Here is a 63,394-nt window from a genome sequence, read left to right as displayed (position 1 = left end):
GACCTAAATTTGCCTGTCTTGGTTTTATTCGTTCGGCATAAACTGGCGCAGAAAGAGATGGGATTCTAAAGCCTCTTACCTAGGCAGGTGGTGTTAGCAGGCATGGACAACGTGAACTATTGAATGTTGAAGTCACAGAACAAGTTTTCCTCTAAAACGTAGCTCATTGCCTCCTGGATAGGCAAATTCTGGCACGTTGCTTCTGGGCAGATGTAAGATTTAAGCAAAGTCCTAAAAATGGTAAGTTGCTGAATCAGAACATTTTGTGGAGATGGAACTGAGCTGGTGGAAAAGTCCTGGTAAGTACACAGCATGCACGTTTTTGAACTGATAGCAATATTATTTGAACCTCTGCTTGGTTATTTGTCTCATTTAAAAGGCTACTGCAAAAATTTTGTTCTTTTTCTTTCTGTAAGCTTTGGGCAAACTGAGTGAAAGACGAGGGCTTTGTGGTGAAGCCGGCAGGAAGAAAGAAGCCTCCACGTGCCAAGACTCCTTCCTCAGCCTGTGGCCAGGAGGCGGGATGCTTTCACGTCTCCTGCTTGTGGATGCTTGATGTGAAGTGACCAGCCTCCCAGGTGACGTGCTTGGCCTGACCCCAGTGTCTCTCCTTCTCCGCTGCCATCCAGTAGCAGTCTTCTACTGAATTTCAGGCCTTTGGGCACCCCTGGGGAGAACAAAGAGGTGCCAAAGAATGAAGAAGAGGTATTTGGTCAGACAACCTGGTGAATAATAGAGTCAGAAACAGAGAAGAGAAATGAAATCGGGGGGAAAAAAAAAAAAAAAGAAAAAAAAAAGAAAAAAAAAAGAAAAACCAACAACCCAGAAAGTCAAGAAGTGATGAACAGGGAGAAGGAAATGGAAAAATACTTAAAGGGAAAAACATGTTGCTAAAATGAAGAAACACACAAGCAGAAAGAAATAGATACGAACAAATATGGGATAGGAAATACAAACTAAGTCATGAGGTTGTGAGTCAGGAGATAACAGAGCTTTCTAGCCATAATCACACAACCTTGGGAGCTGTGCCTTCAGGCCAAGTCTCTTCAGATTCCTCTGCAAAGTCTCCTGCGAGCCTCCTATTTCACAGGTTGTCTGCACCAAAGGTAGAGATTTTAAAGCATCACGAGCACCCGTGTTCCTCTGGGCACCATTTAACAACATGACCAGCAATCTGCGGCATTTCATGGGCGTAACTTAGAGCCTGCGAAGAACTGCAACTTGTGAGGCTTGTTCTTACACCTTCCGTTCGTGGTGTAAAGCTCAAACGGGTGCTGTCTGGCCCAATTTCAGGTTTCAAGGGATTAATTCCTTTCCCACTCTAGCGTCACCAATAGTCCTTCTGGAACTGCAAGGATGTGCTCTGCAGCTTTAAGAGGTTTTACTAAATCTAGATTTAGCAGAAAAGAGATTTTCTGTTGTTTTTAAAGTAAATGTATGTTTTCAGGAATGGTGGATATAGGGCACAGAGGCTAAATTGAAATTAATTGGATAACAGCCTGTTCCCTTCCTTTAAAGAAAGCTGGTGGAATACTGAGAAGCCACATACAATAGGGTTAAATTCCATTATTATGTGGCCTGTGAAACCGTTTTGTATTGTTGTCTTCTTACCATCTGCAAACAATTTCTGCCCATCATGATCCTATACTTTTCATAAGGACAGCCTGAGGATTTTAAGGAGGGACAACATAGCAAAAACCATGCTTTTAAAACAACTGCATGCTGGACTGACTCGTGTGTTTAAGGAAACTAGGGGGGGGGGCAAAGAGAGGAAAGCTTTAGTACTGAGATTTCAGAAGAGAAAAACACCACACAGTTGCTCAGTGTTTCCAATCTCAGTATACAAGTTAGATTATGTTTTGGTTTATATTTCCCCAAGTCTTTCTGTAGGGACTAGAAATGCAGTTTATCTTTCTACGCAGGGATTTTTCCTTTGTGTTGCAAATGAGACATCCTTAATGCTCGTTCCAGGAGTCTTATCAGACACTTCCATTGCAATTGCTGTATTTTTTAGTTTGTCCGTGAACTATGTAGCCACACTTCATTCTGCGCTGCTCTAAAAAAAGCAAAATTCCCTACAAATCTCATGCAACCAGTACAAACAGAATGATATTCTACCCCTGCTGAAGACATTGGGAGCTCTGCCATTGACTTTTAATGGGTTTAATAGTTTTCCCACCAACTCCAGTTCATTCTTGCCTCGTACTGTAAATTACCAGTCACATCAATAAATGCGAAGCTGATGTAAAGGCAGGTAGAATTTCTGGTAAGTCTGGCCAAGTCATTTCCTTCTTTTCAGCAGGAAAAGTCGGGATTTGGCTGCCAAGAGGTATGAGAGGTGTGGAGTCCATCTTTCTCAATATGGTGTTAACCCTTGAGCATTGCCTCGGTGCTTCATCCGATTAAAATCAGCACAGGAGACTCGCTAGGTCACTGAATCCCGCAGTCACAGCCCATCAGGCATCCGTACGCTGCCCGGAAGGATGCTCAAATGACCAACGTTTTCAAACATACTGTACCCAAACATCCTACGGGTAAAGAGCAGGAGAGACGAAGGACACCTCACATGCACTATCAAACACATAGGCTGCTTAATAGCAACGTAGATAATCAGGTAGAAAAAGTGTACTTCGATCTTACATTTCATGGGTAAGAAAGATGCCAGGAAGAGAATATGGCTTTGCTCATGCAAGCAACTCTTATTGCTGATATACTTTCATACCCTTCTGCAGTCACTTGCAGGCATAAACATAGAGTAGTTGCATTCAGTTTTTAGAGAATTATATTAGAGCCTTCTCTGCGCTGTTTGCAAATCGAAGCCAGCCAGCTGGCACGAAGGAAAACAGGCTATGCTCTACTTCTTTGCCCCCCACAGCACACTGAATCATTTCTCCCAATTAAGGGAAAGTTTGTTTTAAAGAGACTTTGGGGATCCCTTTAGATCTTTGGAGAAAGCTGGCTGTACCATGTTTACTTTGTAGCTCCTTGAAGTACCAAAAAACTCCCATGCTCTTTCATTTTTTTTTATTAAGATGATCTATTTAAAAGGGTTCTCAAAGGTGATTTGCATTTCAGCTGTGTGCCGCTGCAAGGGCACAGGTACCACAATATTTTTATACCAAAAAAGGGTCCGTGGCAGCTGATGTTACTGCTGAGATGCTGCCAGGAGAGACAACACGGAAAATTGTGGTGGTCTTAGTATGGACCTTTGTCAGGGAGAACATCGGGCCAGCGCTCAGCTGGGCTTCAGGTGTGCTGCGGGGAAGGGCATGGGCATCCCTCGGTAGTTGGGTACGTTAAATCAAGACCTGTGAAGTTTACAAGTGAAGGTGAGGAACGTTGAGGTATTTACGCTTAGGTACGAGCTCCATATGCAATATGCCTGGCACGAGGGGCTGCTCTGAGTTCTGCTGCGACTTGCTAAAGGTCCTGCTAAGAGGGCTAAAGGAGCTGCTGCAAAGCACAGTGAGAAAAGTAAAGGAAAATAACAAGGGGAAAACGTCTGTCTCCTTAAATGTCTGTCCTTCTGTGGAAATGATGAGGTGATAGCTCTGTCTTGCTATTGAGTTTTCTCTAAAAATAAACTGGGATGTCATTTGAGCTCTTCCAAAATGTAACATGCAGAAACTACAAGAAGAATTAGGACGGAGCAGTGGAGAAAGGTCAGCAGGCTGGCCACGTTTGGGGTTGCGGCTCCTCAAATTACTTGGTAATGCTTCTTAGCGCAAAAACCCTGGTTCGTCTGGTGGGAGACTACCAAGCATCCCTGAAGAGCAATAGATTGATCTTTCTGATGACCAGGGGTTTTAGAACTTGAGCAAAACTGTGAGTGGGACCTAACCGGCTGGAGGATGAGGAATGAATTCAGGATTGTTACCCAAGACCCCTGAACAAAAATTTCCCTCCATTTTTCCAGCTTCCTCAAATTCAACCTCTTTGCTTCTCCAAGAAGTTTTTTTTATTTCAATTTCTTTGGATTTGCTTCTTACACATGACTAAGTATTGATCTTTCTGCAGTGCTCTGTTGGTATTATTCAGTTTCCCAAGTTTAGGTATTAAGGCTCAGCCTAACGTTATAGAAATTTGCAACAGAAATGCATAAAATTTGGCTGTGTTCTCCTTGATGGCTAGCAGCACCAGAGGAAAAGATTAAGTGTGTAATCTAAGCATACTAAATACGTAATCTAAGTGCAAAGCTTGTTGAATGGGAGCTGACTAAAACTGGACGGTAAGACCCGAGGGTGCAGACTGCCGGAGGACCACTAGATGACGGTAACGTAACTCCTACAGCTGCAGCTGCTCCTGAAGCTCCTCCAGGAGCTGCCTGGGGTTTCCTCGCCTTCTGGAAAGTAAAAGGTTTAGCTGAACCTTCTTACTTCTCCGACAGGTCACCTGAATGTCTTCATCAACCAGAAAGCCTGCAGCCGCGACTTGGACTTTTACACTTGGGTGTTTGGGCAAATGGGAGTGAAGGGCTTGTTGCAGGAGCAGGGACAGTGGGATAGGTGGGCTCTGCTCCCTGTTTGCAGCTGGTATGCCACCCTGAAAACCATCTCCAAAATAATTGCACACTTTTCCTAAAGTTGTTTTTCCATGAAAGCAATTGCCACAGTTGCTGCAAAGGTATTGCACAATCGTATTCTCCAGCCTGTCCAGTTCAAGAACTGGACACAGCACAATCTCTGGGCTTGGATTTGATCAAGTTATGCATTTCTTTGTGCCAGCACGTCCTTTACAGGCACAGTACGCAGGGAGAGGAGTGGGAGAAGAAAAAATGGAACCAATTCATCCCAGGTTTCTGCTGGGCCGGTGTACTCGTAAAGAGATCAGATCCCGAATGGCAAATGGGCTGCAGGGGATATAGCCCAGCTGATGATTTCAGTTTTATGTTCCCAATTGCCAGCTGTTCTTCATGGAGAGCAGGTAACTCTCCCTGGATTGTTGATATTGTCTGATGTTAGCGATACACCATCCATATAATGGTGAATTTACTAGATTCGAGTTTAAAATTTTTATTAGAATAAAATTTTCTCATTCAAAAATGTTTAATTTCCAGCTCCACAAAAGCTTTTTCTTCCTAAGATGACTTCCTCATCCGATGAGGAACGCTGCTCGTGTTAGCAGTTGTGCTCTACGAACACTTTATTTCAATGGGTCAGTTTAAAAAATAGGCTCATGAACTCATAGACTGACATGACATGCTACAGCAGATCAGAGAGATAACTGAAGAGGAAGAAATTAAAAAAATCAGAATGTTAATTCTCAGGAAAAAATGTGCACGTTATAAAGATGAAGGAGACAGGAGCAAAGATAAGAGGACTAAAGAGTGGAAAACAGAAACTCGATCTAGTAGCCAAACCTCGAGGCTGTAAGTCAGAAGCTGCAGGACTTTTGAGCTGTTTTCTCACAAGCCCAAACTGTGTGACTTCAGACAGAGCCTCTTTAAAACTCTGCCTGAAGGGCTATCACTTTTGCAGAGGGACCTGTATCAAACCATGCACTTATAAGAATATAGACACCAAGAGTGTCGGCTCCCATTTATTTCTTGTCCTTCTGAAACATGCTTGAAACACAGCTGGGGTCTTACCATCGTAGCAAAACACAGTTGTTTTTAATGGTGATACAATAGAAATAGGTCAGAGCTGAGTCATTTGGCACCGGCTCGTTTAGAGGCTAGACATGTCACCAGTCTCACCCTTTGAAAATGTCAGTTCTGCAATCCGTGGAGGAGAGGCGCTGCAGAAAGACAGGGTTGTGCCACGCTGCCAAAGGAAGAGTAAAAGGGAACGAAACAGACCCAGTGTTGCATTAAATATTTCATTTAGCATCTCTTTTAAACTGCTATCAAATGAAACAAATTACGTTTTGGTCTCCGTTTAGAACTTTCTTGGCGTTAAAGCACAAACCAGTTTCAAAGTTAGGTCAGATCTCTAGGCAACCCAGAAGAATTTCTCTGATTTTTAGATAGCATTTATTCCATCCAGTTGTGAAATCCTAAAGGAAATACAGTCAGCTATCCGACCAGCTAATATTTTGGATAATCAGATTGCCTGTAACCCATAAAACTTAAGCCTTCTGAGGGGAAAAGGGCGATTTGCAGTTGCTTCTTCTCTTACTCTGTCCATCTAACCAGCAGTAATTTCCTAATGCTATTATTTAATAATAGCAATCGGGTCATTGTTCTCACTGTCCATTAGAAATCACCATTAGCAAAATGATTAAAATATTCACTTTAAATGCTATTTTCTCAGTTCTTGTGTGCTATTATAGCTCCTTAGATATTTTTGTTCACCCTTATGTGACTTTCCCACTTCTTTCCTTGCTTTTTGCAACCATAGAATACCCGTTATTGTGTTCTACATCAATAGCAGGGTGATGATCTGACCATATTTTTATGTTTAATTTCCTAAAACATCAACCATTTTGAATCCTTAGTATTTCTGGGCAGCAGGACCTTTCCTGGGGTGAATGTTGAATTTCTGTGTTCAGGAAAACATTTATTTCCTATGCCGTATCCTTGCAGTCTGTTGAGATGTATGTGTGGGTTTTTTTTCCTGAATCTTCAAAACCGGGAAGTGGGGAAGGAATGGCAAAATAAATTTCTACTTTTGTAAGACTTTTTTTTTTTTTTTTTTTTTCTTTGCTTTTCACTCTCACTAGGGAAAGTGAGAGTCTGAACGTCAGACCCTTGTAAATGAAAGAAGAATCCCTTTACTCACCCACCAGTTAACGCAGAGACAGCAAGAGTGGGAACCACAAAATGCAGATGTGTCTTCTATCTTCCCTCAAAACGCTGGCCCAGAAAGGACACTGCCAGGAAAAAAGAGGAGAGTTGATTTATTGTATCGAGCTTAGAGATCAGCTTTACTTTATCGCTGTGATGTTTTCTGAGCGTGTAGGTGATAGGTTTGCTTTTCTCTTCCCCCAACGCCCCCAATTCCTGTCTCTGTTATCTCCCAAGTATGACGGTGGCTACGGAGTAAAAGTGGCTCCTGCCCAACAAATCAATCTGCAACAGTCTTAACGCAAAGCTCACCCATCCCAGGAGTGTGGATCCCAAAATCGTATTCCACCAATCTCCCACGTAGACCCCAGGAGCTGAAATGATTCGGGTACAAAGAACCTGAAGAAGAAAAAAGACCATCTGTCCTGTTTTTCAGAAAATATGTGGAGGCTCTGGACTTCTGCCGCCCAAGGCCAGCATGGCCCCATGCTGGCATTGTAGATTCATAGATTGGTCCAGGCCGGAAGGGACCTCCAAAGGTCATCTAGTCCGACCTCCCCGCAGTCAGTGGGGACACCCCCAACTAGACCAGGTTGCCCAGGGCCTCGTCGAGCTTCACCTTGAATATCTCAAGGGAAGGGGCCTCAACCACCTCCCTGGGCAACCTGTTCCAGTGTTCCACCACCCTCATGGTAAAGAACTTGTTCCTAATATCCAATTAAATCTCCCCTTCTCCAACTTAAAACCATTGCCCCTCGTCCTGTCACTGCAGGCCTTTGTAAACAGACCCTCCCCAGCCTTCCTGTAGGCCCCCCTCAGGTACTGGAAGGCCGCTATGAGGTCTCCCCGGAGCCTCCTTTTCTCCAAGCTAAACAACCCCAGCTCCCTCAGCCTGTCCTCATAGGAGAGGTGCTCCAGCCCCCTGATCATTTTGGTGGCCCTCCTCTGGACCCGCTCCATCAGGTCCATGTCCTTTCTATATTGAGGGCTCCAGACCTGCACACAGTACTCCAGGTGAGGTCTCACCAGAGCAGAGTAAAGTGGCAGAATCACCTCTCTGGATCTGCTGGCAACTCATCTTTTGATGCAGCCCAGGATGTGATTGGCCTTCTGGGCTGCGAGAGCACATTGCCTGCTCATGTCCAGCTTCTCGTCCATCAGCACCCCCAAGTCCCTTTCCTCAGGGCTGCTTTCTAATACCTCATCCCCCAGGCTGTATTTATACTGAGGATTGTTTCTTCCCGGGTGCAGAGTCCTGCACTTGCTTTTGTTGAACCTCATGAGGTTCATCTGGGCCCACCTCTCCAGCCTGTCCAGGTCCCTCTGAATGACATCCCATCCCTCTGGTGTATCGTCAACACCACACAGCTTGGTGTCATCTGCAAACTTGCTGATGGTGCTCTCAATCCCTCTGTCTATGTCTTTGATACTGGTCCCAGCACAGACCCTTGAGGGACACCACTTGTCACTGCAAGTGTAGATGATGTAGATGCCTACAACACACGCTGCTTTGCCTTGTAAACTGCTGTTCTGATGCCCTTGCTTCGGAAAGGCCACCATCTTCGGCAGTGATTACTCAGGGGGTACGATTTGGCTTCCAAAGCTTTTAATCGACTTGTAATTAGTAGAATTTATCCAACCATTGGTATTACTCTGAGCAAAGTCCTGTTGCTGATTAGTCTTCTCACACAAGCATAGGGTGCTGCACCTGGGAAGGAATAACCCCCTGCAGCAGGACAGGTTGGGGGCTGACCTGCTGGAGAGCAGGTCTGTAGAGAGAGACCTGGGAGTCCTGGTGGACAACAAGTTGACCAGGACCCAGCAATGCGCCCTTGTGGCCAAGGTGGTCAATGGTCTCCTGGGGTGCATTAAAAAGAGCATGGCCAGCAAGTGGAGGGAGGTCATCCCCCCCCCTCTACTCTGTCCTGCTGAAGCCATATCTGGAGTCCTGTGTCCAGTTCTGGGCTCCCCGGTTCAAGAAGGACAGGGAACTACTGGGAAGAGTCTAGCAGAGGGCTGCAAAGGTGATCAAGGGACTGGAGCACCTCTCTTAGGAGGAAAGGCTGAGAGACCTGGGTCTGTTTAGCCTGGAGAAGAGAAGACTGAAAGGGGACCTCATCAGTGCTTATAAATAACTCAAGGGTGGGTGTCAAGAGGATGGGGCCAGACTCTTCTCAGTGGTGCCCAGGGACAGGACAAGGGGCAACGGGTACAAACTGAAACACAGGAAATTCCATCTCAACATGGAAACTTCTTCACTTTGAGGGTGGCAGAGCCCTGCAACAGGCTGCCCGGGGAGGTGGTGGAGTCTCCTTCTCTGGAGACATTCAAAACCCACCTGGATGCGCTCCTGTCCAACCTGCTCTAGGTGAACCTGCTTTGGCAGGGGGTTGGACTAGATGATCTCTGAGGGTCCCTTCCAACTCCTATCATTCTGTGATTCTGTGACATAACAAGACTGAACATCATCAAGTGTTATGTCTTCTGCAATGTGGTAAACTTACCACATTCTAGGTCTCTAGACCCAGAATAACAAGATTATGTGAAAACTAGAGTTTTAAGGTGAAAGCCAACTGATTATAATTGTTGAGTAAGAACATGTGCCTTAAGACCTTAAAAAACGCTTCAGACTTGACATATCTCCCCTTTAATTTTTAAAAATAAATATTGTAAATAGGTAGATTTTTTAGGGCTGGTTGGTGCCCTGCCTATACCTGCAGACACAGAGACCTGCAGTGTGTCCCCACACCCTTCCTCCTACCAAACGCAGGCTGAACTTGTGCCTACATGGACCTGTTGGAACGGAGGAGAGCCATGAAGATGACCAGAGGACTGGAGCACCTCTCCTGTGAACACAATCTGGGAGAGTTGGGGTTGTTCAGCCTGGAGAAGAGAATCACAGAATGATATGGGGTTGGAAAGGACCTCTGGAGATCATCTAGTCCAACCCCCCTGCCAAAGAAGGTCCACCTGGAGCAGGTCACACAGTGTCCATGCGGGGTTTGAATGTCTTCAGAGAAGGAGACTCCACCACCTCCCTGGGCAGCCTCTTCCAGGGCTCTGCCACCCTCACAGGAGAGAAGTTCCTCCTCATATTTAGGTGGAACTTCTTATATTGAAGTTTGAGAAGGCTCTGGGGAGACCTTATAATGGCCTTCCAGTACCTGAAGGGGGCCTACAGGAGAGATGGGGAGGGAGTTTTTATCAGGGAGAAGAGCAACAGGACGAGGGTAATGGTTTTAAACTGTAAGAGGGGAGATTTAGATTAGATATTAGGAAGAAATTCTTTCCTGTGAGGGTGGTGAGGCACTGGAACAGGTTGTCCAGGGAAGCTGTGGCTGCCCCATCCCTGGAAGTGTTCAAGGCCAGGCTGGATGGGGCTTTGAGCAACCTGCTCTAGTGGAGGTGTCCCTGCCCATGGCAGGGGGGTTGGAACTCCATGATCTTTAAGGTCCTTTCCAACTCTGACCATTCTCTGTCCTCTCCCCACAGTCTCTCCAAATATGAAGACAGCAAACGCGCACGCTGCAGCGTCGAACGCATCTGATGCAGGAACAGGCCGTGTCCTTGAGGAGCTCCCGGGCGCTGGCGGGGGGTCGCAGTGAGCCCTCGTGGGGGGACGCAGCGAAGTTTTTGAGGAACATCCTGCAGAAAGCGGGTTTTTTTGCGGCTCCATTGAATAAACCTCCTTTTTTATTGGGGGGGGGGGGGGGGGGGGGGGAGTAGTGGAGAGCTGTGACACGCACCGGACCCTTCAGACCCTGAGGTGAACTTCCCGCCAATCCACCTCAGCGGCCACAGCTCCGGCACCGGCAGGACCCGGGACCCCTTTACCCGGCGCCTCCGCACGGGCCGCCCCCGGGGGCACGCGCTGCCGCCGCCCGTGGTCCCCCCCTCGCCGCCTCCTCCTCCTCCTCCTCCTCCCGCCCCCACCGCCGCCGCGGGGCGGGGCCGTGACGTCACCCGGCGGGCGCGGGGCGGCCGGGCGCCGCAGTGCGGGCGGGAGGCGGCGCCGGCGGCGGGGAGAGGCCGGGCCCTTTGCGCGCACCTGTGCGGCCGCGCCATGGTTCGCTTCGGGCTGACCGTCGTCCGGCAGTGAGTACCGCGGCACCCCCTCCCCGACCCCACCCCCTGCCCCCGCAGCTACCGGGCTTTCCCTTTTCCCCGTCTTCCCGCTGCTTCTCCCCCCCCCCCCCCCCCCCATCCCCGCTCCCCGCCGGTGCCGGGACGGGTGGTGACGTCAGCGGAATTCCCCCCTCCCTCCCCGGGGGCGGTCCGTTGGGTAACGGCCTCCTGTCAGTCAGTCAGTCAGTCAGGAGGGGCGGCGGGGCGTTCGCCGTGAGGGAGCCGGCGGTGGCGGGGTTGTCCCCCGAGGGAGGCGGTAGGGCCGCCGGCCGGGCAGGGGGGCACCCGGCCCCGTGGGGACTGTGTGGTGACCGCCTCCGGCGTTAGCAGGCCGGGCTAGGTGGGGTGAGCCTGTTCTGGCTGACTGTTCAGCCGAGTCAGGCTGTATCGGTGTAGTTTGGCTTTGGGGGAAGGAGGGGGTTCCATCTGGATCCTGGATGTCACCTCCAAACACATTCAAGATCAAGAAGTTATTGGAGGTGGCCAACACGGATTTACCAAGGGTAAATCACGCTTGACCAATCTGATAGCCTTCAGTGACGTGATAACTGGATGGCTGGATGAGGGGAGAGCAGCAGATGTCATCTACCTTGACTTCAGCAAGGCTTTTGACACTGTCTTCCATAACATCCTCATTAAAAAATTAAGAAAGTGTGGGCTAGATGAGGGGGCAGTGAGGTGGATTGAGAGCTGGCTGTGTGACAGAACTCAGAGGGTTGGAATTAATGGAGCAGGGTCGAGTTGGAGGCCTGTAACCAGCGGTGTCCCCCAGGGGACAATACTCGGCCCAGTCCTGTTCAACATATTCATCAATGACCTGGAAGAGGGGACAGAGTGTATCCTCAGCAAGTTGGCTGATGATACCAAACTGGGAGGGCTGGCCGACACTCCAGAGGGCTGTGCTGCCATCCAGCATGACCTGGACAGGCTGGAGAGCTGGGCAGAGAAGAACCTAATGAGGTTCAACAAGGGCAAGTGTAGGGTCCTGCACCTGGGGAGGAAGAACCCCAGGCACCAATATAGGTTAGGGATGGATCTTCTGGAAAGCACTACTGAGGAGAAGGCTCTGGGGGTCCTGGTGGATAGTGAACTATCCATGAGCCAGCGATGTGCCCTTGTTGCCAAGAGGGCCAATGGGATCCTGGGCTGCGTAGGGAAGAGTGTGGCCAGTAGGTGGAGGGAGGTCATTCTCCCCCTCTACTCTGCACTGGTGAGGCCACAACTGGAATACTGCGTCCAGTTCTGGGCTCCCCAGTTCAAGAGAGACAGGGAACTACTGGAGAGAGTCCAGCGTAGGGCAACAATGATTAAGGGATTGGAGCATCTCCCTGATGAGGAAAGGCTGAGAGAGCTGGGACTCTTTAGCCTGGAGAAGAGAAGGCTGAGGGGAGACCTTATCTATGTTTACAAGTACCTAAAGGGTGGGTTGAAGGAGGATGGAGCCGGACTCTTTTCAGTGGTTTCCAGCGACAGGACGAGGGGCAACGGGCACAAGCTGGAAAATGGGAAGTTCCATTCAAATATGAGGAAGAACTTCTTTCCGGTGAGGGTGGCAGAGCCCTGGAACAGGCTGCCCAGGGAGGGTGTGGAGTCCCCTTCTCTGGAGATCTTCAAGACCTGCCTGGATGCAGTCCTGAGTGATGTGCTCTGGGCAACCCTGCTTTGGCAGGGGAGTTGGACTGGATGATCTCTAGAGGTCCCTTCCAACTCTGACAGTTCCGTGATTCTGTGAACTAACATTAGTTGTGTTTGTGAATTCGTAGGTCGTAAGACCTTTCTGCAGTCAAAAGCTCTCCGGTGGGGCAAAGAGCTTTTTTAGGAATGGTAGTCATAACATTTTTACTGTGAAATGTTAAAAGAATTGGCATTTGTTACTTGGTTAAAATTTTTAAGGTGAGTTTTCCTTTCAAGCTACAGTGAAAGTTGACAAAGATTTGTTGTTAACTAGATTACCTGGATGCAGCTTCCTGCGATTGACAGTAGCTAACTTTAATTTTTATGAAAGCTAAACTTCTTTTCCCTCTCTAGCATAATTCAGTTTAATACCGATCAGTGCAACTGGAAGAGTGACTTTTTTTTTTCCTGATTTTCCTCCTGTTAAGAGTTAATCTTGACTTCTCTTAAAGATCTGGATGTGCTGACTTGGTGCTCCAGTTGCAGCCTTGCTTTTACATCAGCTGGAAAACGTGAGCCTAAAACAATTTGTTGAACTTGAAATCTTCAGGTGGTGCTGTTGCAGACACTCGAGAAGGTCCCAGATCATTCACCGGCTAATGGATGGGAGTTCATCCCTTAGACTGTCCTTGCGTGTGCTGTGCTATCTCAGCACGACTTGGAAAACCGCACATTCTGCTCTCCCCCCACCTCCAACTGATGACCAGCGGGATGGACTTCATCCAGCCTGTTGCATTTTCCCCGGGAGGCTGGAAGGAGCTGTCAGGAAGCGGGTAGAACTTGAAGAATTAAATTGTTGCACCCTCCGCAGGAATGAGTTCAAAGCGTACTGCACTACAGTGTTTTCTCTTAAAAGTACTGACCACCTGTGATCAGGGGCTCATCTTGAGGATGTCCGCCCAGCAGCCCTGATAGCACTCTCTATAAAAATTAAGCGGCACACTAAGCAACACACCATAGTACTACAAAAATCTAAGCACGGGACATTTTAATCAGTTGAGGAGTCTCAACAAAAGTCACCGTGCTTAAGTTTGTTCGTGTCAAGTTTAGTTGTTAGATTTTTTCCCTCCTGAATAAATCTGTGCAGGGTATTAGTTGCTCTTCTCTTGATGTACCATCCCCTGTACTCGGCACTGGTGAGACCCCACCTCGAGTACTGCGTCCAGCTTTGGGCCCCCTACCACAGGAAAGACATTGAGGTGCTGGAGCAGGTCCAGAGAAGGGCAACGAAGCTGGTGAGGGGTCTGGAGCACAAGTCTTACGAGGAGAGGCTGAGGGAGCTGGGGTTGTTCAGTCTGGGGAAGAGGAGACTGAGGGGAGACCTTCTCGCTCTCTACAACTACCTGAAAGGAGGCTGTAGAGAGGCGGGGGTCGGTCTCTTCTCCCAAGTTACAGATGATAGGACTAGAGGCAATGGCCTCAAGTTACGCCAGGGGAAGTTCAGGTTAGATATTAGGAAATATTTCTTTACTGAAAGGGTTGTCAGGCATTGGAATGGGCTGCCCAGGGAGGTGGTTGAGGCACCATCCCTGGAGGTATTCAAGAGAGGAGTTGACATGGTGCTTGGGAATATGGATTAGTGTTGGGTGGTGTGGTGGTGTGTGTGGTTTGTTTGTGGGTGTTGTGTGTTTTTTGGTTTTTTTTTGTGGTAGTTTTTTTTTTTTTTTTTTCATCGGTTGGACTAGATGATCCTAAAAGGTCCCTTCCAACCTAGGTGATTCTGTGATCAATTACAGTTTTCAAGATAGGATATTCCAATTCCCGGAGGAGGTGATGTTCGTTCTCCTAGTTTTTCTACAGCTCTAGCTTTTTAATGCTGTCTTGCTTCACGGTGCGCAGCCTGCTCTGCTGATATCTTTGATAATCTCTTGAATTGCCTTCCCTTTAAAGCACAGAGGTCCAGTTGGCCAGCACATGCTTTTCCTAGGAGGACTCCAGAGTCGTCCTATCTCTTCTCTCTCTCCAGCATGGAGGCGTTGTTGTAATAGATAAATTATAATGCACTTACGATGAATTTAAGAAATTACTTTCTTTTATTCCACATTGGTTTGTCCTAATAAATATTGACTGCATGATTGGATTTGACCCCCTGAAATTGGTTTTGGTTTATTATAAAATCTTCAAATACATCTTTTTGAAAAGAGGCTGTGCTGTACTCTATCTCATTTTTCATATCCCGATTCTGCTGTCTTCTATTGGTATCTAGTATAATAATGTTTTTGAACATTCATTAAAACTGTTATGAGTCAAGAATTTTTTGTTTTGTTTTGTTTATAATCTCTTTCAGTGGAGAAACAAGATACAACAAAGACAAGATACTGCAAGGTTAGTATCGGTTATTCTGCTAGCTTGTTAGAGATGGAAAATTATTCTTCCCTGCCCAACGGGAAATCCTGTAACCAACAGTAACCAACTGTTGAATTGTGAAGTATTATTACAGAATAATATTGTAACCCTTAAGAGACTTTATTTGTAAGCCAGGATGTTAGCTTGATAGCTTTAGAGAACTATGAAGATTCCAAGCCGGTCTCCGCAGAATATCAACAAATAGTCATGGTTTTCTGGTATCAACAGGAGTATTAGAATAGTTCCTTTTTTTAAACAGGAGGGGAAAGTTACATGTAATTATTGAAATAAAGTGATAGCAGCACCTGTTATTAAGGATGCAGGAGTGTCCCATAGCACCGTGTTAAATCTCAGTAGGATGAAGTATGGGAAGAGATGGGAAGTGGGAGCTGCAGCTCTCGTGAAGAACCAGCCAGGTGTGCATTTGTACCGTGGAACTGGTAAGGAGCTGCAGAAGGATGAATAAAGGTCATGTCGTAAAGGAGGCTATTGCCTTAAGAAGGTAATATGTCACTTGCTAAAAAAGCCTCCGGTAGAGCAAGGAAGAGTGAAAAATAAAGATTGTTTAAAAGCTCGAATGTTCAATCCCAGCTCTTTCTAAAGAGGCAGTCTTTAGACAAAACATTTAAAACCAGACTTGTCCTTAGTGACTGCTGACTTGTACGCCTAGAACTGAAAATGCTGAGCTGCTTGGATGTCTGTTGTAAGAAGACTGAGGCTCACCGCTACAAGGAACCTAGTGGGGTTGTACTCTGAATAAATAAACTTTAGACAATTCTACGTGCTGTGAGAAAGCATCGTACTTCCAGATTTTCCTACCTCTGTTTTGACATTGCAGTTTACAGTTCTTGCAACATGGCTTTGTGTTCATAACAAAGTGAATAAAGAATATTCCCCTGCTTCATGTTTTTAAAAGTACCAATGATGTCTTTTAAATTCCTCACCCTTTATGTCAAATAAGATGTAGTAGGTTCCTCTCCCCTCTCCGGTGTAGAAAGTTAGCATTGCCTTGTGTTTTGAAAGGTGTAAGACCTATAAGAGCATGGTGGGGCCTGACATCTCACATGGCTGAATTATAGATGAGGTGCTTAAAACTCAGGTTCTGGACTATTTTTCTGTCTTTTGCAATTGGAAGCACATGATGATTGTGTATTTGCTTGGTGAAGATTGTTTTTGTCCTTTTTCTGGATCTGATTAGAATTGCATGCTCTCTGCTTTGACTTCCTACAAAAGTAAAATAGGTGATAGGAGTAGGGACATAGCAGATTGTTACAGGTTTGTCCCTCTGCCACAGTTCTTGGTGCTCCTACAGACACTTGGAGCTGTGACAGGAGCACACCTACTTCATTTGAGGTGGGTTACTAAAGTGCTGGTTCTTCCAATGCTGTCCTAGAGCTCTGTGGCCAGTTAGTTTTACAGGCTACTCTGAAAACAATTTTTGGAAGGGTTGCTGCTTTTCAGCTAGGTTTGTTCCATCAACATGCTTGCTATGCAGCTGCATGAGCGTTAGCGTCAATGTGCAAGGTGGAGTAGGGGAGAAGAAAAGACGACAACAGATTGTTGTTTGCATCAACTGTAAAATTCTTGTGAAACTGTGTCTTTGGCAAAGAGTGTGTGCTGCTTTCCGCATTACACAGAATCCCTTCTTGTTGTCTCATTTCTTCAAGGGATTGTCAACATTAGGGAATGGGGAGGAGCAGGCATTTGATAGTTGTCAGGACTTGACTCTCCCGATGTGCATGTTTTTTCCATATATGTATTTTCGTATCAACAACAGTATCTCAGTTGTATTGCCTTTTTCCTTATTTGCAATCAACAACTGTTTGTAGAGTTTCAGTTGTGAGATTCTTCTTGCAGGAAACCTACCAGTGACCATTCTAAAAAGGGCAAGTGATCTGAAATGACTACTCACATTTAGAAAGTGTAGGCCTCTTTTTTATGTTTAAATTTGTCATACGTATACATTAGTATAAATATAATCAATAGTGATCCTTCTGTCTTCCTAGCCTGTACTCCCTTTTTCCATACAATTTGTGTGACTGAGTTTAGGGAAGATCAGAAGAACAGTAGATTTTACTAAGGGTTGACTTTACTGAAGGAGAAGCATTTTATTATGACTGAGCAGGTTCTTCGTTGCTGCCATGCTTGTTCTGCTGCTTAATGATCTAAAATTTGCATGTCTTAATGTTGATGGGTTTTTATTTTGTAGGTCAAGGAGTGGATGAGCCGCTCTCGGCAACTGGTTTCAGACAAGCAGATGCTGCTGGTTTATTTCTCAGTAATGTGAAGTTTACTCATGTCTTTTCAAGTGACCTTCTTCGAGCAAAGCAGGCAAGTGCTTCTTGAGGCAACTGAATGTAAATCTTAGCTTCAGAATTTGGCATTTATTTGCTGTTGATGATGCAAAAATAATACGGTGATGGAGAGCCAAAAGCTGTTTTGATGGACTTGGAACTGCAGTTTGAGTTGTGTAGAATTCAAGAAGGTCTCTATGAGTAAGGAAATTTCAATGAAAACAGCTCAGTTAAGAAGCAGTGAAGGCCACCTTGCTTTGCAGGATGTCATGCAGCGTTGTTCTTATGGTTTTGCTATTATTTTATATGTGCATAGGTCCTTGTTAAAGGAGTAATTGAGACTTAGAGGTAACACTGACTGAAGTCAGTTTTTCTTTGAAGAAATAAAACAAATTTGCTGTGATATTGTTGTACTGTCTCACGCATTGTGGCAATATGCTGTGTTTTTCTGAAGAATGCAGATCATACAGGCAGGATCAAGTTGTGCTGTGAAGTCAGTACAAGGATCATTAAATGTGCAGAGAGGTTGGATTTTGACAGGAACATAATACCATACCTCTCACTTCGATGCACTATTTTAATAGGTTAATTAAAGAGGAAAAACCTTATTTACTGAGTAGGGTTACATGTGATTTTGGGTGCAAGATTACAAAATACTCAAAAAATTAGGGTAATGGAACTTCTAAAGGAAGAGGCATAGATCAGCTGTTCTAGGAAGGTCATATCTCCTGTGGAGGCCCTGCCTTTAATTTTTTCTTCTGTTACTGATGCTGTGATTTCAGGAGATACGTAGACTTCATGTGATTGAAACTACTAAGCGATTCTTGATAGCCCTGGTGGTTGCTTGCTTTTTGTTCTGTTGTCCTGCTACAAAAGTCTGTGAAGCCTTGCTGTAAACCTGATCAACAAAACCTAGCAGAAATCCCCTTTTTCTCTTCAAACATAAGTCATCAACATTGCTCAACAGTTTTGCAGGATATTTCCATAAACTGTTTTAGCAGCACCACTTAGGCAGAAAACAAACTTAAGAGAGGGGAGGGAGGAGTGCAATAATTAGATATTTTTTAAATGCATAGGAACTGCCTGACAAGTCACTTCCTTTAAGTGTGTGAATGGCGGTGATTACATTTAAAAACAATAGTGCTTTATAACGTTCATAAAACTGTCTGTGTTCTGTGCCTGCCTTAGGGGAATTGTTTTTGAATCCTCAGCCACTTGAGAGTGAGGTTGGTAATTTTTTTTCCTTATATTAGAGACGGTCTTTTCCATGAGAAGCAGTTGCACTCTCATAATGTAGAAGACAGACTCGAATTTGTCCTTTGCATAAAGGAAATGTGTTTTGCCATTTGTTTGACAAGCTATCCAGACTTTGTGGAAGCATTTCCAAAGGTGTAAAGCTGCAGTTTCCATTTGCTTGGAACTCCCCTTTTTTTGGCAGCTGCAAATCTATGGAGAAGTGTCCTCTACTATGCTATCACTTCATAGCTCAAGTATGAGGGGAATGTACAAGTTCCCCCGCAAAAGAGGAAAAAACGGGTTTTAGAGAAACTGTTTAGTGGTAAAGTTTAGTTTTCCTTGCAATGCCTCCTGCCTCGGCTGTAGTCAGGACACATACTGGTTACTGGAACCAGGAGTCCAGTGGTTCCTGGCTACTGCCTGTGGCTGACAATGAACATTCAAGCCTGAACAGGATAGGAGAAAACAGGAATGTGTGCAAAGAGAGCTGTACTAGCTGGGCAGGAATTCTGAGAGCTAAAGGAGATACAAAGTGAGCATGTATAGGAAATGTGGAGAGAGGCTTTGCAGGGAAGCCTGTCTGAGCCGTAAGCCTAGGAGGGAGGGTCAAAGACTAGCCCCAGAAGGTAGCAGTGTAGAGAGCAGGCAGATCTGCAATGTAAAAATAAAAGAAGACTAGTTGAGCAGACTGGGACGTGGTGTGAACAGTACATAACTCCATAGGGCTTCTAAGTTTAACAGAGCATAACACCAAAGTCTGCAGGGGACTGTGGAGCCCACTGTGAGATGCTTATGTCATTGGGACAAGAACTCTTCACTCAGTAGTGAAGATGGATTCAGGACCGGGACAGGCTGGGCCCTGAGAAGAATGAGGAAAAAAAAATCTTAGAGTCTTTTCCATGTATAAAGTGGTAACATTTCTGAAGCACGCTGGTGTTCTAGTAGCGGATGATGTGGGAATGGTGTGAGGAAGTTAGTCTCAGTCAGAGCAGATTTTAGTTTCAGCACAGTAAATGAAGCTGCTTTTTTTTTTTTTTTCTTACGCTTCAGAGTAGGAATTAGTGCTTTGTTGTCTGTTCTATATACTGAACGAGATATCAGTCCTGGAGAAATTTCGGGATATAATCATACTATGCTCCTCATCTATACAGGGAAATTGATTCGACCCTGTCTGACTTTTTATATTACTCTGACAGAAATTTAAAGTTGCCTTTCCTAAGCAATACATTAAGAGGTCATAAAATCTTGTTAATGCAACAAGGCTGCTTATTATTTGCCAGAATCCAAGGAGTCTTTTTAAAATGAAGTTCTTTGAATGCCAGTTCAACTGGATGTGGGCATTTGCGCTAGACTGGTATTACCAGTCAAAACTGTACGTGAATCCGGTACGACCTTCACACTTTGGTGTGTATAAGAGCAGGAGCAGGTTAGCTGTCCTTTAATTCCCATTAGGGGCTGTAGTAGCCAGACAGCTGTATAATATCCAACACACTAGAGCCTGTATTAGGCAATACTTTTTTTCCAAAGTGGTATCAGAATTTCCTCTTGATCAGTTGTCTTGCCCTCCCTGCACCCCCAAAATCACATGCTTCCTTGGAAGCAAAAAAAGATACATAGCACAAAACTCAAGACATCCAGACTATTGTTAAAAGCAAACTAAGCCCTTTGGATTTTCCCTGTCTTTTGGCCATGCTATCAAAAGGCAGGTGTATACAATAAGCTAGATTTTCCCCCCGCCCCCCAAGTGTATTGTCCAGTGCATTTCTCACTTACAACATCGAGGCTGATGCTTCAGTATGTTGCCAGCAAACATCCTCCTGCCTCTTAACTGCTTCAAGAATATTTGATTTCTGAGGTGTGCATTAAGTAGCCACTTGCCAAAAGGTAATTTCATTTGTTAGATGCCATGTTTTCGCAGTTGGATTAATTTTTCAGTTTTTAGGTACGTACTGCTCGTGAGTCTGACCCATAAAGAATGCGTCGGCATGATTGAGGTGGGAGTGGTGGTGTACTCAAGAGAAGATGTGACTTTTATCCTGGTGCTGTGTGTCTTGCTGCCCACCTTTCATGGGTGCTAAAGTGTCTTCAACTGTTCTGGACTTAGAATTGTCAAAGAACTTTCAGAAGATTGCAGCTTTTCTGCCCTTTATGGCCTGGCAAAGGCCGTATATCCAATTTGGATAGACACTATTAGCTGAAAGACTTTTATCTTCTTTGTTTGGGCTGTTGGGTACTACTAATGTGATTCACATTGGCTGTGGTGTTGTAAGATGGTCTAGCCATCCCGTGAGAAAACAGCTTATTGATGTGACTGTATATTCACTTTTTAGACTGCTGCCACAATTCTAGGAAAAAATAAGTTTTGCAAAGATTTGGAAATCAAGTACGATGCAAGACTTCGAGAGAGAGTAAGTGCCGAAAGAGTTTGTTTTAATATTGAACACTGAACAATTTGGAAATGTAACTTACTGCTGGTAGATAGCTTATTAAATGGTAGATCTGACAGTGGAGAGCACTGTTTGATGTGTTTTCAATCGCTGAAAACTGAACTCTTCACATCAGGTACTGTAAATTGTTTGCAGAACTGTGAAGCAAAGCCAAAATGTAGTGATTAGTGCTGTAACTGTGATGCTGTAATGATTTAAGTGAGGTAAGATTTACACGTAGAGGGAATTATCTTAAATGTAATAAAAAGCTTAGCTCTGTTTTCTAACCCCACATGTAACGTGTTAAAGATACTCCCGCTGCCTACCTTCCCTAGCCTGATGGCACAACTCGATGGTGGCTTTTTAGCTGTTTGCACCTTTTCATTTGCACAAAGGCTACAGAAAAGCTTTCTGCTGCCTATGGAACAGTCTGCTTTCCTGATTAGCCTCTCTGCCTGACTGGCATAATTGTACCTCCTGTCTGGTTTTAAGTACGTCTTGATCAGAATAAACTCGGATACTGGCTGTTTCTGCCAATATGAATCTCCCTTCAGATGCTATCAGTGAGAGTTCAGTCGGCTGAATTGTAAATAAGGAAATGCTACAAAACCCAAAGTGGGATGGCATGTTGCCAGCAGACAAATAAGTGTTTAAGGAGCAGAACATGATTGTAGCACTTCCTATTTGGATCGCCTTTTTCTGTGAGAAATTCCAGTTCTTCCCGTGAAACCAGCAAGTTAAATACCTCCCAGTTCCTTTAGTTGCTTTACCGCCCAACGTTTTTGAAAATATTATGGGTTGTCATACAGAATTTTAGAAAGAATACTCTCAAGTCCCTGTTACTTTTATTTTTTTCCCCTTTCATGGCATTCGTATGGATGTATAGAAATGCCAGTACAGTGTCTGCAGTCCACATGTTGTAAGTCACTACTCTGGATAATTGGAGCTAAGTTTGAATTGCATGAAAACAAGCAAAGTCCTTTAAAAGAACATATGTTGTTGACTCCATTAAGAAAGTTTTATTTTCTCATATCTTGCTTTCGTGAGAGAAGTCTGGAAAAATATTTAAGATTAGGATTTCATTTTCAGCAGCTTCAGAGCACTTATTTCTTCACGTCTTTCTTACTGTTCTTAAATAGCCAATATTTTGCTTTAGAGAAAGAGATTGGGAGGCTGAAATAAATGTGTTTCACTACATTTAAATTCTGAAGACTGTAATTAATTAATTATTATGGCAACTAATTGCACGTCCACAGCAAGTGGATAGTGACATAGAAGTCAAAAAAGCCCCAGTAATAAGTATGTGTCTCTATCCTAGTTGTCAACATCTGGATTTCTGCAATGCATGTGACAGTGTTTGACCGTATAGCATCAGCTGTTACTGTCTCAAAATACTCGTCGTAACCGCAGCATTTTCGCTGCCTTCAAACGTTTCAAGGAAAGAGCAAATCTTTCCACTCCAATATATTTTTCATCTGTTAGTGGTAGTGAAGTATTAATCTTCAAAGGGAGAAGTATTAATCTGTTTTACCATTGTTAAAGTTGAGCTTTGGAAAGATCTTCAAGGTCAAAAGCGGTAATGCACATCCAACTATATCTATCTTGTAAAATACATTACAGATAATAAATATTATGTTGTATAATGGGACTTCCAGTGATCCAGAATAACTAGCTGGTATATATGTGCTCTGATTACTGTTTCCCATGTGGGCTTTGCATTTGGAGGTCTCGGGAATAAGCATGTAACTGAAGATAGTAAATTGCCTGTTCTCTGAGTCCATTAGCCTATGTTTTCAAGATTTTTTTTGCTTGCTTTGTTTTCTGAAAACACTGTCCACATCAGTAATGTATGTCCCGAAAAAAATGGGGGGAAGCCTTACTGTTTATTTTTAATAGGTAAACTATTTTTTGTCTATTTCTTTTTGGTCTTTTTCAAAAATTCTGATTTTTTAAATGGACAACTCCTCTGTTGTGGAGATTTTGGAGGTCTGTAGAGAAAGTAGTTGTTTCTCACTTGTGAAAGATAATTCCCTGTAGTCTTTCTGCAAATGAAAAATAAGTGGAGTTTATCCTCCTGTGAACAGCTACATACAGAGGTGTCTGCAATGTAACCTCAGTTACAGAGACACTTGAATTTTATATGCTGATAATGAGTGTCATAATGTAGAAAAAAAACCTCAAGGCAAATATCAGACTGAAGGTAACGTTTTGAATGTCAGTGCTTTAAATGAGATGCTGCTCTTAATGTATTTCTCTACCCAGCGCGCATATACATATATACTTAAATAGCAGATATAAAGATACCTCCTCCCCCGGTATTGGGATAAAATGTCAAAGGTAGTTAAGCCTGCACGTTACGCTTGCGAGTGAAAGAAAACAAAGCTGTTAAAGAGACGTTTGCATTGGAAGTGGTACTGTAGACACGGTATGTCTTGCTAAAGCCACTTTTTGTAACTGGCCTCTTACAGAAATACGGTGTTGCAGAAGGAAGGCCCTTGACTGACCTCAAGGCTATGGCGAAGGCTGCTGGAGAACAGTGTCCTTCATTCACGCCTTCTGGAGGAGAAACACTGGATGAAGTATGGTATTTATTTCTTTGTGCTCTAGTTTCTAGGCTGTTTCATGAGTGTAGACACAGCTTTTGCGTACTGAGGAACATCTTATTGAGAGCTTAGTCCAAGCAAAGGTAGTTACTTTCCAAGCTAAAAACACTACTTGACCTGATTGCAGTGGCTGCCAAGTAGGGAGTCTCTTTAGAACTGAAATATTGATTCCCTGCCCATGGCAGGGGGGTTGGAACTCAAATGATCTTTAAGGTCCCTTCCAGTTCTAACCATTCTATGATTCTGAGACTGACTCCTCATGAAGCTCTAGTTTGCAGAAGAATGATGGCAGTTTTTCTCAACCTTGGCTTTAGAGGGCAGAGGAGTTTTTACAGCACTCGGTAACTTTACCGTTGATTTCTGAGACTTGTCTGTGATAAAAATTTGTCTTCAAACCGAAGTAATTATATCTCAGATTTCTGAAAGCCGAAGTCCCATGTGTTCTTCACAATGTACTCTTCTGACCTTTCTCTCTAGGTAAGAGAACGTGCAAAGGATTTTTTTGAATTTCTGTGTCAGCTAGCTGTTGAATTGGAACAGAAAGAAGACGACGTGCATGGTGCAGCAAGCAGAAGCTCAGGAACATCTGCAGAACAGTTAGTTTTTCCTTGGACAAACCACTGCAGTGAAGCAGAACTTAGCTCTGATAACAGTGGAGCTTCTAAAATATTAGATGCCAATATATTAGTGGTGAGTCATGGAGCCTACATGAGGAACTGGATCGGTTATTTTGTTTCAGATCTCAACTGTACTTTACCAACAAATTTAACAAAGTCTCAGTTGTCTTCTGTCAGTCCCAATACAGGAGTTAGTCACTTCACTGTAACACTTGAAAATGGAAATTTGTTAAAACCTGAAATCACATGTGTTTGTCTTAATCAGGACTCTCACTTAGTGGATGTGGGAGCTGAATGCGTAGCTCCAAAAGTGTTTTAAGAGTCTTTGTAGGGGAAGTGGGTTTAGATGACCATTATACTAAGCTTGGGAAGGGTATCTGTAGTAATTACCGAGGTTGACTGGAGTTACTGACACTGAACCGCAAAACTGAAGACATCCAACTGCTTACCGTCTTAAGATAACACGATTTGCATGGGCCTAGTGCCCACTATAAGTTGGTACTAGAGAAATAACACAAATGTTCTTTATGAACAGAAACATAATACTTCCAGTCACTTGCATATCTGCTGCTAGAGTGCATATTTTTAAAAACTTCTTTTCGTTAGCCCATAATTATTTTGGTTATGTCCGGGTAAAAGAGTTGGGGAGGGGAGAGGAACGGTACCTCAAAGATGAGCTATACTGTATTCTTGTTTTATTACAAAATGCTATATTGTAATATTAAACATAGATGTTGTTTTAAATAACTTTTTTGAATGCAATAGTATAACCTAAAAAGGAGCCTTGCCTAGTGGAAAAGGTTTGGTACAGAATCAGGGGACCCAGCTCTGATACTAAATAGCTGTGAGACGCTGGGCAAATCTCTTTTCCATTTGTAAAAGGGGGATGATGATAAACCTACCTCGCAGGAGTGTTTTGTAAGAAACTGTTAGTGTTGTTGAGACCTCTGTTGAAGAGCACTGTACACAAACATAAAGTATTTATTTTTAACTGTAAGCAGGATGAGGAACTTCATGTGAACATAGTTGACATAATGGTCTCCCTTCTGTAACGGAACCTTATCGATAGGGTGAGCCGTGCCCGACTTGAATCCTTTCATCGATTGCAGTCCTACGCTTGATGGATGAGTATTTTTGCCTATAATTAGGCAGGTTTGATTGCTTGATGATTGCTTATAGTCGCTGTTAGTACTGCATTCTTACCCCACTGGGGTGATTGTAGTGTTACTGTGGAAGCATATCTGATTTATGTTATTTATAATATTCACATACTTTTTCTTCATTTGCGTATTTTAAGCCTGTTTAAAAAAAAAAAATAAAAAAATTTGAAGGCTTCTGAATAGAACTCCATTTCATCTGTATTTCTTTTGAGGTAAAAATGTTTGTTAATATTACTCTATGAAGCTTTGCTCAGATCGTATAACGTCCTTTTTTTGGTTTTTCCTGAAACACTCCACGCTGTTCTTTTACTGTGAAAAAGAGCCCTTTTAAGGGCTGTTGGATCAGTGCTATCCTGACTCTTACCTGGAAGAACCACTGATGTTAAATGGCTTGCAACTGCACAAAATTCACTGTTTGACTGAAGTTTTCATTCTTTGTAATTTTTTAAAATACACTGCCCTATGTACTTTAAACTACTTGGCTTCTTTGCCTTGAAGAAGCAGAGACTTTAATTTTGAGGAGGAAGTAGAGGTTGCTGTTTGTTCCTTGAAGAGGTGGGTACCTCTACGTAACTGCAGCCCTACTGAAAAACAGCGACAGAATTATTTATAAAGCTCACTTTGGTCACTGTACTTTGCCTTTTCCATCCCCGTGACTGTCATTCAGTAGGAAAGTTCTCTCGATTCCTACCTGAACACAGAATGGGGGTTTGCTCCCGCCCGTTCTCTGTGCCGTTCGTCCAATACTAATACTGCTGAAACACAGAGGATGAAGTGGGAGTGTTCAGCCCGGTGGTGGCCAGATGGTGTTCTCCAGAACCTGGAAACGAACCTAGGGCTTTTTACCTGCGACGGGGCTTGTTTATCTAGCAAATACGAAATCTTCATAATATAAGAATCCTGGGAAACTTAAGATTTCTCAATAAGATAAAACCAAGCTTTGGTCAAAATGGCTCTATTTCAAGGTTAATTTTATGTAAGCAGCCTTTGTTCAAAACAAAGGTATTCTGAGGCAAAGTGTTTCAGTGTTAATGAGAAGTAAAAATTTCTGAATTCAAATAGTCGCATTAAAATGTTTAGAAAATTAGTAAATTTTTTTTTGGAGGAAGCCAGCCAAATGGAAAAATCCTTGGTAGCCAACCGTTATTAACATTATGCGTGATCACCACCCAAACAGTAAGTTTGTGTTTGTGAGATTTAAAAGGGTCTATTTCAAATGAAAAGTACAGAGATGACAGTGGTAGCTTGAGGAGCTGCTCAAGACTTTAATTTAAAAGTGTCCATAGATTTTTTTTTTTTTTTTCACAAATACAAGAATTCACTCTTAATATACTAAAGGAACTAAGCTGTGTACATGGGAATGTGGACTTTTGATCAGACTCCTCGAGCCTCTTGTGAAATGCGTCTTCCTAGAGGGCTCCTGAATACTGGATTGATGATCACAGCCAAAGAAGGTAGAAAAGTTTTAATTATGACTGCTAACAGAGCTGATGGCAGAGGATGCGACGGGAGTTCGTTCTTAATTTGCCTGTCTCTGGTAGTCCCTGTTAATTTCAGAAAGGCTAATTACATAGCCGGAGATTCTCCTGTTGATGCTTTAAATAGCTTAAACTTTTCTGTATTCGCTGTGTCCTTAATTTTGTCAGTCGTTCCATTAATGCTTTTTGGAGCCAGAGTGACCGAGTTGAAAATGTGCATCCTTCGTCAACTAGAAAGTGAGTGGAGACCTAATACGTTTTCCTCCCAAGTCACTAACTTCTGTCAAATATTTCAAAGTACACTAATGATTTGTGTGTTTCCCTTAGTTTAAAAGGCTTCTCTTTCTTTCGTGCAGGTTTCTTCTTCTTTCTTTTCTTTTCTTCAAGCAGGTTAATTAACATTTTGTTCTTGCTGATGAAGTAAATACCTTATGGGACCATCTACTTATTTGTTAAATGCTTTGCCATTTCTTGGGTAATACTCTTCCCGTAGGGATTTTTGACTCTTCCTTTATAATACGCTTTACCTTCTTTAGTGTATTTGTAGCTGGTTAAAATTTAGACCCATCCTAAGAAACCTGTCTTTATGATTTTTTTCTTTAAGTTACTGTTAACAAATTCTTTCATCTTGTGTTTACTCTTACGCAGGGCAAGCAGCAGGGACAGTAGTGTCTAACCATGAAAAATACCCAAGGGTGAAACCATTCGAGTTTTCTAAACAGCTCTCATGTTAATGAAGTAACGTTTTTTAATTAAAACCTTAGGAGTCGGAATCTCCTAATTAGGACTCTGTAAAACACACTAAATGGCTGCAAACGCATCTGCCAGTGGCCGGGGAGGTATAAGCAGTCACGCGTGTTCGGCAGTTGCCCTGTTGTATTTTTTCCCTGGGTATCTGCACTTGACATTGTTGGAGACAGGATACTGACCAAGGTGATTTTATAGCCTGCCCTAATATAGTTACCATTTTTATTTCACCTTTTTTTTTTTTGTATCTGTGATTCTCTATGCATTAAAAAGTAAATCGTCAGTAATTTTGGAAACTTCTGAAGTTAATCGAAGGCCTTTTTTCCTTTAGGTCTGCGTATAGTACTGGTCTTCTTAAGTCTTTCGATCGACATTGGGATTAAATCCTTCTTCTTCGTCTTTTTACTAAAGTGACTCTTGCACGTTTGTCCAGCAGTTGGGATCATGGGAAAGGAGAGCTGCAGTTATAGATGGTTCTGTTAGGAATAGTAGCAGAACATAAATATTTGAGGGATTACTCAGTAGTGGGCAATGAATGTTTTGTCCTTCTGAAATGCCAGTCTCTAATTAGCAGCGGGAGACAAGGCCTTAACTACAGGGTGGATTTTCAGCATTAGCTGCCAAGATGTCAAGATCTCTGCCACAGAGAGGCTGTGAAAGCAGATCGAGCTGTTAAACACGTTACCAGGATGCTGAGAATTTCAAGCGATAAGAAAAAGGTACGTTCCCTTTAAATACCTTCGTAGGAAAATAGTGCTGAAATAAATGTTAGAAACAGGTCAGCTTGCCCATGCAATGGTCTATAGGCAGATCTGAGACAACCAAGCCTACTTTAAAATTATCTTTTAAATCAGTGAAGGTTAAAACAAAAGCTCTCTTGGCAGACTTTTTCAGCTGAACACCAGGAGAAGAAAAGGTGATTGTGGATCGAGATCAAGAGGAAACTCAGTCCCCTCCTTTCTCAGCTAATGTGTTCTTTTGCCGAGGAGTCCAGTGCTATTCTGCTCCCCAAAAAAAGCGATGCTTCAAAAGGTAGGGGAGTTGTGACCTCCTTTGATAAAGTCGTGTTTAAACAGTGCTTTGCCAGGCTGGGCTCGATTTGGAAAAGGTGACAGGAGAGACAAAGAGGAATTGGAAGTTCCCAGCATGGTAGCACGCTTGTTCCTCAGTTTTGGCTCCACCAACATCATCTCCTGGCAGGTCTGCTAAATGTCTCGCAGTCATCAGGCATGCGCTTTGGCAGAGTGCTCCGGTAGTATCACAGTTTCCGTCCTCTATAAAGTATCAGCCCTTTTTCAAGGTCTTTGCTCTATTCCCACAGTTCTCTGGTGGGTTTATGTTTTCCAGACAGAGCCCTGTCTTTGCAATAGGAGGAGGGTTTTTTTCCTTTTTTTTTTTTTTTTTTAAATAAGTACAGAATTTAGATCAGATGCATTCTCTATCCAAGTTTTTGGTATTTCATGAGACTGCCTCAGATCCACAGCCCACATGCCTGGACCTGAAATATGTCAGATTTTCCCCAGATGTGTCCCTCTTGCGAGGGCTTTGGCCGTGAGCCCGAGGTTTTTTGGATATATAGTAATCCCAGGCAAATGGCAGCTGCGTGAGCAGAAATCAACTGCGTGGTGTGATGTGAGCTGTTTCCCCCGGTATCCACGGATACGGCAGATTTGCTGTGTGGATACGATCTGTGTGTACACGCGTGGTAAATGCAGTGCTGTTGGGGCAGGTCTCTTGTGCTGAGGTAGCTCTGGTGTCACCTGCAAACATCTCTGGGGTTTCCTGGCACGCAGGGAGCCCCGTGTGAGTCTACGGATGTCCCGCCTGAAGACCAGAAGCTGGTAGTGAGGACCCTGAGAGCGCAATCAGAGCGCAATAGCAGAGGCCTTGAGAATAGGGGCACAGGAGGATACTGGGATAAAAGCACAGATCACGAATAGGCAGTTAGTGGTCACCAAAGGAATGCACCTGAGGTCCAGGGAGAGCCCCTTTTGGGGGCATGATTGGATGTGATGTTCTTCCCCTCTGACGCCCAGCTGCCTCATCAAGCCTTAGCTAAGCTGAAGAGGCTTCACACGCTAGACCTGACTGTGATGGGTCGTGAATATATCCTGGAAGAGCAAGCTATTGAAAAATGGATTTAGTGAAGTTAAAAGTTGAGCTAAAAAAGGTTTTATTTCAGAAGGGCAAGAATCACAAAATTAGTTTAATAAGGTCAGCTATACTTAAGAATTACAAAATTAGTTTAATAAGGTCAGCTATACTTAAGAATCACAAAATTAGTTTAATAAGGTCAGCTTAAGAGCCTTAAATGGAGCCTAGTGGGAAGTGTCCCTGCCATGGGTTGGAACTAGATGATCTTTAAGGTCCCTTCCAACCCAAGCCATTTTATGATTCTGTGACTTAAAATGGAAGAAAGGGGGGAAAGCTTTGCTTGTTTAAATCCGAGAGGTAAAAATTATCTGGAAGTTACATCCCAAACAGGCAAAAATTACCGGGAAGGTCTCTAGGGCCAATTAGATCAATAATCATCTCAGAATGAGTTACTGACTCTGGGAAGAGAGCCTATAAGGAATAGAAAGAAAGTTGTATCGTATAGAACATTGTTACCTTAGATACGAAATGCTGAGAATTTGCAAAATACATTAAAACAAGTAGCAAAAACGTCCTGAGATATGTGTATATCAAAACAGAGAGCAAGGAGAGGAGTATCAGCACTGTCGCGGTGTGCGGATGGAATAGAGATTAGACAGTCTTAAATTATATCCCCAAAATGAATTACTTAATTTACGGCAATATTGAACACAATGGGAATGAGGATAGGGAAAATACCACACTTAAAGCCAAGAATTAAAGAATGTAATATGCTCCTGTCAGGGGAAATGACTAATCTTTATCCCAGAATTCTGACAGCACATCTAAAATTACACATCCGTAAGCAAGTATTTTAAATAGATCTGTCAAGTTGGGTGTGGAACCGTATGACTAGAGAATAGGAAATAAAATATGTTTTATTTGAGAACAGTAATTTACAGAACTGTTAGTTTGACCTTAATAACATTCAGGGCTTTAGAACAAATTCCGAAGGAGAACGTAATTACAGACGAGAGGCAAATGAAACCTGGAATATAATTAAATGGATTTTTACCACAAGGAGTTCACACTAGACTAAACCGATAGTTCTTTGATGAAATAACTGATGTCTAGGCAAGGGAAAAATGATGGAATATGATCTAGGTGAATTTTAATTGGACACTTGGCACAATTCCACAATGGAAACCATCAGCTCAACTGGAAAAGATAAATTTTACTAGAAAAAAAAAAAAAAGTGAAGTAAGTATGCAAGCAATTTATGGGCATATCAGTAAGTAGTTATGTCCAAGGTTAAGTACTGAGCTGGAGTAAAGTTAATATTTAAGTTCCTCATGAGGCAGTTTTTTTCTGTAATGACTTTGAATAAAAATATAGGAATGTGGAAATGTTAGTGAGGAAGCATCATCAGTAACCAAGTGGGTCAGAATATCATGCAGAGGAAGAAATGATGAATTTGAGGAGAGGAAATAAAGACATAGCGTGAAACCAGCTCCTACAGACTGCAGTCTCAGTCGCTTTGATACCGATGACAAGAACGTCCACTAGAAGCTGGAAGCTAATTGTTGAAAACGGCAAAGGAGGAGAACAACCTGGGGTGATATTAACCTCTGACTTACTATGGGTAGTTGGTGGTGTTGCATCTAGAAAGGCAAGCCTGATCCTGAAAGGTGTCTCTGGTCAAGGTAAGGAGTCGTTAATGCCACTGATGGGATCTCACCCTGCAATGCTATGTGTAATTCTTGCCACTTTCAAGGAGGCACTGGAAAATGCAACTACCTTGAAAATGGGAAACAGCGACCTGGGTTAAACAAATCAAAACCCTTGAGTTATTCTGATAAACACCAACAGCATTTTGTAGAAGATTACCTCCTATCAATAGACCCAGGAGATGGTGTTTAAAGCATGGCTGGTTCTGGAAGGAACGAGTCGGCAATATATTACTTAGGAACGTTGCTGTTTCTAAACCGTGCCTTCCTAGGTGTGTTGCTCATCCTAAAGCTAACAGACAAGAATGAAGTTGACTCTTGGGCAGATGAACGGTACAAGTCCTGCATCTCAGAGTAGGGCAAGAGAACAGGAGACCTACTTTACAGAAGGATTTCAAGCTCAGTGAACCACCAAAACCCAATCATCGAAATTGGGGGTAAGCTTTAGTTAACTTCCCAATCTTACTACTTCTTGAGTCTTAAAATCACTTCTTCTCCCTTCTGAAAACAATTGGGCTGGTTTTAGGATTTGTGCCTTTGCCTCAGCAAGCAGACTCCTGGCTTATGCACCAGAGGTTGTTCGAATATGGAGAAGAATTGTTGGGGATGAGGGTTTGCCCAGAGTTCTGGAATGGGTTTGTGGTCTTATTCAACCTGCTGCCTGCGGTGTGCAGCTTTCCCTTGCTTCAGCAAAACCCCATAGCCCTCAAGTTACTAAGCACAATACTCAGATTTCTGTCAGATACTGTCCACATCAGGCATTTAACAGGATGCGAAGTTGAACAGGATGTGTGGCGGATTAATGAAGATTTACAGAATTAAAGGAATAAAAGATTAAAAGGAAGTGCAAGAGTGCTGGAAGACGTGTGAATAATCACGCTTTGGGATCTAAAACAGTGTCACAAGGCTCGGAAAAAAAGAGGTGGTATGTTACCGTTATTGGGACCATCCTTTCAGTTTCCCAGTACCGGTCACTGTCAGGAACAGGAGCCTGAACCAGATGTGACCCTTCACGTCCTGTCTCCCTCTGTTAGAACAACAACTCCAGGTAAAAAAACTTACGGGTTCTTTTATTTCTTTGAGTAGCTAAATATGCCTCGTAATCTTCATCTCCTGGTAGAGTCTGAGACCTGTGTGTAACCAGCACCCTACTCTTTTTTTCATGCTTCGTTTGTAGGCATGCATGCCTCATAAAAATAAAACTTCATTCATCCTTAGGAAAAACATGGGCGTTTGGGTGAAAAGAGCGCATACGTGTTTTTTGTCTTTCAGCTTCAGCAGAAACCCTCCATATGAACCCCGTTCTCTCCTAGCCATGAACTTTCTCTGAATGTCCGTGATTTTCCAAAAAGCACAGAACCAGGTAAGAAATACAAAAAGAGGGCGAATCCCTGTTAAATCAAGCTGAGGGATGAAGAGAAGGGTAGGGGAAGACAGGATGATGGGTGATGGAAAAAGCCTAGCGACGGCAGGGAGGAGAGCAGGACCGGTGGTTGCGTGAGCCCGTGTTACGCTCAGCAGGTGTGGCTGGTGCTAGAAGGTACCTCATGCTTTCTCGTTATGCCTGAAGCACTAACAACCTTTGAGCTTGTGCTGGCAAGTCCACCAACAGCCTAGCCCTTCCCACAGGAAAGCTCAGGGGCTGACTGGTGTTCCGCAAAAGCCTTTTTGTTCTGGGCTTTGGGCACCACTACTGTCTGGTACTGTTACCAAACAGGATTATTACTGAAGAGCGCTTTGTAGAATTACACAGTTTGCGATGAGATAAAATCTAGCAACGGAAAAAAATAGCTGGGGGCTCTCAAAGTGGCCACCTCAATCCCCTCTGCCCCTTGCCCTCGCACCTTCATCAGCTCTGGAAGGAGAAAGCACTGGCCAAAGGCAAGGTGAGGATGTCTGGAGGGAAGGTAGAAGGTTACATCAAGTCATCAAGCTACTGTAATTCTGAAAATCCCACTCAGGCAAAAGAAGTAGAGATGAAACAGAGATGGGTGACGTGTCTGCCTGGCACTTTGTTCTCAGTCGTGAGAAATGCATTCTTTGCGGTGGTTTTCCTCCCCTCAGGCACCTGTTACCCATAAAAAGGCCGATGCACCTGATTCTGCTGACTCTTTAATTTGGTTTTACCTGAAAAATGAGAAATGGCTTTACAAAACGCTGTTTGTGTACGTACATGTAGTAGTTTACATGCAGTCCAGCTTCCTACTGGTCCTTTGTAGCAACGTGGACATAAAGAGTTAGATGATAAAGCTTTCTATAGTTAGTAAATAAATTCACAAGGCCCAGTTAGACCTTTTGAGATGTTCTTCAAGAGTCTCCATTCACACCACTGTTCAAGTACGGTTCTTTAATGGTGCCACTTACAGACACTTCTAGAAAAAGCGTCACTTCACTTTTCAGTCGCATTTCCCAGAATTTCTTTGGCCTAGAGATGGGGATTAAGTGCTTTTTTTAAAGAGATGTCTGCTTTTAGAAGGACATCAGGAACAGGCAATTTTGATTTCATTGATTTTCCTTTGCCAGTATCACCCATGCTGTCACCTTCAGTGCTGTGCTAAGGTTCCTTGCGGATGCTTGGTGTTTTATTTGGGTTACTTCATGGAGAGAATGGTCTCAGATATTATTTCCAGTAACACCTCATGATCCCTAACACAACAGTCTTTGAATTGTTCTTTTTTCTCAGCATTTTTTCCTTGGCTTTAAGATCCAGTTGCAGTTTCAGTTCACCACAGAGCAAGCTTCCTGGACAAGGAGAGACAACAACTGAACAAACCTTTGTGTTTGCCCTGCTCTTGGAAGGAGAAAGAGGGAGCAGAGACGGTTTCTGGGGCCATGGTTGCTCTGTAGCAGGCTTTCTTCTTTCACTGGGCACAGTTTACCGTGAATGAGTTTGAACAGTCCCAAGGCACCACTGAGATTTCAGGTGTGTGGGAGACTAAATGATACCGGCTGATGTTTTCATGATACCTTGGTATCTATTAAGTTTCTCATGCGCTTCAGTTCTGTTGCACGTTCCTGCTGTGCTTCTTCCCCCCTTGAAGTCCATGGACCTAAAATTCAGCAATGAGAGGAGAAAGGGATTCATAGATTCATAGATTGGTCCAGGCCGGAAGGGACCTCCAAAGGTCATCTAGTCCGACCTCTCTGCAGTCAGCAGGGACACCCCCAACTAGACCAGGTTGCCCAGGGCCTCGTCGAGCTTCACCTTGAATATCTCAAGGGAAGGGGCCTCAACCACCTCCCTGGGCAACCTGTTCCAGTGTTCCACCACCCTCAGAGTAAAGAACTTTTTCCTAATATCCAATCTAAATCTCCCCTTCTCCAACTTAAAACCATTGCCCCTCGTCCTGTCACTGCAGGCCTTTGTAAACAGACCCTCCCCAGCCTTCCTGTAGGCCCCCCTCAGGTACTGGAAGGCCGCTATGAGGTCTCCCCGGAGCCTCCTTTTCTCCAGGCTGAACAGCCCCAGCTCCCTCAGCCTGTCCTCATAGGAGAGGTGCTCCAGCCCCCTGATCATTTTGGTGGCCCTCCTCTGGACCCGCTCCAACAGGTCCATGTCCTTTCTATATTGAGGGCTCCAGACCTGCACACAGTACTCCAGGTGAGGTCTCACCAGAGCAAAGTGGCAGAATCACCTCTCTGGATCTGCTGGCAACTCTTCTTTTGATGCAGCCCAGGATGTGATTGGCCTTCTGGGCTGCGAGAGCACATTGCCTGCTCATGTCCAGCTTCTCATCAATCAGCACCCCCAAGTCCCTTTCCTCAGGGCTGCTTTCTAATACCTCATTCCCCAGTCTGTATTTATACTGAGGATTGTTTCTTCCCAGGTGCAGAACCCTGCACTTGCTTTTGTTGAACCTCATGAGGTTTCATGATACCTTGGCATCTATTAAGTTTCTCATGCGCTTCAATTCTGTTGCACGTTCCTGCTGTGCTTCTTCCCCCCTTGAAGTCCATGGACCTAAAATTCAGCAATGAGAGGAGAAAGGGATCCTGGAGAAGAGAGGAAAGTTCCCCACCCTTCCACTGAAGTCCTCTTGCCCACAAAGTGCCACTGTTTCGTGTGGTTCCTGGCCGCGATATGATGCTCCTCTTGGTATCAGCACCAAAGCGGATGCAAATGATGCTACTGTCTATGACGGAGCGTGGTAGAGCTCTGTGGTGAGGGGAAGCACTGCAAGGACATAATCTGTCAGACCCATGGGCACTTGCCATTTTGCAGCTCCCTGGGGACCGTTGCAGGAAAGAACTATGAGGATGACACCTGCAGTTTATTCAGTCTGTGACCCTGAGCATGACCCTCGGAATGGAGTTAGAATATTTGGTATGAGCAGCAGTAAGTGAGCGGTAAAGGGTAATTTACCAAATATCTTTTCCCCTAATACCTTGCAGCCAGGATCACAAATATTTCCTAGCAAGACCGAACTGCTAGACCAGTGGGTTTCCATTGCTTTTAGGTTGCAGAAGAAGTTTCCCAGTAGAGGTCACAATCTCTTCATGGTCAGTTTAGTCCTACTAAGGCTTTGGTTTTTCCTTATCGTCTTTCACAGAACTTTCCTGCTTCGGCAGGGGGGTTGGACTAGATGATCTTTATGGTCCCTTCCAACTCTAAAAAATTCAGTGAAATTCAGTGAAATTCGTGGTTGTGGTGCACGAAACAGGCAGGAAGCTGCAATCTCTGAGGCTGAAAATCACAGGGGGTAGCGGCACACGCACATTTTCAAACACAGCTAGTATCATTTATTTACTCCTTCGGGAGTCCTTTGGGAACGGGAGGCTTGAAAAGACAATGCAAAATCCACCATTTGGAGAGAAGGAAAAGTTTATTGGAACTTTTATAAAAGGAAACGGTCTCTATAATACATTGTTATAAATATTTATAAATATTCTGTAGGACTTAAGACCCACTCAAATAAATAAATAAATACTGCAATATAAATAAGTAATGCTTTCTTACTAGCTGATAACGGTCAGCATCTCCTTTGAAGAATTAATTCTTCTGACGCTTCAATGCAGTTCTCTATATTTAGAAATACATTTTTTTAATGCAAAATCCATTGTCCGTTCACTCTTAGCTTAGAGGTTAAATCCCCTGGCTATTGGTGGAGTGAGCAACCCTTCTTACTTTCTTCTAATGTATGAATATAGAGATCATATAGAGATTTTACCCCACCGACATTTCTCATCAAAATTTGGTAGAGATCGAGACAGAACTTCTCATTATTCAAATTGTTGTAGGGCTGTTGACTCAGAGTCCTGGAGAGCTCTGTGGGGCTTACAACAACTTACGCAAAATGAAAACTTTGCTGGCATAATTGCTTTCCAGAGTTCTCAAGGAGCAAATGGCAAGAAGAATGGTATAGGAATCAAGTAAAATTATTAAACTAGAACACATAAATAAAATCACGCCTCTCCACTGCATAGGCAGCAAGGTAAAAAGTCGTGCTGTATTTTGAATAAGCAAGAAAATACACAACTATCTGCCCACCCTGCAATTCTCTTAAATCCATTAGAATCACTCCTTTCTTTTTGAAACTAATCAAAACCATGATCAGTTTAGAGGATGAAAACCAATAAATTATGAGGCAGAACTCTTGGTCTAATCCTGATCGTTTGGCTTGTCCTGCCCTTTAAGAACTTATATGAATTAGGAATCACTCCACGTAGGAAAACTATTATCGCAGCAGAATCGGGTTCTGTGACTGTTCTAATGCAACTTCTTGGATGTTGAAGATAAAGAGATGTCATGTCTATACACATAAATGGCTGGGGGGGAGATTATTTTAAATGCTGTCAGTAGGACAGACCATGTGCTAAATCCAGAAGAATTTCAATGAAAGCAAGAAACGCAGGGGGCCTTATTTTGATTTTGTAACACTGCTGTATCTCCGGTGGCTTCCGTGAGTTACTTCACAAGACAGAAGGAGGATCAGACTCTAGCCTAACGTCCTTTGCGTTACTGCTGTGAGCACACTTGGGACACATGTACCATTTTCAGACTGTTGCCACGCTGTTAAATATACTAAATAAATAAACCAGAAAAATCTGCATATTGACATGCAGAAAATGCACACACACCAAACTAAACAATTCCTCTCTAGTATCTACCACACTGAATTTTTCTGCAGCTCGTTGGTGCCTTGCTATGGATTTCTGCAGAGTACATCAAGGATAGCTTTTTAAAAACTACACAACCTTAAGATTACAGGAAGATCAAGTCAAAACGAAAATAAATAAGGGAGAAAAATAGCTAAGCATAGACACGATTTTCAGAATCCTTGTGGAAATTCATAGAGCTCCAGTAAAACCAATCAAACCATTCTGAATTCTACCACTTAACAATTTGACACCTGCATTTCAGTGAAAAACTCTGCTCCGCAGGTATCGCATCTTCACTAAGGATTTTTAAACTTCAGATGTATATATGGAGGTTGGAGTCTAAGAAGTGAACTTACCGATAACATTACGCCAATCTAGGGAAAAGGGTTTGTCAACATTAGTGATCTCCTGATTAATACTGAAGTAATTTCCCTTTGACAAGTATAAAGCATCTGATACCTGCTCAGAACTAAATAGAAACGCGGATGCTAAGCTTAGATTCTCCTTTTCTAAGTACAAACCTAATTTTCACTTGTTAGATGAGAGTCTTCGTGAGCTATTAGTAGTTTTATGCTGGTGTAGCTCAGCAGTGTGCCAAACAAGCCGTGCTGCTTAACACACTATTGATTATTAGTAACCCTGGTACTTCTCTCTGGCTTGGAATGATGCAAACCTAGTGAATGGCTCTACATTATATTTCCATATTGTGATGGTAGAATTTAGTGAATATAGAGGTATGATAGAGAAGCACTTGAGAGACGATGAGTCTCTCCTCTTTCTTTCCCAAACCTCAGCTTGGATTCAGTGAGTGTCAGAAATGACTCTTTCTACACAAGACAATTCGATTCTCTCCCGTTCTCCTCTCATTTACTCCAGTTTTCCATGCGTGCTGCTCGTATGACAGCAAAGAGGTTACTTTTTGACTCGTACGGGCATGAAAAGAGACTGAAGCTTCATCAACTTAACAGCTAAAAACGTATATAGTAAATTTTATATAATAATACAACACGCCGTCAGTCGGTTTGTCTGTTGTGCTTGCACAGCCAGGGATGGTGCTAGTCGAAGGATGCCCTGTCTCTGTTGGAATCTCAGATGCTCCAGGTCTCTTCCCAGTTACATCGGCAACGTGACATCGGTTTCTTGTTTCATTCAAGTGAATTCTTTCTTTCACTGATGCGTACTTACGGCGATTCAGACCCTAAAATGTTTGGTCGGTATTATTCTTTTCAAAAGTGTATCTTCCTTCCAGTAAAACAGAGCCCCACCTGGAAAATGTCCAGCTTGTTTTTTCAGTATACTGTCGCCTCTAAGTACAACATTTGAAATTAAGGTGTTTTTTTCCCAATGTCTTTCAGGTTTTTAATAGCCATTTTGACATTCAAACTGAGTGTGCTAGACAGTTCCTGTTGCCTGTTATATTAGCCCATGTCTTCACTTTGTAAGAGGTGGGCCCACAGTTATCTTGTAATATAAAAGCGAGGACTTGCGTACCTCCTGGCATCCATCATAGCGTGTGGGTCATCTGGGTTGACCACATCATTCTGGTTGATTCTCATGGGTTCTCTGGGCATGTGGGAAAAGTCAGCTTGCTGCTGCAACTGAGATCCGAACGCGGAGATCTTTCTCTGCGGGACCAGGATCTGGTGAGGATCCACTGGATCAACATCTGCACTTCTAGTATTTCTGTGGGGCTCAGGTGTGTTGAATCGAAACAAGGGGATTTCATTTCTCCTGGACAAAAACTGGGAGTAGGGTGGTGGATTCATACCAGGCATGAAAGCTTGTTTGACTCTGCCTAAGCTAACCAGGAAGTTGTGTTTGGGAGACTGGTACACATCATATCCATTTTCCAGCGTCCTGTGGTTGAACACGCAGTCCTCTTGACTGAAGTAATGCTTAGGGGAAAAAATATGACACCAGTGAGCAGAGGGATTTGGTGAATGACAAGTGCCGATTAAAGACGGAAAGAGGAATAAGATCTTGCAGCGGGTGTTTTTCCTGATCTGCAAGCTCTGTAACTCAGGCAACTCAGTCTTAGTCAAATGCCCATAGAGATGCATGCCCATATTTTCAGCAAAAGTATTATAATGATAACTCATTATAGTGAACCTCATTATTATAATGAGGGGGAGCGTAGGGTAACACTCTACAATAACAAGGGCAAGTGTAGGGTCCTGCACCTGAGGAGGAAGAACCCCAGGCACCAATATAGGTTAGGGGTGGACCTGCTGGAAAGCACTACTGAGGAGAAGCATCTGGCAGTCCTGGTGGATAGTGAACTATCCATGAGCCAGCGATGTGCCCTTGTTGCCAAGAGGCCAATGGGATCCTGGGCTGCGTAGGGAAGAGTGTGGCCAGTAGGTGGAGGGAGGTCATTCTCCCCCTCTACTCTGCACTGGTGAGGCCACAACTGGAATATACTGCATCCAGTTCTGGGCTCCCCAGTTCAAGAGAGACAGGGAACTACTGGAGAGAGTCCAGCGTAGGGCAACTAAGATGATTAAGGGATTGGAGCATCTCCCTGATGAGGAAAGGCTGAGAGAGCTGGGACTCTTTAGCCTGGAGAAGAGAAGGCTGAGGGGAGACCTTATCTATGTTTACAAGTACCTAAAGGGTGGGTTGAAGGAGGATGGAGCCGGACTCTTTTCAGTGGTTCCCAGTGACAGGACGAGGGGCAACGGGCACAAGCTGGAACATAGGAAGTTCCATTCAAATATGAGGAAGAACTTCTTTCTGGTGAGGGTGGCAGAACCCTGGAAGAGGCTGCCCAGGGAGGGTGTGGAGTCCCCTTCTCTGGAGATCTTCAAGCCCCGCCTGGATGCAGTCCTGAGTGATGTGCTCTGGGCAACCCTGCTTTGGCAGGGGAGTTGGACTGGATGATCTCTAGAAGGTCCCTTCCAACTCCAACAATTACAAGATTCCATGATAACATTGTTTTATTTCAGAAGGCTGCATTTTTTGAGCTACTCCCAACCCACGGCTCTGTGCTACAGCAGGAATTCAGATTGGGCCTTCACTGGATCTCATTCTGCCCTCGTTTACCTGAGCAGGAACTGCTTTTGGTTTTTTGTCAGCTCTACAACTCAATGCAATCAAGGAAGAGAGGAAAGTTTAACCTAAGTGGCAGGTCCTCAGCTCAGTTAAACCGGCATGCTCCTACTGTAGCTGCACAGATTTGCCCTAGCTGAGGGAGCAGACACCGCAGTAGCAGACCACACCTGCCTTGGGTCTTGAGTCTTAGTAAAGTTCACTCACCGAGCCAAAAATGTTTCCTCTCGTGTCCATACACAGGTAGCGTCCACTCTTCACGCCCGTGATTATTACTGAGCCAGCACCCTCGGACTTGATCATTAGGGCACCTGTTTGGAAAAACAAAGATATCAAACCCAGGAACCAGTTTGACACTGCACCGTTGCCTTACAGACTCACAGATGCTCTGGCTGGAAGGGTCCTCTGGGGGTCTGAACCAACCTCCCACGTGAACTGGGACTATTGACCACCCTAGACCAGGTTAGCTGTGGTTTTGTCTGCCTGAGCCTTGGAAAGCTCCCAGGATGGAGATGCCACCACCTTTCCAGGTGCCCTGTTGCGGTGCTGCACTAACCTCCCAAAGACAACATTTTTTCCCTCACTTCCACTCTGAAGTCCCTGACCACAGCCTGGGGACACTGCTCTTAGTTTTCCATCGGCTGCTACCAAGGGGAGTTTGTCTCCCTCATCTTTGTGACCACCCTGTGATATTAGATTATCCTTACCCTCCTTTTTGATATATTAAACAAACCCAAGTCCCTCAGCCTTTCCTACAGATCATGCTCAGGGCCACTGACCATCCTGAAAACCCTCTGCCAGACCAGTTTGGGTTTCTCCACATCCATCTGGAACTGGTGTACCCCAAGAGCAGTTTCGCTGGTGCCGAGTAAAGTGGGAATAACAACTTTCCTTGGTCCGGTGACCACAGCGGGCGGTTTGCCTTCCTCTCAAAGTGAGTGTGCTGTTGACTTATGTTTGACTCGGTGCCTGCTGTAACCCTCAGGTCCTACCCAGGAGGACTTTACACATCCAGCCTCCTCCCAGCCTGTGCAGCTGCAGGGGGTTACGATGGCAGATCTGGTGCAGAACTTTGCACTGCTCATTTATCTGGCGTCTCAGTGGTACCGTGGTGACCTGGCAGACGTTCAGTCACCCTTCTTCTCGTGATCCCTTTCATTGTCTCATTTCCACCCTTCCTGCTCCACCATGCCAAATACTGGTGCGTTTGCTTCAGCTATGGGCAAAACACGGTATTTTGCTGGCTGTTGTTCTCTAAAACGTCACGCTGCTTCGTGACCAACATACCTAAAATGAGTTTTATAAAACCTTTAAATACGCAGGAAGAATAACAACAAGACAGTGCAAGAGTCCCTGCAAGTGTTTAATTAGTAATTCCCCCCCAAAAAAACCCATAAAAAAATAGCAGAACTTGATCCTTTTTCCTCCTTGATTAAATTATAACTAATAAAAACATCCTTTGCTCCTTATGTACTTACATAAAATCATCATTACATATGCTTACATTTTTAATTGAGTGGGTGAAGAAGACTCTATGCAACAATAATAATAAACATGACTTTATGATGCCTAGCTACTTGTAATTTGAGTGCTGCTAAAAGAGACGTACTTTTGAAATGTTATGAAAGAACCCTAAATCTTAAAAAAAAAATAAATTTTCTACTAAATATAAGGTTTGAGACAGAAATATAGGGTTTGAGACAGATATTCAGCAAAGGAAGAATACCTTAGTTTTCCATGAATAAAAACTATTATGAGACAATTTGAGAACCTTTTAGTTACAGTGGGGAATAGCTACTTCTCATGAACCCCAAAGGCTTAGCACTTCTTTTATGACAGCCTGGCATTTTGTAGCGTCCCCCTTTTTAGTCGACCTTTGCACACCCATGTTCTATGCACATTAGAGTTGGTTTTAGTAGTTATCGTCCCTCTACCCCAAAATAAAGATTTTAAGGATGCTATCCTTTTTTCTCCACTGCTGCGGTGAGTTCCCTCAGCGCGGTCCCTTTGGTTGTCACTGCAACGGAGAATAGCTATTTGGGGAATGTCACCTCCAACCTCTAGTAGGAGCTTCCACAAGAGGCTGTGGGCAAAATCATGAAGTGAAGGATAATTTTGGTAGGTTTTGCTTGCAGAGTATCACTTCAACCATAGGACTTTACTTCTCTTATGTGAGGAACGAAATTCCCCATCCACTACATTTCTTTGGAGCAAATTTGTTATGTAGGTTTTCCATCCCAAAGCTATACTCCTCTCTCTGCCTGCCTAATGAGAGGAGGGAATTTTTTAGAGGTAGTGAGAAAGCAAAAGTCTTGCTCTCCCTCCCCTGATCCCATGAAGACTGAGGGTCCATAGTGAGCTACTTACTGTAAATGGTTTGGTGAGGGACACCATCGACGTAGCCATCAGCGTTGATTTGGAGGTGGAAGCTGTTCCTCTCTGTATCTGTGTAGAGGTGCATCAAGTGGTCTCCATTCCCCCAGCTGGGATTCAGGAGCGGAGAGGAGTTGGGAAAGGCGAGGGTAGCCTTCAGGCTGCAGAGTACCAGCAGCGTGTAGCCCAGGCAGCTGTAGGGACCGGTCTGCGGCATGGCTTGCCCTTGGGTCGGTATCTGCAACTTGATATGCCGCTGCTCTTCTCTCTTGCCCTTGGTCGCCTGTGTCTGGGGTGTGAATCCTCACATAGGTTCCCTTCTTTTCTGCAGAGGCTTATAAAGGGCAGCAAAGTGACATCACACAGGAAAAACCTCTCCACATCCTTGATTTTTGTCAAAGCAACATTTTAAGTGTCCCGAAACCTCAAGGGAAGGATCTCTGGCTAAGGTGCGGGGGGGAAAAATGTAAGGTTTCTAAAGACAGCTCACGAAAGCTAATCATATGTTCAAATGTTATCTACAACCCTGTGACATCTGAAAGCTTCCCACGCCCCTACTGTTAGATCCAGGAAGAGCAATCCACTGCACTTTGCCTTTACTGAAGGGAATGACCCTTCAGACCCGAATTATCTTTTTTTTTTCTTTTTTTTTTTTTTTTTCTCAGATATGTTTATTCAGATTCCCACGTTCCCTCTCAGTGTCCAAAATACATTCTGGTTTAGTGAAAGCATCAAATACTGCTAAAATATTTTGCAAATGTATCAAAAGCTGATATTAGGTTGTCCTGGGCCGGATTCCCCCTTCATTATGGTGCGGTGATAATTCCATCACTCCACTGAAGCAAAGGAAACTTGGTATGAGCACAACCCACTTCAAATAAGCCGTCCCCTTTTATTTCTCCTGTTTCATTTGGAGTCACCTTAATAATTTAAAGTTGGCCAAGCAGCTGAACGTTACCTGTAAAATGCTTTAAAACTGCACGTCTTTTCCTGCGTTGCACATCTAGTTGGCAGTCTTTTACAGAGGCACAGCCAGTAGATGAAGGATCTGAATCAAACCTGAAATCACTCATATTGGCACATTTTTACCAATTCAGGTACAGCAAGCAAACTGGGAAGAACTACAAAAGGTCTTGACCGAGCCGAAAAGTAATAAATGGACAGCGATGTTAAAATGTGTTCCGAGACACAACACCTGCTTTTCAGTTGTCCTGCCAATGTTCTGCGGCTTTACAAACAAATTTTCCCATTTTAAAAAAATATGTTTCCATTTATTGCATGAAAATACTGTGCGAATGGGATACTGTGTATATGGGTAAAATGGCGATAGGAATAGCAGGTTATCAAACTAGACTGAGTCAGAGTTTCTTTCAAAAATTAATACAAAACTGAAAATAGCACCAAATAATAAATTAGTAATTTTTTTTTTTAAAAAAAAGAAACCTGAGGATTTTAATTGTAGCAGTCTTAGGTCCGGTGAGAGTCTCTAGCTGGACACAGTATGCAAAATTCTCAGTTTCATTAACAAGCTGTGGAGCAGTGCCATCAGCACCAAACGTATTATGGGTTGATACAACTGTAACCAACAGCAAAAGCTGATCTGATTTTTTTTTTTTCTTTTTTTTTTTAAAATTGTTTAGAATAAGCAAAACTCTGCCAAATTCTTCTGTCACACCTGTGTAAATCTAGAGACTTGCGTCAGTGTATTTACACCTGTGTAAATGACAGCAATTTTTAGCCAAAGCGTATAAGGGTCACATCTTAAACTGAGCCGACTGACAAAGCTGTCTTCACTGAGACACAATGTAGGTTCCAGATGTTTTACTGGCCATATCATCTGAAATGCTTTCATTAAAATAAGGAAAGGAGTGTTATCTTTTTTTTCTTTTTTAAAGCAATGTATCTATTTACTGTTGAAATTATCCACCGATATTTTTCACTCTGGTTTTAAAATAAAAATTGGGGGGGGCTGTCGTTTATATTGTTTTTCTTTTGCCCCCTTTCATTAGGCTACTGTGGAAATGCGGGTATGTATACCTCAGAAACAGTTGTAAAAGTTCTCCCGAGAGGCACTTATAGGATACTGTGTCCTCTTGGAATTTTTTTTTTTGTGATTCTTTTGTGAATGCAGTTTTTCTGCCTTCATATTTCATATTCATCACGACGTTTTCCTGTGCTTGCCATTATGCACTGATCTGATCTCTCTCCGGTATCTCAGCTGTAGAGAAATGGTTCTCAGATGTTTGAAAAATTTATTTAAACCCCATTTTAGCACACGCCAGTTGCGCGCAGCTGTTTCATTTTGTTGTACGACAGAGAAGCAAAGACTACTTTCGCATGCTTAAATTGCTTGGCATTTTCGGCAGTTTCCCATAGGGCAGACTATGCTCTGTTCTCCAGACTTCACTGAGTTCTGTTTAAGCTGCTGGGGTGAAGTGAATTTAAGTCTCTTCTTGTGAGGATGATGATGCAAATTTTGCCTTTTCATAGACTTTTTAGGGTTTGTTTTAAACCTATAAATGCCCGCTGCATGTGGGGCTTTTTTAACAGTCCATTTTCCTTTTTATTTTAGGCTTATCCTTTTATTCCTTGTTGGTACGCCACCTACCTTCTCCTACCCCTTCAGCTGTTGATGAAGTAACCAGGAGAACGAAAGCTTCCTTACTTTTTCAGCTCTGTTAGTCTAATAGAAGTGATGGCAATCTTTCTTCTCTTGTATTGTCACGCTCCTGCATCAATAGTGACAATATTTCTGTGACTTTTACCACATACGTTGATATCGCTTTTTTAGATCTCTCTGTTGTCCTGAGCTGTTTGACCAATCGAGCTTTTCTCAGTGAAGAATTAGCTGCAGAGTCTTACAGATTTTGCTCAGTTTAGAGGGAAGAAAAAAATGGAACTGAATTTGAAGACCAAAAAAAATTTCGGCAAACTCAGAACGGCTGTTCCTCTTTAACTGCTACCTTAGTCCAAATGAAGAATTCAGCTAGTGCTAAGTTTTGTTCAAACACGAGAATAGGTTGATTTCTCCTCTGGAGGAGCCTGCACTCTTAAGCAGATAGGAGGGAAGGTGGGTGCCGTGAAAATAGCAGCGTGGGCACGTGTGGGGCTGTAGGCAGGCTGGTGGGGAAGGACCGGGCTGACCTATGCCTTAGGACTGAATGCGGGCATTTCTACGGGCAGGATGGCCACATCGCCACATTTTCTACTTCCCATTGCAGGGATGCTACACAGCCTGTGTCAGGTGCCACGGTGGTGCAGGGCTTTCCTTGGAAGCATCCTGCAAATCCTATACACAGGAAGAACTGAGTTAGGGTCATAGGAGCGACCTGGGGATCTGACTTTCCCCTGTTTTGACTGCTTTGAGTTTCTGCTTTAGGTCATTTTTTGACCAAAACTTACCATTTCAAATCTGCAAACCCCTGATCTTGGCAACTCTATGTCAGCCCTTGTCCAGCTGCTGGCAAAGTAACGCCTTTCTGCAGAGGACTTACAAGGGAAAGTTTTATATAAACGAGTTTAAGTCTCTACAAGTGATTTGCCCTCAGGTACGTTTTGTTACGTAAAGTTACGTTTACCCCTTGAAAGTGCTTTACGCACCATCAAAAATTTGCAAGTTAAAAAAAAAAATAATGAGTTTCCTACTCATTATAACGGGGTTCCCTTCCGGGATTAACCCACGAGTGAAAACGCACGTTGCCTCACAGTGCTGGACTACCTTTCATCACGTAAGAGCATCTGTAGCAGTGTTGCTTAATAAAGCATATTGACTTCTATTTAAACAGGTGTGTGGCTTGTCCTTTTGCAGAACTCTTGTGCCATCTGGTTTTCTGGGATGGCCTCAGGAAGCCTCTTGCTCTCGGCTGTTTCAAAGCCCACAAGGGAGTTTGCATGGACAGACTCGAAACCGCTTCTGCTTTTAGCAGTTTTCTTTGCGCTGCGTCTCTTCAAAGAGGTCAGAGAAATCAGAGGCCTTTCTCTCTCCCTCCTCTGAAAATCACTGTAATAACTGGCTCGGGGACAATCAGCGTTGGAAATGCAAGGGTGGAGTGCCTCTCCAGAAGTTATTCTAGGAATAATGACGCACCAAGTCCATGGTATGTACAGTGGATGCTCTGTGTGTATGTGTGTGCATGAGACTTTGCCACAGACTTCACCCGGTCTTGTTAAACACATCCTGAGTGACCTTATTTGGATGTCCCATTCTTGTCACACTGCCCACGGCTAAAGAAAACATCCTGGCTAGGTTCACCTACGTGAAACAAATGAGGTAAGCACAGCCCACTGGCTCTGGGACCGCAGCATGTACCAGCAGTTTCTGCAGCGTGCTTGCCAAATATATTGTTTTGGGTCTTCTATTTCCACACACACCCCCCCCTCCTCACCCTTCTTCTACACAGTAGACATTTTGGAAATCCATGTCCAATTTCAGAAGCGCTAAGTCACCTGCACAGGCAGCTCAGACCATGAAATTGCTAAAGTAGCTTCCTCAGTGCCTTGCTCTCCGGGATGCGGGATGCACGGTCTCCCTGAGAAATGCCTGTCTTTTCCTCTTGGCACTTTTCTTTCGTGTCCGACAGAAGACTGGCATAAGCCTTCAGCTCAGGTTCACAAGTCCAAAAGGGAGGCCTTTGGAGGCTATAGGCGTTCAAAATTCAAGGCAACAAAGACAGGCAGAAAGAGAAAGCCTTGATATTTCACTGTGTTCTGAGGAGGTAGATAAGAAATCAGACTTCCCTGCCTGTGTATGTCCCAGCCGGGCATTTGTGATGCTGTTTGTGTTGTTTTGCTCGAACTGAAATGAAGGGCCTCATTCCTCCTCCAGCTGAAATCCTTGGCAGAGCTCCCAGCCAAAGCAGAACCAGTCCCTAGAAGGTTGTGTTTTCTGTACAGAGAGTGTTTCTGTCATTTTAAAGGGTCTGAATTTTCTTAGGTATTGTGGAATAGAAAATGGTCACAATTTGTGATGAGAGCTGCTGATACCCTCTATTTCCAAGGAGGCACTTCTAGTTTATTGCAATGGAGCCTCCCAGGTTTGTGGCAACCGTTTCTCTGGGAATGGGAAGCCCCTTTCCCATGTGGGCACCTGCTTCTCCTGCAGCTCAGGTCAGCACCTGGAAACAGCCAGCCCCATAGATCATCTAATAGGCTTGGTGGTAGGTAGCTGAGAGGATGTCCTTGCCCTAGGGTGAGACAAGTAAGAGAAGTTGGTGGGGATCTGAGGGTGGGTCTCAGCATTAGAGTAATTTGGGGAGAAAGTGGTCAAGGTAGGAGGTAGAGGTGTGAAGGGCTACACAAAGAAAGTGAAGGAAGAGGGCATGAAGATGGACCTCTTTTCACTTTTGGCTGTGGTAGCTGCTGGTCTTTGTATATGAGCAAGCTCTGAGGTAATCTTGAGCGATGCAGGCGGTTGAACCAAATGCCCTTTCTCAGTGTCTTGTGGTATCTAGTTGTCCTGATAATCTGTGGCTTAAAATACGTATATATATTTAAAACCACATAATTTCATCTCTTGGCATGCAACTTGTAATTTCATCTGAGGTCCCGTAAGAGTGAGTTTCAAGTTATTTCTGCTCCTACACATGTATCAACTCTCAGGTGTTTTTTCTCCTCAAAACTAGATAGACCAACTCAATCTGAGGTCTCACATGGAGACCTCTGTGTGCTTTCTCTAAGCATTCTTTGACTGTTGCTCTGGCTGCTCAGGTCCCAACCTGAACACCTTGATTCTCTTCAGTCCGTCCTCTATAATAAATAAAATGCACATGCCCAGCAGTAAAAACCTGCAGCACTTGCCCATCCCTTGTTTCACTGCATGACCCTTCTTTCTTCCCGGGATACATCTCCATTGTTTCCTACGTTCGCTAATGTGATATAACCAAATGCTCTTTAACCTGTCAGACCTGAGATCAGAAGGACATTAAACGTGTGTCAAGCGGCTTTTGCCCGGCAGGTTGACCGCAGGTTGGGCCACAGCTCCCAGGGTGGTGGAGCCAGCAGAGGCCACCCGCGGCCAGCAGAACCCTGGCAGGCGTCCCCAGGGGCAAGCAGCAGCTGAACCAGCAGCTGAAGCATCTCGAGAGCTGATGGCACTGAAAGAGTCAATAAGATGTTGCTGCTTCTTTTTCTTTTTCTTTTTCTTTTTCTTTTTCTTTTTCTTTTTCTTTTTCTTTTTCTTTTTCTTTTTCTTTTTCTTTTTCTTTTTCTTTTTCTCTTTTTCTTTTCCTTTTTCTCTTTTTCTTTTCCTTTTTCTTTTTCTCTTTTTCTTTTCCTTTTTCCTTTTCTTTTTCTTTTTCTTTTTCTTTTTCTTTTTCTTTTTCTTTTTCTTTTTCTTTTTCTTTTTCTTTTTCTTTTTCTTTTTCTTTTTCTTTTTCTTTTTCTTTTTCTTTTTCTCTTTTTCTTTTCCTTTTTCTCTTTTTCTTTTCCTTTTTCTTTTTCTCTTTTCCTTTTTCTTTTTCTCTTTTTCTTTTCCTTTTTCCTTTTCTTTTTCTTTTTCTTTTTCTTTTTCTTTTTCTTTTTCTTTTTCTTTTTCTTTTTCTTTTTCTTTTTCTTTTTCTTTTTCTTTTTCTTTTTCTTTTTCTTTTTCTTTTTCTTTTTCTCTTTTTCTTTTCCTTTTTCTCTTTTTCTTTTCCTTTTTCTTTTTCTCTTTTTCTTTTCCTTTTTCCTTTTCTTTTTCTTTTTCTTTTTCTTTTTCTTTTTCTTTTTCTTTTTCTTTTTCTTTTTCTTTTTCTTTTTCTTTTTCTTTTTCTTTTTCTTCTTCTTCTTCTTCTTCTTCTTCTTCTTCTTCTTCTTCTTCTTTCTTTTTTTAACCAGTAACATAACTATAATATCTTCCCTTTTATCTGCAGGGGAGGGGAGCAGAAAGATAAGAAGCAGCCTCTGAAAGACTCCTTTTGGATACACTCTAGTTTAAAGGCTGACGCTCAGCTGTTTGTGAAGCACCCTGCTCACAGCGGCTCTGTTGCCTTTCAATTCAGCTCAATGCTTCTTAGTACTGAAAACAAAGTCAGTATAAATAGAGGTGTGCCATTTGGGAATCCTTCTCCTGTGCCTTTTTTCAGACTCGAAAAAGAATATTTGGGTGCTCAAGGTTGAGGGGAATTGAAATTTCTGGATGCTACTGAAATCGTGTTGCTATGGAACTAGTCAAGGAGTTCTTTTTAATCCTCCACATCAACACGCAAAAAGTAGAGAACTCAGCTTTATAGATATTTCTTTACATGTGTGAACTCCTTGTCTCTTGTGAAAACCTGTGGGGGTCGGTGGTACTTAGGTTGGAGTCTGGTGTTGTCAAATGTAGTTTGCTAGCACAGTAAACTACTCGCAGTCTTTGAAGGACATTTGGTTTCTCAAATGCAATGAGTTAACTCTTGAGAAATGCACACCCTTACACAAGGGGCTAGGAGGGATGGAGATGGCAGCCTTATAAGCAGAAGCAAAAGTTTTAAAAGGCACTTTTTCGTTTGATGATAATTTTCTTATTTTATGTTTCCGAACCTGTTTTGGGGAGGAAAAATTCAGTACGGTATTCAGAACCCTTACGTTTTCAACTTTACAGCAAGATAATGTCTAGGTGGTCTAATCTCACCAGTCTACCACTACAGCTTTGCACTTGAATTTTAGTGATTATGCAAGTTCTAATTTTTTTTTTTTTCTGAAGAAGAGATGACATTTTTTAAATGGACCTCTCTAGCATCAGTTTGGTTTCAGACGTAAAGAAACATGGAACAGCCTTTCAAGATTTAAAAGATACACTGATATTACAAAAGATTTTGACAAACAGATTTGAAATGCAACTATAAAGCATTTCTGAGTAGTGTTTGCAAACCAAACAGAGTGACACTAGGTTAATAAACGGCACTGAAAAAGGGAGGAATTGAAACTAGTAAAGCAAGAGCAGAATACGGAAAGTACTTTTTATCTTGGCCAGAAAAGAAAAAAAAAAGTGAGTGAATTGGTTCCCAGTCATCTCCATGGATAGTGCTTTGTTTCAAACTGTCTGCTCTAACAGCCCTCTGTAATGTATAATTTCTGTACAAAACCTGGACATTAAAGTCCATTAAGAGTGAGAGTAATTATCAGCAATTTAGGGTAAAACATGCTATGGTCACAACTTGAAACAAAGGAAATTTTGGTTGGAGAGAAGTTAAAAATTCTTCCCCTGAGAGTGATGCAGCACTCAAGCAGATGCCCAGAGGGGTTGTAGCCCACAGCCCTGGAGATATTAAAAACTTGAGTGGGCAAGGTCCTGAGTGAGCTGATCCAGCTTGGGAGTTGGCGTTGCTGTTACCTTGCCTTGGACTAGAAACCTCCAGGGGCCCCTTCCCACCTAAATCATTCCTTGGGCATGGTAATGTATGCCACTGCATTTGCTGATGGTTTCCAGTAAATAATAGGGTAGTTTCCCCTTGTTAGATAGAAGATGAGAATGGATTTGTTCTAACCTAGTTTTAAACTTCCTCCAGTCTCTTGGAGTTCATGTTTCTCTCGACTCTGCACACTGGAAGAAGAGATGGAAAGGTTTAGGTTAAAGAAACGAAGAACAGCAAATGCAAAGAGGGAGGTGGGGGAATGCTGTGAAACTGTCAAAAGACAAAATACGCAGATAACCTCATCACCAGCCAAGCGCCCGCTTGCTGTGGGGCGGTAATAGCACAGCATGTGACTGACATGTTACGATTGCTTCAGTACAATTGCATGTGTTGCTCTTCAGCTCTGAGACATATTTTTTAGCGGGATCTCTTTGAACCTAAAACTTGATTCGAGCAACATTTGCTCTATAAGGTCTAAGAGAAATTTTTTAATCTGAAAACCTAAGCCATAAATGAAGAAATCCATGATTGAAGCAAGCATTGCTCTTGTACCCAGTACTTCTAATGCAAGGCAAGTAGAAAGGTTTCCCAAGCTACTGCAAGACTAATAGATGATTCTGGACTCCTTTAGAGTAACATGGAGATTAAACTTTGCAAGGAGCAGGGCAAGATGAGTAACAGTGACTTCATTTTTTCACCTAAAACCGTTAGCTGAGCTTTGCTCAGAAGCTGGGTTGGTTTGTTTGTTGAGGTGTTTCTGGGATGGGGGCACCCAGAGCCCATACACAAGGAATGATTAGATTGGATGGAAATCTGGCAAAGATATGTCTTGAACTCTGCCCCTGATTCAGGTTTGCCGTCACATAATGGCTTTTCAGGCAGATTTACAGCTTCAATATTCCTTCGTGTATTGCGGTGACAATAGTTCTTCGTGTTGCCTTCTTAGCCTGTCACCCTGCTGGCAAGGAGGAGCTTGAGTGACATATTGCACCCTGGATGCACAGGTTCAACCACTGCTGGGACACTGATCCTGCACCTGGAGCCTACTGATCTTTGGTCATTTTCACAGCTGGCAGAAGCTGGTGTCATGCCAGGACAGGTTGGGAAATGCATTCTATTTCAAAGAAGACAAGCAGGCTGTTTTGGACTCTCATCAAACTGCTTGGTTTTCCAAAAACAGGTTTGCTGGCTCACATTTTTTTTTAAAACTTAGTATTACGACCTAACACCTTTTTTTAATTAAAAAAAAAAGTCTTCTTCACTATCCTTTCCATAACCCTGATGGACCTTCCCACCTGCCTGGCCTAATCATGACTATGTCTCTTTGACACTGATGTCGCTTCAAGACCCCTTGCTCCATGGTTCATTCACGCCTCAGTCTCCACTTCTGGGGAAAGAATGGAAACGAATTCATAAACTGAGGTTGTGCAGAACACAAACGTACGTCAGAAATTTCATACAGAAGAGATTTCACAGTCACCCAAGTGGCTCGTGGATCTGTATGTTAATTGTTATAGGGGTGTAGCAAATAGATTCTATTTGATATTATCCTTGTCTTCTTTTGAAACCTGCAAGTTTCTCTTTAAAAACTGTAACACAACGTCTGCAGATTTGCTCAAGGTTTACAGAACATGGCACCCATACGTGTCCCCTTCCCTTTCCCACATTTTCTGTTGCTCTCGTTGTCGCTTTTGCAAAGTGTTGCTTTCTGGTGAGCTGGCAGGGAAGGGATGCAGCTTATCTGTCTAGATTCTGAAATCTGCCCTGTGCTACAATTTGTCCGTCACTGGTATACCCAGTTCTGCTGAGCCAGGTAGTGTGTCTTGTTTAAAGAAGTGTATTCTTTCTCCTGGTGTGCTTGCTTCTAGGCCCTTCGGAATACTGAGGATCCAGATATACAGCCTTAACAAGAAAATGGGTTCATGCATCCATCTTCTGTTGTATTTACACTGCAAGGTGGCAGAAAGCAGGCTGGCTGACTGTTTTATTTGGGGAAAACACTTCGCTTTGTATAAAAGTTCCTATTTCACAACATTGCTGTTAGTCTAGCACTGGGATTTAGTGCTTTTGCATATGGGTTAGCTACATGGTTATGCTGAAGTGCAGAAGCAGCTAACATATTTTCACTAAGGGATTGTGGATCAAACCAGAGGTCTAATTATGATTAGAGATTAGAGACAAATAAGTTGGTTGGGCTACTTGCTGTTTCCATCAGCTCAGCCTGAGATCTGAATGCCTGGGTGCATGGAATCATTGCCAAGAGTCAAAGAAGGGTAAGGATTTGTCATATGGCCACTGCTTTGCGGTAAGGGCTTCTGTTTTGGCTCTGTGGTAAATGTAAGCTAGCTTGCCCCTCACTGGATAACTGAGGAAAAGGTGATGATCTCACTGAATGGCTGGTTATCATAACTACCTTCCTTATGTTTTAGCAGCAAATCTATTGCCTCTTCAAGAGACTGGAAAATTTCTGTTGGCCCTGTGAGCCTTGGGCCCAGATCACAGACAGAGTAACCCCAGGAAAAAAACGGGCTCCAGTCACCTGGAATGACTTAGTGTGGATCAGTTCTCATAACAAATATTTTAGAAAAGAATAGATGCGCTTCTCCAGACAGCCCTGAAACAAATACAATTGCAAACAACTCTGTTGCTTTATACATTATCGCTAATGATTTCTCATTTGACGTAAGTCGGTATGGTCACATTGTCCTTGGAGGAGCTATTCTAGTGCTGCAAGCTCCGGTCCATGAAATCAAAAGCACACAATAAAATTGTGAATTGTAAACAGTTAATTTAGGGGACAGAAATTTAGTCCCAATCAAGGAATTTTGGTCCACACCCTATAACAAAAAATAACCAGCAATAATATGCATGCAGGCAATACGGGATTGAATAATATGTTCACATCTCATGATCCAAGGACACAGCTTGTTCAGCTCATCTGGGCTTATTGGCCCCTTGGATTTTGGCCAAACACTTTTCAGCAGACTGCGGCTTCCAAAACAAACATGCTTTTGGGTTGAGCTGGATGCAGAGCTTGGCTGGAGAGAAAAAAGAAATCTCCGCTTGTGGCTGCATACTTGGTTGTTTGTTTTCAGGATTTTTTTCCAGTGACAGCTGTTTCATCAGCCAGGATTGGTCACTGCAGTTAACTGTAATTCCAGTTTACATTATATATATTAAACCTAGAGATTACCACACTGTTTGTCTTAGCCTCGGTCTCTCCCTCAGTTACCCAACAGCTGGAAGAGGTTCTTACTTCCTCCTTCACTCTTGCGTTCTGACAAGGAAACCAAATGTCCTCTTGGCTTCTGCTGAGTCATTTGTGATTCCAAACGTGAGGTGCAAGAGCTTGCGGTCGGGTCGTTTTTTCAAGGAACAAAGTCATCTGTAGTTAAACACCTGGGATCTAATTGTGTCCTCCATCGCTTAAACTGATGCAGAGCAGGGTGGCTGCAGTAAATGCCAAAAGTAAATCCAACCAAACAGAATGCAAAAGAGATTTGGGGCTGTTTATTTCCTTTTGTGGGTATATCTTAAGTTATACGGCCAATACTGACTGACCGGCACCCTGAAGTCACCGAGACACCTTTAGATCGTGACCTGCAAACGGCTGTCAAAGATGCTGAATATCCTCTGCTTTCCTTAGCAACAGTGGGAATGGAACTGAGCACTGCGGAGCTCTGTAGGGACCGGATTGTTTCACAACAGTTTAATTTGTTTGCAAATCACTTTATGAAATCCAGACAACAACCTCACCCCATTGTCATGCTCTTACACAAAACTGTCTTAAATGAATGTCTGGCAGTTCCCTTGAGAGGCTGGAGGGGGAATCCCCAGGTTATAGACTCTCTGCCTTTGCCACTCCTTACCCTCTGAGACTCCTCAGTGTAAGAAAGACTATCAATGCGACCATAAAAAACCAACACAATGGCACATTGGGTTGCATTAGCAAAAGCACTGCCAACAGATCGAAGGAAGTGTTTATTTCCCTTTTGTGAGGCCACATCTGATGCTGCGTCTAGTTTTGAGCTCCACGTTGCAATGTTGAGTGATGTTGACAAGCTGGAGGAGGTTCAGAGAAGAGGCACTGGGATGTGTGCGGACTGCAGCGCACGATGTACAAGGAGACGCTGTTGGCGCGGGGTTTGTTCAGCCTGGAGAAGACAAGGAGGGGGGAAATCCAGCTGGAGCTTCACTACATGAAAGGCAACATAGAGAAGATAGAAGTGAAAAATACATTGCTGAGGTATATGTCCACTCCCCGTTTATCAGAGGTGTCCCAATCCAGTACATATGGCTAACTTGGCTTTATACGCGGTTGGTTTTGCAGCATTCCCTGCACACAAGACACAGGGCAGAGGCAGAGGGCATTGCCCACGGTCACATAGGAAGCCTGTGGCAGAGCAGAGGACTGAGCCTGTGGGTCCCAAATGCTTGTCCGGCACCCTGTAAACTGTCCCTTGCTGCCTCTCCAATTACAGACCCCCAGTGTGAACCGTTTCCCAGAGGTGCCTTTCTCCTCCAGTTCCAGAATCGGAAAGATTGTACAGAATTGTGAACATTGATGCTAATCTCTCTCTAATACTGCCAGTTCAGAGAAACGTGTTGATCAAGGGAATGGAGCACCTCTCTTAGGAGGAAAGGCTGAGAGACCTGGGTCTGTTTAGGCTGGAGGAGAGAAGACCGAGAGGGGACCTCATCAGTGCTTATAAATATCTCAAGTGCGGGCGTCAAGAGGATGGGGCCAGACTCTTTTCAGTGGTGCCCAGCGACAGGACAAGGGGCAACGGACACAAACCGGAATACAGGAAATTCCATCTCAACATGAGGAAAGCTTCACTTTGAGGGTGACAGAGCACTGGAAGAGGCTGCCCAGGGAGGTGGTGGAGTCTCCTTCTCTGGAGATATTCAAGACCCGCCTGGACATGTTCCTGTCCAACCTGCTCTAGAGGTGGACCTGCTTTGGTGGGGGGGGTTGGACTAGATGATCTCCAGGACCAACCCCTACCATTCTGTGATTCTGTGATTCAGCTCTAGAGTTCTGGTGATGTCTCTCAATCCAGGAGGTCCCAGGTGAGGCTGGTCAGGGACATCAGGGCCAATTAAGGCCAAGCTTAAGGGCTTTTCACTGCGGGGATGCCAGAACATGGGGGAAGGCTGGTCTCTTGGGAGGGCTTGTAGGGCCAAGGCCCTGCATGACCAGAGAGCATCTCCCTGGTGCTCACCTCAGGGCTCGGGAAGCTCTGAGCTGGCCCTCAAGGAGCAGCGTGGGGGGATCCTGTGGCCCACGGCTCTCCTGCTATGGCTGGCAGGAACCTGGTTGGGCCTGGTTGGCCTCCCTAGGCCGTGGGGCACTTGGGCAGGCAGGCACACAGCTCAGCAAGGGGGGCTATGGCAGCATGGCCACTGTTCGGATAGTGCCTGCTCTGCGGCGCATTCTTTTTCATAGAATCATTCAGGTTGGAAAAGACCCTTGGGATCATCGAGTCCAACCATCAACCCTACTGTACAAAGTTCTCCCCTACACCATATCCCCCAACACCACATCTAAGCGACTCTTAAACTCATCCAAGGATGGTGACTCAACCACCTCCCTGGGCAGCCTGTTCCAGTGTCTGAATAGGCTGTCAGATGGTTTTCTTCATAGTCATAGGAATTAGAAAAAAAGTCTTATACTTTCATTTGTGGTTTTTTTGCCTGTTATTTTGCCTGTCTTCCCTTTTTTCCTTTCGTTTTTTTTTTTTCCTTTCGTTTTGTTTTTTTTTTTCCCCTTTGCATTCTCCAGTCCCATCTCCCTGGATGTTTTTTTTTCTGGGGCATCTCCTTTTCTCTCTTTCCAAAAAGAAATGCTGCTTGAGCTTACCCTGCTTCATTGCTGCTGACCCTGCCTGTGCTGTTAAAAAGCTCTGATGTCCCTACTTGGCTCTGTCCTGATCCAGGCTGGTTGAGACAATACTGGGCCCTGGAGGTACCTTTGGTCGTGGCTGTTGGCCTGGCCGTCTGCATCCCAACCCCTTCTCCCATTCCTAGGATCAGCTTTGGGATCCTGCGCAGAAATTCTCAGGGGCTGGACTGGAGGCTTAAATTAAATACACTGGTCAAGCCTGAACCTGCTTCCTACCTTCCTTATAGCAGCATAAATGTTAGGTGACATTTATGTACATCAATGTCCAGGCTGGCCCTTTGGTCTCAGGCTGTGTCAGCCTGTTACTTCCCTGTAGATTCACTCTTAAAAGAAAGAAAAATGCATTAACACTAAGATGTCTCACTTATTGCTTAAGCTAGAGAGAATTTTTTTCTTTTCCTACAACACAGAAAATAATGACTTGAAACAACATAGAAAATAAAACTTGATATCTTCTGCCACAAACTTTCTTGATCTAAAAGACATGGGTGAAAACTGCTGAAAAGCAAAATGTTTTCAGTTATCCCTTTTCTGATGTACTCCTTTGCGTGTTCGAAGGAAAGTAAACAACTTATCTGAAAGTCAGGGTTTTTTCTGAAGTGAATTGGAAGCTTATTTTTTCCTTTGAGGAAAGTGCCGGCTACATTTTTTCATGGAACTCTAGAACAGTAACTGCTGCTCTGCTAGAAAAACTGCTTAGCTCACTAGTTGAGGGAGAAGCGGCTATTTGTATGATGCTCTAGATTTTGCTGGTGAACTAAATCACTGTTCAGTAGATTTCTTAACAATACGCTTGTTTCTAAGTGTGTGAGTGACCCCTCCTGTGGTGGTGGTTTTTTTTTTTTCCTTCTGATTTCTTTTCGAGTTATGGTTTCTGCAGGTGGCACACTGCCCCCTGGCAGCCAGAGAGCACCAACATCTCCCCCCAGGCTCCTGCTCCCGCAAAGACCACCTCTGGTAATCGATGAATTGGAGGCGGTATCAGTTGTGGTCACTTATGGTGCCACAGCACTATTTGTAATAACGCGCTCAGTGAAGTAACAGGGGACAAAAAGGGATTTCTTAACATCCTTTAAAATTGCCGTCTTCAGTATAATTTGGAAAAGGCTTCTACTTTTCCTTCTTTCTGCTTTTCCACTCAAGGTGCTTCAGTATTTTTTTATAATAGTATATTTATAAAATATATATATATAAAGTATATTATATATATTATTATATATATTTTTTTATATATATATATAAAAAGTATATAATAAAATAGTATATTTTCCACTCAAGGTGCACAGTATTTCCTGCCCTAGGTGTCACAAGGAACGGCAGGGGGATTCAACAAGCCTTGTCGTTTTATGTCCTTTAGGGTGTGCTGTGTGGCGCTGCCTTTGATGTGTAGGCTCAGGCTTTATGTGTGAGCCTGAGAAGAGCCTGTGTGCCAAGAACCTTGGCAAATCTTCAGGTTGGGAAATTTGGAGTACAACCAAAGTAGTTTTCATGATCAATTTACCTGCCTGGTGTTAGGAAAAGCTGCTCATCAAGATGATACCTGAATTCCAAATACTGTGTTGTGAGGCTCCCCGGTTAAAATCGTGACTTTCCTGTATAAGGGTGCAACAGATACTAACGCAGGGAGGGACCTGAAGCCTAAATCAGATCACAGCCATGAGGTGGTAGCCTCCTTTTCCCCTTGTGCCCAGGCCTATGGCATCTGACCCATGTTTGGTCTCTGACATCTTAACTGCTAAAAAACAAAATAGCCACCAGAGGGCAATAATAATAACAGCCAATTAGGAAAAAAAAAAAAAAAAGTGCAGTAATCAGCCTCAGGAGGTCAGGCTCTTTCTACCTGTCTCTGGCATCATAAGCATTAGGTGGCTTTCTGATTTTGAACAGCGCTGCTGCTGCTCATTTCCCTGAAAGTGGTCTGGAGCTGCACTGAAGCCACGCAATTCTTGTACCTGTGTTTCCCCCTGGATCTCGTGTACCTACAACTAAGGTATTCTTGCAGCCCTGAGCTGTCAAAAAGCCTTTTTTTTTTTTTTTTTTTTCTTCTTCAGGGGACTGAATCCTTCGGGTGACTTCTGCAGTCATTTGTGTTGGTGGGAGTTAGTTCCAGTAGGAAAGCCGGTTTCTGCTCGGTGCACAGGCCAGATGTGGCTTTGTGTGAAGGCCTGACAGGAAGATGCTGTCACCTCTTAGACTGTCTTCCAGCAAAGCATGAGCTACGCCGGTGACCCCTTTGAGACATTTGTCTGTGATTGGGTACCCCTTTTGAGTTGCTATATGGAGTTCCACCCAGAGTTTAACGAATCACGAGGCTACCACAGGGCTGCTGGAGGAGGTGGATAGAGGGGATTCTTCCTGATGCACCCTCCCCTATCTTTGAGGTTGGTCCTGCACTGAGCTGGAGGTTGGACTCAAGCCCTCCAGCAGTCCCTTCCAGTCTAAATATTTCTGATTCCATGACCAGGATGTTCCCAGGGCAACACCTATTTATCCCTTAGCTTTCTTTGAGTACGAAGGGTTTCCTGCTCTTTCATGCGTATTTACATTTATATTTATTTATTTAATCGATTTTGCTGCCATTGCTGAGCAGTTTTTGCTGGCTTCAGGAGGGTGTAGCGCTGCCTGCTTTCACCTGCGCTGCCCGCACCGGAACCTCCAGCCAGCTCAGGGCTGGCAGGTCTATCAGGAGCGATTGACAACCCGGGCTTACCGAGCTAATGAAAACAGCACCTGCTGCCTCATATAGATGGTGGGTCATCAGAGAAGCCAGAGCCTGAGTAAGTGAACAGATTACGGTTCCCTGCCAATGGCTTCAGGCCAGGGGACACAGAGGGCAACGTGACTTGGGGGAGGGGGGAAGAGGAGGGACATGCTGGGATACTCCTCTGCTCTGTTCTGGGTGCAGGGAGACACTTTTCAGAGGAGGTCCCCTTTTAATCCATTTGATTAATTTCTTTTTAAATTCCATTTTCCCTTGTCTATTAAGGCTTCTCCTCCCCTGAGAAGCATCCCACAGCTTTACAGCCTTGGGAACGGAGCCTAGGGTGAGCAGCAGAGACCTTGCTGAGCCAGGAACCCAAGTCAAAGTGGTCTGAGGAGAAGGATGGGGTCACTGTGGCGCAGCTGTATCTGTACAAACAGGTACACCATTAAGTTTCAAATGACCTGGGAGGAAACAGAAAATGATGTAAACCGAGCAAAGTTCAGCCAAAATTTTTTCCTGCTGTTAATAGAGGTGCGGGGCTTAGTCACCATCTCTTCTGCCCAAATTCCCCGAAGATTTTTCATGCCCTGAGCTGAGAGCACGGAGCGGGAAGGGAGCATGGGAACCATCTGCGCTTCTCAGGGCACCTGGGCGCTTGCCTCGGTGTGTCTGGCCAGCATCACCTTTCAAAGGGCACGCTGCAATACAGGGAGCAGAAGCTAGCCTGTGACTTGAGGGGGTGTTCCTGTGGGCTGGCCGCATGTAGCCTTTTCCTAGCCTCTGCAGCTGACTCCTTACCAGGTCATTTATGTTTCTGTTTTGCTGGAGCTAGGTTTAGCTGGTTTGCATCAGCTGCCGGTTTGTCCTGTTGTTTCCAGTCATTGCGTGTGGGCTGTGTATCTTCTGTTCCCACTTCTGCCCACAGCGACCAGCCTTCAGAGCTGTAAACAAGGCACTTCTACAGCAGACAGAAAGATTGCTTAACCCGCCAGTGAAGCGTAGTCCTCTCCCAGGTGAAACGTGGCACGTAAGCAAAGCAATAAGACAACAAGAACGAATGACAACTTGCAAGCAAAGGGAGTTATTACGGGGGAGCCTAGACAGCCAAAACACAAATGCAGGGAATGGCATTTAGCCAGCATGGTGATGCTGATGATGTTCTTAAGCTCCTGAGATGGGCCACCAGCAATCAGAGCTTTGGAGACTTGTCCACCCTGCGATACCACGCTGGTATGCATTAAACAGCTCACTTGAACCAAAAAAACCAGGGGCAGATTCCCAGCTCTTGGCTTCTAATACCTTAGTTCGTGTCCTCGGACTGGGGGATGTCTGTAATCATTCAACTGACTGAAGGACTGACTGAATGACGACTTGGGAGTGGAGGAAGGGAGAACAAAACTTAATAAATAGCTGAAATTTAGAGTGTTTCCAAAATACCCAACTTTGAGGCATAGTGAGGCAAAAGCTTTCAGAGATGGCTGCAGGAAGTTGCCCTCCCAAGTTGGTCCCAGGCAAGAAGAAAATGCCATTTTAAAAAAGAGCCTTTCTTATTTAATGAATTAAGGGATATCCGTGGGCAGCTACACACTGAAGAGGACGAGCAGCACCAGAACCTCCCAAGGTAAAAAGCATTGGAATTTCGACAGGTGACTATGACGGCTCATCTTTAACCATATTGCACTTTTATCTTCCTTCTCTTCTGTGAAACTCACAGATTCTCTACAACAAGCACGACTCTCTCGTGACTTCCCAGGCAAGAAGTCTGAAGAACACAAAAGTCTACCACAATTTTAAGCGTACCAATGCGTCCTCTGGTTCTAGAGGTGAATAAAAAGTCTCTGTGTGTGTAGAGTTGATATAGCAGCTCTGAAGCAAGGGAGAAAGCAAATGTTAAGAGTGATTTGGAGTCAAAACACTACCAAAAATGTATAAAAGTTTATTTTATGAATACATTAAACTATTGTGCACAGCACTTACATATAAAAATAGAAGCAATTTCACAAACAATTGATTGGACAGTTTTGTGTTTCTTGCAAATTTACAGTCTCAATTGTGAGTCCATATTGAGTCAGAATATGAGGTATATTTTAGTGAAAAAAAAAAAAGTGAGAACTTTGGCACCATTTTACTGTGCAAAATAAAATCTTGGAATCGAAATACTTAGTGAGGTATAAAAAAATTACTCTGCTTTTCCATTGTGTGTGTCTGCATCTCTGCATGTTTGGGGAAAATTCGATTATTTGAAAGCATTATTTAATTCCAGTCAAGACTTTTTTCTAACAGAGGTGGATTAGGTCTTAAATTGTTATGAGATTTGCCTATGGAAGAAGAAACCTTGAAAATAAATATCAACTCCACGGGAGAATCCCATGTGCAAAATATGGGCAAGACAGGCTAGTGTGGGGCATCCACAGCAATGCTTGTAGCCCATTTCATGAGATACACTTCAAAAGTGACCACTTCAAGAACTGTCAATAATAAGATCCTAATTTGGCCCTGATTTGGGAAACTTCTTTACTTTCGTGAGTTTTCTTTACGTAGTCACATACCTATGGAACTATTCTTTTGAATAAAGTTTTGCTTGAGAGTTTGCCAGACTTGGCCCATAATCTCTCCATAGTCTCCGTATCATGTATATTCAGTCTACAAATGGTTTTGGTTTTGGTTTGGTGGGTTTTTTTTCCCTCTGTGCCAGCTCAACAAATTTATCCTGAGGTGTGTAAAATGAGTAGTGGTCTTCCTCAGTCCTCCTTCTCCCATGCGGGTGATAACAGCCTGAGAAGTAGGAGGTGGAATTCAGCTAATCGAGCATGAGGCAGAACAGGATCGGGCCAATTCCCAGGCAAGTTGTGTAACTTCTTGAACACTGCCACAGTTCATTCTGCTACCGTGAGTTGCCCCTGGGCTGCTCGCACATCCGCAGCAATGTGTCAACACGTGCCGTAACTCCTCTCTTGAATATAGCCATGCATTGGCTTAAGAGGCACGTCTGTCAAAGTACTGTATCCAACTAGTCTGAAACTCCACAAAGGTGCGGCGCTTCACTGGTTGTGCTGGAGGGGTTTCTTGCCAGAAGCTATGGCTCCTGGCAATGGCATCTTTCAATGTCACTTCTGAAGACGACATCATTCACTCAACGTGTGAATCGGGACTCCTGGCACGCGGAGACCTTTTTCGATTTCAGCCTTGACTTCAGCGTTGAGCTGGCTGATGTTGATGTGTAATACAGAAAAAGCAGTGGTATGAAGAGTAACTCAGCAGAGTGACTGGTGGGGCTTTCCATACGCCCACCAGAACTGCATCCCCAGGGGTCTGCGGTTCTTAAGAACAAGCTCAGCCCAGCTGGCTGCATCCAAACAGACTCCTTGTGACCTGGTCTACGATTTGTTCTTGCTGTTGACCAGCATGTGCAAAATGGAATCAAGGAGTCTGATTCTCACCTTTTATGCCAGCTATCCCATTATTTACCAGTACTGGCAACAATAAATTACTCTAGACTGGACTGGTTTAGGAGGGAACAGACTTCATCCCGTCCTAAGGACACTGGTTTAAGCTGTAATCAGAAACAAACTTGTGTGTCAGCATTCAAACTATGATTTCTTCTACGTCCATGTACTCTTCCATCCTTCTTCAAACTTTTTTCCGAAGACAATTAGGAATATAACGCAAGTATATGGGTTGCCAGCTAATGTATTTCAGCACAGCTGTAGTCTTCCTATCTGT

General features: G+C 43.8%; 2 protein-coding genes across 2 annotated transcripts; one reads left to right on the top strand and one right to left on the bottom strand.

Annotated features, from left to right (window-relative positions):
- Positions 1-10,717: 10,717 nt before the first annotated feature.
- Positions 10,718-25,388, top strand: TIGAR (TP53 induced glycolysis regulatory phosphatase). Its single transcript, XM_074150904.1, has 6 exons — positions 10,718-10,819; positions 14,811-14,848; positions 17,079-17,200; positions 20,730-20,807; positions 23,294-23,404; positions 23,906-25,388. Exons 1-6 carry the CDS (start codon positions 10,788-10,790, stop codon positions 24,362-24,364), a joined length of 840 nt encoding a protein of 279 aa, XP_074007005.1. The 5' UTR covers positions 10,718-10,787; the 3' UTR covers positions 24,365-25,388.
- Positions 25,389-38,786: 13,398 nt separating this feature from the next.
- On the bottom strand, positions 38,787-42,967 carry FGF23 (fibroblast growth factor 23). The gene is made up of 3 exons (XM_074157844.1): positions 42,745-42,967; positions 40,585-40,688; positions 38,787-39,224 (listed from the first exon to the last, which is right to left on the bottom strand). The coding sequence occupies exons 1-3, from the start codon at positions 42,965-42,967 to the stop codon at positions 38,787-38,789; spliced, it is 765 nt and encodes a 254-aa protein (XP_074013945.1).
- Between the last annotated feature and the right edge of the window lie 20,427 nt (positions 42,968-63,394).

Source organism: Numenius arquata, chromosome 1 (genome assembly GCF_964106895.1).
Source record: "Numenius arquata chromosome 1, bNumArq3.hap1.1, whole genome shotgun sequence".
Classification (NCBI taxonomy): Eukaryota; Metazoa; Chordata; class Aves; order Charadriiformes; family Scolopacidae; genus Numenius; species Numenius arquata.
Note: the sequence above shows the minus strand (reverse complement) of the source record. Positions and strands in the feature narration are given on the sequence as shown.

Coding starts and splice junctions, on each gene's coding strand:
- TIGAR (XM_074150904.1), top strand. CDS start 10,788: ATGGTTCGCTTCGGGCTGACCGTCGTCCGGCA. Junction 14,849..17,078: donor CAAAGACAAGATACTGCAAG/GTTAGTATCGGT, acceptor TTTATTTTGTAG/GTCAAGGAGTGGATGAGCCG. Junction 17,201..20,729: donor ACCTTCTTCGAGCAAAGCAG/GCAAGTGCTTCT, acceptor TTCACTTTTTAG/ACTGCTGCCACAATTCTAGG.
- FGF23 (XM_074157844.1), bottom strand. CDS start 42,967: ATGCCGCAGACCGGTCCCTACAGCTGCCTGGGCTACACGCTGCTGGTA. Junction 40,689..42,744: donor CCCTCACCAAACCATTTACA/GTAAGTAGCTCA, acceptor TTTTCCAAACAG/GTGCCCTAATGATCAAGTCC. Junction 39,225..40,584: donor GAGGAAACATTTTTGGCTCG/GTGAGTGAACTT, acceptor TTTTCCCCTAAG/CATTACTTCAGTCAAGAGGA.